The 72,089-nt window shown below is 36.3% G+C and overlaps 4 protein-coding genes and 1 long non-coding RNA gene across 6 annotated transcripts; all 5 read right to left on the reverse strand.

Moving 5' to 3' along the window:
* Positions 1-8,702: 8,702 nt before the first annotated feature.
* Positions 8,703-9,628, reverse strand: LOC142345447 (uncharacterized). Its single transcript, XR_012759325.1, has 2 exons — positions 9,415-9,628; positions 8,703-9,076 (listed from the first exon to the last, which is right to left on the reverse strand). It is a non-coding gene; the product is annotated as an uncharacterized LOC142345447 (long non-coding RNA).
* A 1,485-nt stretch (positions 9,629-11,113) lies between these two features.
* LOC142334805 (UMP-CMP kinase-like) lies at positions 11,114-30,707 on the reverse strand. Of its 2 annotated transcripts, XR_012758844.1 has the most exons (6): positions 30,385-30,707; positions 22,960-23,133; positions 16,324-16,562; positions 15,880-15,973; positions 11,658-11,877; positions 11,114-11,319 (listed from the first exon to the last, which is right to left on the reverse strand). XR_012758844.1 is itself a non-coding variant. In XM_075383129.1 (5 exons), exons 1-5 carry the CDS (start codon positions 30,622-30,624, stop codon positions 11,824-11,826), a joined length of 801 nt encoding a protein of 266 aa, XP_075239244.1. In that variant the 5' UTR covers positions 30,625-30,707; the 3' UTR covers positions 11,502-11,823. The 2 variants fall into 2 exon arrangements, 1 of the variants encoding a protein (XP_075239244.1); XM_075383129.1 differs by lacking the exon at positions 11,114-11,319 and having other exon boundaries at positions 11,502-11,877.
* Positions 30,708-30,837: 130 nt separating this feature from the next.
* On the reverse strand, positions 30,838-40,805 carry LOC142334801 (general transcription factor IIF subunit 2-like). The gene is made up of 5 exons (XM_075383114.1): positions 40,667-40,805; positions 39,510-39,724; positions 35,141-35,276; positions 34,515-34,746; positions 30,838-31,352 (listed from the first exon to the last, which is right to left on the reverse strand). Exons 1-5 carry the CDS (start codon positions 40,801-40,803, stop codon positions 31,242-31,244), a joined length of 831 nt encoding a protein of 276 aa, XP_075239229.1. The 5' UTR covers positions 40,804-40,805; the 3' UTR covers positions 30,838-31,241.
* A 14,454-nt stretch (positions 40,806-55,259) lies between these two features.
* On the reverse strand, positions 55,260-56,264 carry LOC142342587 (uncharacterized protein F54H12.2-like). Its single transcript, XM_075397509.1, has one exon. It carries the CDS (start codon positions 56,262-56,264, stop codon positions 55,260-55,262), a length of 1,005 nt encoding a protein of 334 aa, XP_075253624.1.
* An 11,141-nt stretch (positions 56,265-67,405) lies between these two features.
* Positions 67,406-69,424, reverse strand: LOC142345454 (uncharacterized). The gene is made up of 2 exons (XM_075397514.1): positions 69,200-69,424; positions 67,406-68,603 (listed from the first exon to the last, which is right to left on the reverse strand). Exons 1-2 carry the CDS (start codon positions 69,356-69,358, stop codon positions 67,416-67,418), a joined length of 1,347 nt encoding a protein of 448 aa, XP_075253629.1. The 5' UTR covers positions 69,359-69,424; the 3' UTR covers positions 67,406-67,415.
* Between the last annotated feature and the right edge of the window lie 2,665 nt (positions 69,425-72,089).

Here is a 72,089-nt window from a genome sequence, read left to right on the forward strand (position 1 = left end):
ATGGTATATCCTAGAGAAAATGGCTATCATTTATGCTATGATTAGCATGATATTATTCATAACAAATCTTGTTATCAAATTTTATAACGCTTTTGCTATTCATAAAGCAATTGGAAAACAAGCGAGCATAACAAAAATACTACTAACCGGAATCTTTGGAATATTCTCACAAACACTTACACAGTTAGTAGCTCAAATACAAGAAGAAAATATAGATAACGACAGTGATGATAATAATTCAAATTATGGGAACTTAAATAACAGACCAAGAAAAAATAAACCTAACTTTCGTAGACATTCAACAGAAGTAACAACATCAACTCATAATAACAATGAAATACCAACAGAAATTTATGTTGATACAAATTATAAACACTATAACACTACAATTCGTAGAACGCAAAACGGATTACAATTACGAACTTTAGAATCATCGACAAAGACACAGAAACCACCATTAACGGAAAGAAAATATAAACCAGAACCATTTAAAATAGAACCGTTAGAAACAATAAAAGAGAACAAACTACAAACAATACTACCACAACTTATCACACCACCTCCGGCATACCAATGCCTAGAAAACAGTTTATCAGCACCTAGCCCTAGTGCACCAATGATCGAACAACATAATATTTTATTTAACAACCACCCATATGAAACACCAATACCAATTAATCAACCAAAACCGTATGAAATCCCGAAACCTTCATCAACATCGAATGAACAACAACATTTAATACCTACCTCAAAACTTCTCGATATACAAAACCCTCCACCAATTGATTTTGACCAACTAAAATTAACGGCTAACAAAATGCACAACCGCAGTCAAAGCTTAGACATACTCAAAAATGATCAGCCACACACAAATGAAGTCACATACTTTGACACTCATTCGGCTGATACATACGAAATTTAAGATCAAATTTGAATTAGGGAACAACTAACAATAGTTTTGTATCCAACCCCCCTTACCATTTTAAATAATAGAACGTTTACTTTATTGAAAACAAAATGCATGAAGACTTATAGTCAAAAATAACGAAACAGTTTACCATATAACAAAGTAACCACTAACGAGTGAGTGTATACCAAATAAAAGTACAAACAGTTTTTATAACAGTCTTTATAACAATTGAAACCATTATATTATTCCAAGAGTAATCAACCATGAGTTTTAGCATATGGCTACCAGTATGGATTACGATTCACCATACAAAGTAGATTCACCCTTCAACTATGACGTTGAAGAGGGGGAACTAAGCCCAGGATCCGGACGATCAAGTCCCGGTACAATCAGAGACAACGCCTCGGACTGTGGAACTCAAACAGATGATCAAATGGGGAACACTGATGAAACAGTAACAACTATGCGAGTACACTTGGATAACATTCCAGAGAACAACCAAACTCCACAGGAAATAGCGCGTAAAATTAGAAATAAATTTCACCAATCAAAACAAAATGAGGATAGACGGAATTTACAATCATTTAATAATAACAGAACTACTACCACTAGTGAACAAGGCACAAGCACAAATTTACATAGTTATGAACATAACAGACCAGTTAAGAGTCAAAACCGTTCAACTACGGAATCGTACACATCACCTCCACTTCCAAATTACCCACCACCAGTGCGGCCGCCACCACCATCTGATTATGTTATAGAAAACCCGAGAACACAAACTCATGTTCAACAACGATTATTTACGAAAACAGCCAATAACAGGCCGAACAATCTAAGATTCCCATATGCAGTAACACCGAGATCAAATAATAAAAAATCATTTTTCCATCAATCAACAAATGAGCAAACACCAACGGCAACAGTTATGGAAACCATTTGGTTTCAGGACAAAGATCCTAGAACACTTAATAGCCCACACAGTAGCAATTACAATCCATTATTGTCATAGAAATTGGGCTAACATGCCATTTGATTCGCGAGAGTATAATTTCTTCATGTCACCTCTCCACAATCTTAAAGACCGTGTGTCAGAGTACTTCCCGCCTCTGCCACCAGAAAATACGAACACAGTTAAACGTAGCACAAAAAATATGGGGAGAGACAAGCTTCACCAGACACTACCCTAAACTCAAACAATTCTACAGCCTAACTGAAAGATTTTTGTACGATTATGATTACGAATTCCAGCTACCAGTAACATGTAATTATGATCTGCTAATAGCAAAAGCCTCTCAAGATTTATCTGCATATAGTATATATGAACACCAAATATTTCAACTTAGTTTCAATTTTCTTCACGCAACACCAAAAGACGTACAAAATAATAATTACAGAGTACACGAGACTAAACTTATCCATAATCTCATATACTACACATTTCTACGGGATAAAAACCACAATACTTCGAAAAGCTACATCCATATAAACGACCAGCTCACATCGCCCTATTTTTTAAATTATTAAATTACGGCTACCGTCTGAAATGGGAGTATACTTTGGGCACACTTAGAAACTTTGACCCAATAAAAAATTATTACGTCTTTCAACCGAAAGATGCACCTGAACGGCCTCTAATGGTACCTCTCGAAGCTTTACAACCTTGCGAGGAATACCATGTATATCACCTCGAAGGCAGCGTAACAAACCGCGCTTTTACGAACAGAATTAATTACAATAACGAACGGAAAATAACAGAACTAGAACAAGAGTTATGCAATACAGTCAAAGCATCCATCACGGACATCCCAATACATGATATTACGAACTTACTTGCATATTTTCTTTCGAAGGATGACCACTTTGTAAAAGAATACAATCACTATAAAGAACGGACAAACCATCCGAAACAGACGGAGAGATTGTAACAATTCCAATACAGTAACAAGTAACAGCTTCTGATATTTTCAATTTATAATAACTAACCATGAAATTGATCTCTGCATATATGGTTATCTATGTCCCTTTTAGATAATTAGTTATCTATTCATAACTCAATAATCTACCCCTTCATTCTAAATGTATTTGTAAAACCCACACTTTGTAGTCAAATACTTTTTAAAACCCTTTCATATCCCTATATTGATTAATCATACCTCAGATTAACAATTTGTATCATTTACATTCATGTACCATGGTACTGATTTTTAGATATTTAATACCTAATAAAATCTAAAAAAAAACAAAAACAATTTTTATTTTTTTTCTAAAACCCTAACCTTATTTCTAGTTTGTACATGTATATATGCAAAGAATTTTCCATAGTTAGTTATATGCAATTTTGTAAATAAGTAAATTCCAAAAAATAACTAACAATTGTAATTCAACACAAAACTGACGGAAATTAGAACAAATGATAATACACACTATACAGTGTGAACAATATACAACTGGACAAACAATGAGTAATGCAATCGATATACTAGCTTTACGTATAAGCTTTACGTATAATACCTTTCAGACTATGAGTCATTCACATGACACTTTAACAGATATAAACTTTAAATTCTTGGACAATCTAGTTAACTCATTAAGTTTTAGTAACACCTAACAGGTTTATCTTTATCTAGTAACAACTAACATAGTAGTACTCCAAATACCGAAAGAGTCTTTGGATTATTTGGAATGATTGAATATAAGCGCGCAGACAGACTAACTTAATTTATGAAGTTAAAGAAATAGAAGTTGATTGAATAAGGCAATTGGACATTTTTGGGCATACCCATTACAAACCCATAAGAGAGATCTATAAACCCTTTACAAAATACATACCATAGAGACAAAATGTAGAAGTATGGCAATACAATTCGTAGGAATTTATTGCATCAGAATAACTTCTGATTTCGCGGAGAAATTTAATTACTAATACATGTTCATCTTCAATAACAAAATTTGTCTTAATCCAACATGGCAAAAACAGTCACATGCCACTGAACACTTCTCGATCGTGTCAACAACTTGTGTTGACAACCTACCCAATTACCCTCAATTTTTCCATCGAATTCCATAAAACATATAACATAATATGCTTAACACTTAACATACAGATTTCAATTTTCTTTCCAACCGGAAGGGATACTAAGTATAACAAAATATTAAAACCTAACACAGGTTACAATAGAGAAGAACTTTTCTGAACATCTAACAGCTAACAACAACAAACTAAACCAATTCAGGTAAGTCAGGTAAGTCACCAGGACATCAGGATCGCCTCCAGACATCAACACTGGGCCTACCCGAAAGGATCTTTACCCACTGGACGTGGTAATGGAATAGATACTTTTGTGGTTGTTGATTTTCACTCCTTGCTCTTTGGGCAACCTATGTCTAGGAATCGACTTGCTGACGAACCGATACAAAGCAACACATTCAAAAAAGAAAGAAAATCCTTCAGAGAGAATACAGAGAAATTGACTTCTTAGATTATACAAGAGACTTTCAAAAAACTCAAAACCCCGGAAAGATGGAGTCAAGTATGACTTCCAGAAAAGACTATTTGAAAGACTGTATTATTTAAATAAATAAACACTGAAAATACTCTTCCCTGATTGGATAAAAAGGGAAAAATCTTTTCCTTTCTTTCCTTTAGATGTTTACCTGTTTTCCCTCTTCTCAGAAAAGAAGGCTGCTTAGTCAGTACCAGTTACCTACCTGATATAATAATAAAGTATATTTCTCTCTCTCTACTCCGCTCTTGTTTTGTATTGAGATATACGTTAGACATTAGCATTGGAGCCCGTGCACTGTCTACTGAAGCACAGATAGAAGAGTAACAGACTAGAGATATAGAACTTTAGTTAGTCAGGTAAGCCTTAAGAGTACATCTTATTCTTGAGACAACCATAAGACAGTTCCAGAAGTACCCTAATAAAGGTAAGCTCAGAACACGTCTTAGGACTGTAAATCATCACTTTCTCCTCATCTTAACATCAACAAGTCTTCCTCACAAAAATACTACGTAGACATGACAACCAGAAGAAACCCAAAACAGTATAGAAATCTAGAAAACTTTTTTAACTAAATGGTCGAAGCAAATGGTAAAAGTTGAGTATAAAAACGCTTAGTATCAAAACAAAGAAACGATTAGTTGAAAATAGAACCATTACCGACACTAAATCATAACTCACGGGAAAATTTTCCGCCTGTTTTTACTGATACTGCGCCCGAAGTTGAGAAAAATTAGATAAAAAAGTCGCAAAGTTCAAAATTTCACAGATCTTTTTCTTAAAACAAATATATTCAAAGCCATAACAGACCTTAGATAACAACTGAAAGAATTGTATAATTTTGTTGATACCTCCTAAATCGTTAAATGGATCGCTGATTGGGGGCACGATGTCATTGGGCTACAAAAAGTATAACAATAATTTGCACCTTGAATATTACCATAGGTTACATACAACTGAAAATTAGAAACTACTCTAAATGCTAAAGCATTATTTTCGAAAAAAGTCATTTTCCAAAAAGAGAAGTAGAAGTTCAAGACATGAGCGATATGCTTGAGGTTGAAAAAAAAATACCTGAAGACCCAGAAACGAACAAAAGCTTTGTACTAACATAAAACTGAAAGTGAATTTAATAAACCACTTGAAATCGACCGACTAATACAAAATATATTAAGTTGAAAAAAATCATTGAACATATACTGAAAAATCTTGAGCTGGTAAAAAAACGAATAACAATGGAAAACAAATACTTTCGAGTAGTAAAAACCATATAGATAAAACCTACTTTTCTTCGAGTCCTAAAACCACGATAACACCAAAAAAATTTAACAGCTCAGCTAAATGAGAACGATTTAGATTACAGAATGCTCACAAAGTGACGGGCGAAAAACTCAACCAAAAGGTCATTTTGGAAGAAGGGAAAACTAAACCATCCAGACTTTAAGAAAAATCATAAAAGATTTCGGCAGCAATTATTTGCAAAACCAGTTTTCCCTTAGTCTATTAATGATGTTGTACGAGCCAAAGTAACGATCAGCCGACTTACAACGGACCAAATGCCTCCGAACTACCGGCAGGCGCAAAGATTATTATTTTAGTCTGCTTGTAAAGTGCAGTAAGTATGTTTTCTCAAAGGTTTCTTCAGTTGAATTTACTTCCAACCATTAGTACAATTTAAAGTTAACAGAATAAAGCCCATTTCGTCACACTTTTCAATTCACTATTTGTAGAAAACCAACAAAATAGTTAATTAGAAAGCACTTGAGATCAATCAGAAATTTGAAAAACATAGACCACAGATAGCCGTTCTAGCTCTAAAATAGACATGCGATCTCTAGAGTATTGATAAAAAACAAGACAACTGTGCTGATTAAGTGGCCGACCGACCTGATCTATTAAACTTATTTAGAACATTTTTTAACAATTGCAATTTGTGCTTATTGCATTTTCGCAGTGATGCCTTATTAAAATGAGCAATATTGGTGAGCGAAGTGATTTATGAGAAAAACTTACAGCCCAAAAACGGTTAAAACTCACTGCTAATGAGTATAACAAATGACGTCACGCACATGAAAGAAGCTGCGAAGCGGCTTGAACAGAGTAGCTGTTTTGTTTCCTCTGTGTGACTCGTAATACGAAAAAAGTGATAAAAAACAGGACAAATCGTGCATCCATTCAGGTGATTTCTATTCACTAAACCAAAAATTGGACCTAGAGATGACTAGGGAGTGGATTTGGCAAACCATTTAGCAAACGATAAAAACTGAAAACAGTATAAACAGAAAACTGCAGCACGAACAAGAAGCCAATATAGAGAAAGCGGATTTTTGTTCACACTAAAACGTTTTATCACTCTAAAAATTGGGGTGGAAAAAACCAGGCCACAAAAGTAGTCACTTCTTCGATCTATTTCTTATTGTGGCTTGACTAGAATCACCGCACCCATTTTCATAATAATTGTTTTTCGTATTAAACTTATAAAAACGCGGGGTGATTTGTAATTTGATATTTTTGCCATGCATGTATTTAACCTAACGGTTATGCTTTAAATGTACAAAAAATATTTGAATTCATGTCATCAAAATATATGAACAGAGCATCAAGGGATATTGCTCTAATAAAAATGAACTTTGTGAAGAACCAAGATCATTGCAACATAACGCTCAGCTTTCAGCCTTCTTCACAACAAAATGCAAACAAAATCAGCGGCTCAAAAAGGGAAGCCATGAGAAAACGCAGCGAAATGAGAGCGTGCAAATTATCCCTTTACAACAGGAACACATTCGAAATCAAAAGATTCGGTAACAGTTCACTTAAATCAAGTAAATCTCTTACAGAACTTCACAGCAACTTAATGCCCTCGAACATTTTAGTTGATCCCGTTTCTCAAGAAAAATTAGCAGGACAGAATGGCGATTAAATCACAAATTCCACAGAAAAAAGACCCAGATAATCGCCCCATGCTTTGTTTGAGAGTAATGAAAGGGAGGCTAGCTTTAGCTTCGCTGAGGGGGCAGGGGCGAAAGTTTGGGCTTACGAGTGGAATGGGGTGAAGTGGGGGGGGGGGTAAAAGAAGAAAAGGGTTTAGGCGGGGGGTTAAAGTGGTGGGAGAGGTGCAACTGATAGACTGATACTCATATCATGAATTTAATGTCTCAAACTGCTTCGGTGACTCGTATATGTTAGAGTATAGTTCTGGGAAGCCTAAGGCAATTAGAGCTCATTAGAGCCGAGGGCGCTTGCGCACGAGGCTGAGCTCGAATTGCTGAAGGCTTGCCAGAACTATACTCTAACTTAGTTAGACCCCAATTTCCTTGTTCAAAAATCAAAGAGAGAATTCAATTAAAATTTATAGTAACAGCAATTCTCGTGCAGCGAATCAATCCAACAATTGAATAATCTTTCAACTCAAATAATATTTTCTGAATTCATGGAAATTATTGTGGGAGCAAATGGATAGCAGAGGTCGTCAGCCGGCTCTGTTGTGTCACTCTCATTGTCACTCTTTATGGTTTTTAGAAAAAAAGAGCAATTTAAAAAATTTCTTTATATTGACTCAATTATAGACCGTAAAAAAGTCCTCTTTGTCGAAGTTGTTATATTTTGTGACTGTTTCCTGTTTTCAATTATCCCGTTTAATGATCTTTGAAAAGTGTACGCTTTGTCTCATGAGAAAAAATTGGGCTTCCAATAAAATTTTCCAAGAAACATGCTTGAAGGCTTCCAAGTTTGCTCAGTGGACTGCTCATTTTATACAATTTTGTAAGCTTGAACTCTTCGAGACAAGTGTGAAAAGAGAGCGAAAAACTGATTAAGTTCAAAGTCTAGTGTGATGTGAAACGTGAAACCTTCAAAAATAAGTGGGACGCTTGAAAAGTATGAAATAATGACTTCTTGCTTGATCAACTTTCGAAATTAGTAATCGAGCCCGACTTTATTGTTGATTTTCTTTTACAGCGAAATTGAGGTCTAAGGATAGTTAGAGACTAGTGAGCCTAAGACAGCCTTAGAGACTAAGGCTGTAAGAGAACTTAACGCCCTCTTTACGGGCTTTACCTGTTTATCCCATTTTTGAGGACGAAAAGTTAGAAGTAAAAAAAAATCGATGAAGCGAATAATCGCATAAAAAACGACCAACGGACTAATATAATTTCTACAACTTCGTTTGAGAGAAATTAGCAACTCATTTTTTAGCAATATTTAGCAAACATTCTAGGAATTACTAATTTATTCATAATTCTTTCACTTTTGATTAAAGGTAAGTAAACAATATTATTGAAAAGGGATAATTGAAGAAGAATAGCATTTTCTAACTGATAAAAATCAAAACATCCAATGGTAGAGCTCAGCTATTGAACAGTATCACAGGAAATGAAAAATACTCTAAAATGATATCAAGACCAAACCTCATTCTACTGATAATATAACTTCTTATATAACTACTTGCACAAAACTTCCTGATTAACTATAATTTATTAAGACATTTTGAAGAAATATTTGAGCATTTATTACACATGTACTCATTGTAACTGTACAAATTTGATTAAAGATATTTTAATGAAACACAAAACCGGTCAGTATGAACACAAATACCAACAGTGTCGCCATTTGCACACTAGTGACGTGTTAGTGTGAGGAGAACCACAAGGTGACATGTCGGCTAGTTGAAGGTCCAGACGACCAATAAATTTAAATCAAGAAGCCCAAAATAAAACTACTACTGGGCGGAAAAAATTCTCGAAACAAGTCTACCGTATTAGGCCACTGCAATTTTTTCGAAGTTTGTTAGATTTATTTAACAACCCGCGGATGCATGGCCGGTGAGGCATGACCAAACAAACTTATCTCGCCTTCAACACTTGTTAAATATTTATGTTCTCTCAATAATAATATTAATTACTTACTTGTCTCAAATAATTAGTATGAACTGACAACATATGCCAACCAATCAAATTACCTCAATTAATTTAATTTTTGGTTATTTTTGGCTATCTGAACCTTCTGCTATTTGAGATCACGACACAGAGCATTAGTAGTATAGTTGCAGTTGTAGTTCCCGATAAGACCACTTTGTGGAGAGAATAAGGAAAGATAGGATAGGGAAACAGCTGGATACAAAGTATTGACGCCCTGCAGAATTGTTCAGTCGATTATCATATCCCAGTTAGGCACATTTGCTTAGGGTCGAGTCGACCACATCCCGTACTTTGGCAAATATCTGAAACGGGCAAACTATTATCAGAAAAAACATTCAGTCGTGCCAAGCTTTTTGTCTGAAAACAGCGATTGAGACTGGAAAGAGTTAGAAGCTGAACTATCTCTGTTTCCTCGGTATGCATGATCGACTATAATTGGTATTTCCATTTCCTTATATTGACATATGTCTCAATTTAATGTCTCAAACTGCTTCGGTGACTCGTATATGTTAGAGTATAGTTCTGGGAAGCCTAAGGCAATTAGAGCTCATTAGAGCCGAGGGCGCTTGCGCACGAGGCTGAGCTCGAATTGCTGAAGGCTTGCCAGAACTATACTCTAACTTAGTTAGACCCCAATTTCCTTGTTCAAAAATCAAAGAGAGAATTCAATTAAAATTTATAGTAACAGCAATTCTCGTGCAGCGAATCAATCCAACAATTGAATAATCTTTCAACTCAAATAATATTTTCTGAATTCATGGAAATTATTGTGGGAGCAAATGGATAGCAGAGGTCGTCAGCCGGCTCTGTTGTGTCACTCTCATTGTCACTCTTTATGGTTTTTAGAAAAAAAGAGCAATTTAAAAAATTTCTTTATATTGACTCAATTATAGACCGTAAAAAAGTCCTCTTTGTCGAAGTTGTTATATTTTGTGACTGTTTCCTGTTTTCAATTATCCCGTTTAATGATCTTTGAAAAGTGTACGCTTTGTCTCATGAGAAAAAATTGGGCTTCCAATAAAATTTTCCAAGAAACATGCTTGAAGGCTTCCAAGTTTGCTCAGTGGACTGCTCATTTTATACAATTTTGTAAGCTTGAACTCTTCGAGACAAGTGTGAAAAGAGAGCGAAAAACTGATTAAGTTCAAAGTCTAGTGTGATGTGAAACGTGAAACCTTCAAAAATAAGTGGGACGCTTGAAAAGTATGAAATAATGACTTCTTGCTTGATCAACTTTCGAAATTAGTAATCGAGCCCGACTTTATTGTTGATTTTCTTTTACAGCGAAATTGAGGTCTAAGGATAGTTAGAGACTAGTGAGCCTAAGACAGCCTTAGAGACTAAGGCTGTAAGAGAACTTAACGCCCTCTTTACGGGCTTTACCTGTTTATCCCATTTTTGAGGACGAAAAGTTAGAAGTAAAAAAAAATCGATGAAGCGAATAATCGCATAAAAAACGACCAACGGACTAATATAATTTCTACAACTTCGTTTGAGAGAAATTAGCAACTCATTTTTTAGCAATATTTAGCAAACATTCTAGGAATTACTAATTTATTCATAATTCTTTCACTTTTGATTAAAGGTAAGTAAACAATATTATTGAAAAGGGATAATTGAAGAAGAATAGCATTTTCTAACTGATAAAAATCAAAACATCCAATGGTAGAGCTCAGCTATTGAACAGTATCACAGGAAATGAAAAATACTCTAAAATGATATCAAGACCAAACCTCATTCTACTGATAATATAACTTCTTATATAACTACTTGCACAAAACTTCCTGATTAACTATAATTTATTAAGACATTTTGAAGAAATATTTGAGCATTTATTACACATGTACTCATTGTAACTGTACAAATTTGATTAAAGATATTTTAATGAAACACAAAACCGGTCAGTATGAACACAAATACCAACAGTGTCGCCATTTGCACACTAGTGACGTGTTAGTGTGAGGAGAACCACAAGGTGACATGTCGGCTAGTTGAAGGTCCAGACGACCAATAAATTTAAATCAAGAAGCCCAAAATACAACTACTACTGGGCGGAAAAAATTCTCGAAACAAGTCTACCGTATTAGGCCACTGCAATTTTTTCGAAGTTTGTTAGATTTATTTAACAACCCGCGGATGCATGGCCGGTGAGGCATGACCAAACAAACTTATCTCGCCTTCAACACTTGTTAAATATTTATGTTCTCTCAATAATAATATTAATTACTTACTTGTCTCAAATAATTAGTATGAACTGACAACATATGCCAACCAATCAAATTACCTCAATTAATTTAATTTTTGGTTATTTTTGGCTATCTGAACCTTCTGCTATTTGAGATCACGACACAGAGCATTAGTAGTATAGTTGCAGTTGTAGTTCCCGATAAGACCACTTTGTGGAGAGAATAAGGAAAGATAGGATAGGGAAACAGCTGGATACAAAGTATTGACGCCCTGCAGAATTGTTCAGTCGATTATCATATCCCAGTTAGGCACATTTGCTTAGGGTCGAGTCGACCACATCCCGTACTTTGGCAAATATCTGAAATGGGCAAACTATTATCAGAAAAAACATTCAGTCGTGCCAAGCTTTTTGTCTGAAAACAGCGATTGAGACTGGAAAGAGTTAGAAGCTGAACTATCTCTGTTTCCTCGGTATGCATGATCGACTATAATTGGTATTTCCATTTCCTTATATTGACATATACTAATTCTATTAGTTAGTCCCAGAAATTGAAATGATTGAGCATAGCTTAGCGGTTGGGGCATCAAAAACTTCACTACAGGCCCTCAAATGAAAAAAAATAGAGACCTCAGGGTGCGATTTCATCGGTCACTCAAACTTCCAAGCAGAGCTCAGTTTGAAAGTTTGAACTTAGAGTTAAAGAAGTGAAAGTCTAAGAAACACTAAGAATCTAACTTTGTCACTTGAATCAAACCGCTATAAATACTCGACTGCTTCGCTATTGCAGACAGAGACGTTCGGTTTATTTCAACTTTTATATTTTTAAGAAGAAAAATTTTCTTTCACTAATCTACAAAATTGTCCTTTCGTATCCTTTGATTCTCTAATTCGTTAAAACAAAATCTTGGCCCCCATCGGGCCTCGTGCTCAGCACTCGGGCGTAAGCGCCCTCATATCAGGGCACTAAGTCCCGCGGGTGACTAAGATTTTGTTCCAACATATACTTAGATACGCCAGGGTAACAAAAAACAAGCCCTAAAAGCTGAAGGCAGCCCAACTCAAGGCTGCGATTTAATCCTGAAATATTTGGTAAAAACTCACGCCAATTTAAACAAAACAAGGCGGCTCGTTAATGTGCGTTCGCACATGATGTTCCGACCCGAGCTCATCTACATTTTTGACTTAATTGTCAACCAAATGAAGAGATAACAAAAATAGATGTTTGAATTTAAAAAAAAGTGCTACATTTTAAGTTAATTAAACACACTAAATACTGCCTCGATGAAATAGCAATCATAGGTTTCATTCATGTGACATCAATAACTCATCACAGTCGTATGGCAAAGAAAAATACATCAAAACAACGAAATTTTTGAGAAAACCCGTAGTATCAAAGTCAAAAAATTCTACAGCTTTCAACGGAAGGCACTTAATACGCTAAATTATGCCTAGATGATGTGACGACTAGGATGTTTGTCATTCTAAATTGATCAATAAGACATTACAACAAGTCATTGACTATGAAAACAACAACAAAAACAGGCAAAATCCAAAAGTTCGGTAGAAAATTGAGAGAAGAAAGTGTCGAAGCTATTTAAACCATAAGCTTTTTTATCTGAAAACTTTTTCAACGATCCATTGAACGTCTTCATTAAGCCAATGGGAGCTATCAATATTAGGATATTGTAATACGATTACAAAAGGAACTAAAATTACTAAAAAATCCAAAAATTATAAAAAATTATGAAAACTCGTGCACCGAAGTAAAAAAAACCAATAGTTAGAAGACAAAACCGCTAACTAGATAAATTGTTGCTGATGTCGAAAAAAGCGGTTCTGTCAATACCGAGACTGACTCATAATCCACGAAAGTAAGCTTAAGATTGATTTATGTTCAGAAAAAAATAAAAAAAACATTTTTAAAGTCTTAACAGCCATTAAACTCAAAAGCTTTCATACGAATTCAATGAATACGCTCAGCTATGCCACGATGTGAATACAAGGATGTTAATGATGCCTAGGTAATCAATAAGACATCACAATATGTCTTATGACTATGAAAAAAACAACAAATACAGGCAAAAACCAATATTCCTTTAGAAAAATGGGAGAAGAAAGTGTTGAAGCCATTCAAACCATATTTTTTTCTCAGAATGTTTTATCTATGATCCTTTGGAAGTCTTCACCAAAGGAAGACTCATGTAGCCATCAATATTAGGATGACGTGATAAGATTTCAAAATGAACCAATAAAACGAAATGTCCAAAAAATTTTTTAAAAAATTTGAAATCTTGTGGCATTGAAGACGTATAACCAATAGTTATTTTATAAAGCCGCCAATGAGATTAACTTATGTTGCAGTGGTATGAAGGAGTTGAATCCTGTTTTTACTGAGACGAACTTACAGTTCACAAAAATAAGTTTGTGATTTACTAATTTTAAAAAACATTCGAAAATTTGTTTTCAAAGTCTTAACAGCCATTAGCTGTTCACTCACAGCACTAGATAGGTTCACTTATTGCTCATTATGAAATCTATTGCACCTTTAGTCAACAAGTTTATGCCATAGGATTATAAAACTTTAGTAAAACCTCAAAAAATAAATCAAAATTTCATTTGAAATTGCGAAATTTGAGATACGAGTCCAAAACATGAGCGATCCCTTCGAAACAAATTTTTCGTTCATTGGGCTTCATTTGATCGTAAAAGAGGTTTGTCATTAACGGAACTTCGATATTAAAAGTGTCTAGTAGTCTCTAGGTGACTTGAAAAAACAAAAAAATTGCAAAATTTTCTAAAAAAAGAGCTCTCAAACCTAATTCGAATTTTTTATATATATTAAACTTCCCTCTAAGACTAGAACTAGTCATTGTTATCTCCTTTCGTCTATTAAAAACCTAAAATTGATTTACTTTTTGGCGTGAAATCTAGTTTTGAATTAAATTTTTCGTAGAAAAAACGTTAATTCGAACGAAAATTACGGTAAAAGTGAACAAAAGTGAACCAAATATCCAGTGTTCACATGAAACTTTAAACCTCGATAACTCCTCGAAAAAAACGAAATTCAAAAAAATTTTTTTAATTTCGAATTCTACGCTGGACGAGCTTTTTAATGATACCACGCACATTTCTCTACGATGAATATATCGGTCGGCCAAAATTCACGGAACAAAAAAACATACCCGGCAGATTGCCGGAAAATAGCCGCCGTTGATTCCAATAAGCATGATTGGGATTGAAAGAATAGAAGATATTGAAAAAAAAGATTTTTCTACAAAAACATTTTTAAGTCCGATTTATTTTGATGGCATTTCGTAGTTGAACATACTTCAGTTTCTTAGAGAGAGGCTACAGGGGCTCCTATCAATAACAATAAGCATTAGAGATGGTAAATAAGACTTATAGGAACGACGTTCAAATAGCAGGCATCTAAAATTGGGCTTTATGGGTTTATCCCGTTTCTATTTCTGACATCCATTTTTGTACTAACTCTGTTCATTTTGAATTGCTTTGCTGAGCAACTGATGTTCAAAATCACTTTTAGCAGAATGAGAGAAGAGAGAAACTAGCCTAGAAAAGTCAAAAAGATTTCACGCAAAAAGTTGAAAAGGCGGCAAAATGAGGTAAAGCGAAACATTTTTTTATTCGACGAAGTAAACATAGCCGGCAGATTGCCGGAATAGCTGCGAAATAGACTTGCGTGCCGTAAAATACAGATGGAAAAAGATACAGAAGTGAGTTGATAATAGTTATCGCCGCCGCCTATAAAACTTACACGTTTATTTCAAAGGTTGTTTTTGGGTGCAAAAAAATTTTCCCTGTCGCGTCTCGAATCGGCGATCTCCGGATTAACAGCCAGTCGCCTTAACCACTCGGCTGTCGGACCATACAATCTGTTTTCTTACAATCAACTTTGTTTTAGGAACAGATTCTGTTTCTGAATAACCGCAATTTAGGTCACGCAGAAAGCGTGAAATCAAGCGCGAAAAAGCCATTTAAGCAATGACGAGACAGAATGTTCTAGAACAAATGTAAAACGAAAATGAAGCGTCAGACGACGAAACAAAAAAAAAACCAAGAGCACCGCAATATAGCTACGCTCAGCTTACAGCTTCGCAGTTATAAAAAAAAAATAGGAGCGCTATAATAGCCGGCTGAGAAGATGAGGGCGGCTATTAAAAAACCCATTTGAGTATATAGTTCCTCCCCCCCCACAAGTGGGGTCGGAACAAAAAATCGAACACATAATTGTTGCTTCAAACTTGAATCGAGAGCAATTAACAGGAACAAGGAAATACTCTTCCTTAATACCACTCCACTTGGTCAAGATTTGCGTTGACTCTGATGTAAAATACTCACTTCGTCAACCGTGGCCTCTCCTTTGAACTCAGAGACTATGTCCTGCTGTCTATACTGTTCTATCACTGTCGCAGTATCTTTGTACGTGTTCAACCTACAACAAACCACAGTTACCAAACTGTATACACTGCTGTTTGAGCAATACTCGTTTCTACCTTATTAAACGATTTTTGTTTTTAGAAACATTGCAAGCAAGACAACAATTTTAAAAAATGGGTTAAATATGCAAAAATGCGATGGTGGGGGGGGGAGTCGATTGATCATTGGTCACGTGGGGATAGGGGATGAGGGGATTGATGGAAAAAGCGGAAAAGATGAAATAACTCAAAACATGTTCTCGATTTCCACCGAACTTTTAGATCTTTTAGTTTCGTTTGATTGAGACGTTCACATGCCGTTCTTGGAAACTACTCTTCACGAACACTAGACTAATCTCCAACTTACCTCTTCTTGATGCTCTCTACATTGTCGTCTGTCCTGCCACTACCCCCTGCCCCCCTCGAGAGACACCTGTCGGTGGCCACTTCGTCTGAGATGTTGAAGAAGAGCACCCCATGCACTTTGGCAACTTTCTCCATCTGTTTGTTCCATCCGTCGTAGTTGTCCTTGTTCCTGGGGAAGCCATCTATCAAAAACAGGAGACGCTCACTCGAGTTCACAGCACTTTGTTGCTTTTCCATTGCCTGAAAAGACAGTAAGTCAAGTATTTAGAATTTTATTTCGTCAAATAATTTTTGAATACAAAAACGTAAATTAACGCAATCTTGATTTACAACCGATCATTGCTATTATTATCAGTTCAGTTTGAATCAACAATGGAATCACTCTCGCTACATTATAGGAAAAATCTTTTGAGGTACTTCGCCTGCTCTCGCTCCCAAATTTTTCCCGCTAATGATTTACGGCCTAGTAAGTCAAGTCAACTTTGAGTCAAGCCTCGATTCTAGTCTGATCATGTCACTTTCACTAAAGCTAATATCAACCAAACAGATCAAACTCTAAAATTGATCATGAGCCGCCTTGGAATACATATTTCAGTTTCTATGATCAGCCCATTTTCAAAACTATTCTGTCGCTGTTCAGAAAATAACGACAACAATGCAAAAAAAACTTTCATCAAAACTTTTAAGTTGAAGTCCATTTCCCATTTTAAGCAACATTCAACTGATAAAAAACTAATCCGCAAACAAAAAACAATAAAGGCGATTTTTTACATGAGTATCAAATTTTTGTATCGGCTAGCAAAGCAAAATTGTCCAATAATTGAGGAGTCTCCAGATAAAGGATCAGGCATAAAAACTTTTAACGCTTTTAAATCAAACACCTTTGATAATTACGCATCAAGACTATTACGCTTCGATAATCATTTTTATTGGTTTCTTTGCCAGAGGGCATTATTTCAACCTACTAATAACTCCATACGTCGAAAGGCATAACCCAATAAACAAGGAGTCTCGGTAATGTGCGATCGCACATATGGTTCCGACCCGCTCATCCACAATTTTGGCATAATTTTCTACCAAATGAGGAACAGATAGGAAAAACCCGAAAATTCTATTAATTTTCAAAAAAGATTTGTATATGAACGAAAAGATAGCCTCCTAAAGCAAATAACTCTGTGGAGTAAAAAAAATGATGCATTAGATTAATGAGATATGCCAATGTTTCTACATACGGGAATTAAGAACTGTCGGTACACAATTTTTAATGCGGTTACAAAATAACAACAAAGAGAACAAAAATTCAGTTAAAACTTGCCAGAAAACGCTTTCGAAGCCGTAAAGCCATACTTTGGCCCTCAAAATATGTTTGATTGCAGCCTCGGAGAACACCGATAAAGTATTATGTGACCTCTAAATAATGAAACTAGGTAACAAGTAGACAAAAAGAAAAAAAAGGCAAAATTAAGTAATACTAGTTTTTTTTCGAAAAAAAATTGTTTCCAAAGAGATCAAAGCCATTAATTAAAAAATGGAATAATTAAATAGGTTCATTTAGTCCTCCAAGGGAAACACTTGAGACATGCACTTATCTAGAACATGTCTTACGTCTACAAAAAGAACGTCAAAAACGATTTAGATCAAAAAATAATTTACTTTTTTTTTGTGGAAAACACGTGTCGAAGCCAGTACAGTCATAACGAACTTTTAAAAAAACCTTAGATTTTTTGACACCTTCCCCTGACGACAAAAATGTCATATTTGGCCTGTATTTAACGAGACTAGTTAACAAATAGAAAAAGAAATGAACAAAAATTGAGAAGTTAAAACGTGTTTTTTTGGAAAACAACTGTTTTTAGAGTCATGAAAGCCATCAGTTATCTAATAGTATCCAAATATCTGCTCATCTGTTCTTCCATGAATACCAATGAAACCGTGTTATTGTACAGGAAAATAACCATAACCGTGTTATTGTACGACTAAAAGACAAAAAAAAATATTTGAAATTCTTTAAGAAAGTAGTGTCGAAGCCGTTAAAACCATAATCTACATCTTCAGGGATCATAATATTATCAATTGTGCTCTTTTTTGAACGCCAATAATGTGATATATGAAATGTCAATACCGTGATAATGTGACAAATATAGAAAATGTGAAAAATGGGCAAATATCTAAAAAAAAATAAAATTTTAAATCTAGTAGTATCAAAGCAAGAAAACCATAACTTAAGGCGTAAAACCCCAATAATGATTGGATTTATATTCAGTAGAAAGAGGAAGCATTCTTTCATTGCTGACACTAATCTGCAAGTTCACCAAATTAAGTGAAAAATGGAGGCAAAGTTCAATAAGCCATTATTTATTTGGAAACCAAATTTTTTTTTAACGTCAAAACGACCATAAGCTATCAAGTAATAAACTAGACAAACTATTTTGGAGCTAATAAGGAAGTCAAATGGACCTATCAATAGTGAGCTTTGATTTGAAATTTTCTTTTATTTAAATAATATAAAAGATCGAATTTTTTTTTAATAAAAAGACCGACTGATTAACATCCGAATTATTTCTGGATCGTAACAGTCCACGATTGATCCAAAACTAGTCCTGCTAATGCTGTTTGTCAATTAAGAACACCTAATTTTTCGAGTGTTATATATAGATATTTTGTTAGTTAAAAAATCAAAAACAAATGCCGCGTTTTTGATAATCAACGAGTTAAGTTAGCAAAAAACGGCAAAGTTGTAATTACGGAGCACTCCCAACCGAAGTTGAAGTATAAATGGCCTCCTTTTGAGTCTACAAAGAATGTGTTGGTGGTGTTTGGGTGTGTACTTCCTGCAAGTTTAATCAAAGTGGACTAAAGAAACCTATTTCGTGCTGTTTTTGATGAAGAACTCTGAATTTTGAAAACATTTAGCCAGAATTTTTGACAAAAAAGAATTAGCCAAGAATATTTTTTTTTGGTCTTTAGCAACAAAATCAATAAACATTTTTTATCAAAATTTTAAACTTTTAGCAAAAATGTAGTCGAAAATTGGCGAAAATTCCGGAAAATGTGAATAAAATCAACGGAATTCACTCATTTTCTCAAAAGTTTAAACCTCGATAACTCCCTGTAAAAAACGAAAATCAAAAAAATCTTTTTCCATATTCTATGCTGGACAAGCTTTCTAATGATACCAGTCTCAACTCTCTACGGTGAATATATCGATCGGCCAAAATTGACTGAACAAAAAAACGCATTTGAGTATATAGTTCCTCCCCCCTCAAGAGGGTCGGAACAAAAAAACAGGAGTCCCATTTTACTCTGTATTCTTGTACGCAATATGAACAAGAATATTGGATTGAAAAAAAAACATAACCGACTAAACGTCGGAAGAATTGCTCTTGAACGACTAGTGGCAGCTCTAATCAATTGCAGCCTGCTTCAGTCCGGGGGGGGAGCCTAAATGGGACTAAAAAGTTCTATAGTAGGCTTCAAATAAGCACATTAGAGGTTAACATATACCACTATTAAGATTTAAAGTAAAAAATGACACCAGTTTTGGCGCACTTTTCATTTGACTTTTAGTATGAAATTGCCGCCAATTGAGTTCAGCTGCTTGAAATTGTGATTGAGAGAGAGAATTTTAGATCACGCGAAATGCAAAAAGTCAAGGGCGTAAAAGTCACTCGAAAAGTCAAAATTGTCAAGCAAAAATTTTGCATAAAAAAAGACACACACGTTTACAATAATTGCTATCAACTACGTTCAAGAGCAATTAAAAAGAAAAACATGAGTAGAAAAAATGAAAAGATAGAAACGGACAGCTTGCTTTATTACACAAGAAAAAAATTGTCCTAATCAGGAGCACAAATTATTCGGATTAGATTGAACCAGTTTCTACATTGATGGGATTCACAATCCTCGTATGAGGTAAACTTGGATAACAAAGGAATGTGTATTGATGTCCTGGCCTGATCATTTTCCCGCTTTAATGGCCAATAAGTCAAAACTTGAATTAAAAACATAGCCGGACAACTCCTGAAATCCATTCCACAAAATTAAGAAATGTGAAAATCCCTGACCCGACCAATCAAATATTATTAGCCAAAAATAGTTTCAGAAATTTTGAAAATTAAAAACTGCAGCATTTAAGCTGTATATACTTTTGGAGATTTCGAAAACCAATGTTAACAAAGCAAATACACGACCGGGAGAAAATGTTGCTGAGCGTATGAGAGGTAAGAATCGTATGATCGTCAGGCAAAACAATGTTAGAACACTTAATTTAGCAAAAAAACTAAAGATTCGATGACAATTTTTAGTGCTAATGTCTTCAAATCTAAGATTGCAATGATAAAATTAGGAAGTCATGTCTTAAGTTCAAGAACCACATGAACTCAAAAAAATACAAAAAAAGAAAAACATGACTGACTAACGTCGGGCGAATTGCTCTCAAACAACCCGCGAGCGGTTGGCTTTGTCAGTAGCTCGCTAAGGTTTAGTGAGGCTAGCTGTAGCTTGATTCGACTCTGCAACCTCTAGTTTTCTAGCCTTGTTAAATAATAAATCAAATAAACAACTGATATTTTAAAAATTTGCAAAGATTAAAAGAAGACCTTCCAGATTTCGCAGTGAAAATGTTAAAAACTATTTTTTGTCTAGGGAGTTATGTCAAGTAAACCATCTGCAAGACTTGAAAATCTTCGTTGGCCAGTAATGATCGTTTAACTCAGAAAAGGACCAAAAGATTCAAAAATTTTGAAAAGAATCGCAAATTTTAACAAAATCTTGCTAAAATTCAAGACATTAAAATCTTCAAAACCATTTCATTGTCTCAAGAGACTATCCAGTATCCCAATTTCAAGCTTTAAATACTTTCACTGGCTCAAACATCCATAAAATTGGAACATGATAATTTTAAGAAAATTTGAAAAAAACAAATTTTATCAAAAAATTGCTAAAAGTGGAGTCACTAAAATATTGATGACCATTATATTGACTCTCTGGAAACTATGCGACAGCTTATCATCAAGCATTGGAGGGAATCCCTAGAACCCTGCGCCGGAAAAAAATGATTAAAAATTCAAATAGTTTTTAAAAATTGCTGACATTAAAATATTGAAAAAACATTCCATTACATCTAGAAGCTATGCAGTATCCTATAATCAAACCCTAGAAGAGTTTCGTTGGCTCTTGAGGCTGGAGAAAACTAAAAACCGACAAAAATTTTCAAAAAACTTGAAAAAATGCAAGTTTTATCAAAAAAATGATAAAATTCGGGGAAGGAGGAGGTGTTGGAAAAAGTGGGGATACCTGTCTATTCCGTTTTTGAGGACGAAAAGTCAAAAGCGTCAGACGAAAAATCGGTCAAGCGAAAAATCGCAAAAAAAGACTGACAGGACTAATATAATTGCTACAAACTTAGTTTGAGAGCAATTAAAAACAAAAACAACCCACAAGGGTACTGCTCACAAACACCTGATCTGCTGATTCGTCACTAGCTAGCTATGGTTTAGGGATACTAGCTTTAGCTTAATTGAAGGGGCGTGGGGTGTGCGCGGGGGTGGGGTCGAGCGCGCCGGTTTACATGTGGAACGGTGAGAAGGGGTGGGAATTGAGGTGCAAGAGGGGGAAGGGGGTTAAATGGAGGTCTGATATGGGTGAAGTGAGGTGGGGTATGTCTCCAAAACAGTTTTGTTTAATCGAATACTTAGAATCCAGTGAGCCATAACGCTTTAAGAAAACTAGAAAACTTAATGACCTCTGGGCTTTACATGTTTATCCTGATTTTTAGGACGACAAGTCAAAAGGACCTGACACAAATTGGTCAAGCAAACAATCGCATAAAAAGGTCTATTAACCATAGGTCTTATAACCATAGGTCTATTATAACTGCTAAAAATGGCCTATATTCTGAATGCGAATACCCTCAAAACAAACTCTGCGCTGCAAAAATCTACCCATTAACACATGGACAAATTTTAGATAGTTATCATGACTCCTAATTAACACAAAAATATTGAAAAACGACAAATAATTTTGAAAAGACTGAAATCTAAAAAACAACTTTAGCTGGCGCAAACAACAGATTTACAACAAAAAATAGCATAGAAATATGTTTCGGATAGCCTATGAGCGACCCAGAAAAACTATGACCACCCTCCAACGAAAAGTAATTTAACAAGAAATTTGACATTCTGGGTTCAAAAACATAAAAATGAGAAATAGGTTTCTCAAAGTCTATGACCGACCCCTATAAACTGTGACCAACCTCCAACGAAAAATATTTGGACAACGCCTACAGAAATTTGGCATTCTAGGTTCAAAAAATATCAAAAACTGACCTTTTCACCTTGAAGTTAGGCCTTACCATCAACATCAGGTCAATATGCATTACTAAAGCCGGTAAAGAGACTTACAAAAATCACATAAAAAGGCCAACAGGACAAAACATTTATTTAAGAGCAATTAACCCTTCAGAAATTACGATTTCTGTAGAATCAGGTTTGGGTTTTCAATGAGCAAAATCGTTCTGAATTTTGTTCAGGCTGATACAAATACTTATAACAAACCCCCACCCACCCCCTTTTAATATTGTCAAATATGAGCGAAACCAAACTCGTTGACAGCGGTTTCTGCTGCCATTGTGAGTTACCTTTTGTAAGAGTGATATTGTGATTTGAACAGGTACAATTTTGCCCTCCTTTATGTAGTTTTCAATGAGTTCACTTGTCTCGTCATTCTCCTTCCTCTTCTCTCTCAAGAGGTCTCCTGCTGAGAGGTGTCTGCATCGCGAAAACTCACTGATGATACGGTCACACTGTGTACCCTACACAAAATAACATAGTCAGCAGACTGCCGAAGATAGCTGCGAACGAGACTTGTCCGCCGTAATATACAAAGCAATACAGATCTAGTTGAAGAAGCTGCCGATTCAACATGGAAAACTTATTTCCAATTGAAGTTGCCTTCTGGTCAAGCTGCCTGATCACTAAAACCCTTTATTACATCTAAACCCCCCTGTTAGGGGTCCTTTATTGACCGTTGCAGGGGTTTTGAGCACCCTTAAATCAGCTTAAATTTTGTACTAGAAGTCATTTAGACATCTAAGAGAAAGAAATCAAGCAAAAAATCAAAAAATCACAGCAAGTGGGTGCATTAAATGACTTCAAGCACCCAAAAGCAGCTGAAGAGTGTAACGAACACATGTTCGAAACAAAAAACATACCCGGCAGATTGCCGGAAAATAGCCGCCGTTGATTCCAATAAGCATGATTGGTATTGAAAGAACAGAAGATATTGAAAAAGATTTTTGTACAAAAACATTTTTTTAGTCCGATTTATTTTGATGGCATTTCGTAGTTGAACATAACGTACTTCTGTTTCTTAGAGAGAGGCTACAGGGGCTACTATCAATACCAATAAGCATTAGAGATGGTAACTAAGACTTATAGGAACGACGTTCAAATAGCGGGCATCTAAAATTGGGCTTTATGGGTTTATCCCGTTTCTACTTTTGACTTCAATTGTTTATACTGACTCTGTTTAATTTGAATTGCTTTGCTGAGCAACTGATGTTCAAAATCACTTTTAGCAGAATGAGAGAAGAGAGAAACTAGCCCAGAGAAGTCAAAAAGATATCACGCAAAATGTTGAAAAAGCGGCAAAATGAGGTAAACCGAAACATTTTTTATTCGAAGAAGTAAAAAAAATAGGAGCGCTATAATAGCCGGCTGAGAAGATGAGGGCGGCTATTAACAACACAAAATCATAGCCGTAAGAAATCCGGAACCAACTAGTAATCTATATAGTTGGTATCTCCTAGCAGAACGCAGAAAAATAACAATCTCAAAAAAAGTAAGAAAGGTTCTCATTTTTTGACCAATTTCATGAGGAAAAGACAACTCTGCACAAAAAAACCATACTGAATTCCAAGTAGACATGGTCTGCAACCAAAATGTATTAAGCAGTTAAATTGAGTAAAACCACACAATGAGCCACAAATGGCTAAAATAACTTCAAAATTCGGTCAAATTACGCGTAAAACTGTCTTTTTTAAACCAAAATGGTTCAAAACGCTATCAAAACAGCCTGAACAATATTACTTCAGTTTACAGTAACCTCATAGAGAGCATCAAAAATTTAATAATCTTGAAAATCAGGCATATAAACAAAAAGAAATTTGCGCGCTTACCGAAAATTTGTGCACACCTACATTTTTAGATGTTTCAAAAGAAAGTATGAAACATACCCGGCAGATTGCAGGAAAATAGCCGCCGTTGATTCCAATAAGCATGATTGGGATCGAAAGAATAGAAGATATTGAAAAAAAAAAGATTTTTATTCAAAAACATTTTTTAAGTCCGATTTATTTTGATGGCATTTCTTCGTAGTTGAACATACTTCTGTTTCTTAGAGAGAGTCTACAGGGGCTACTATCAATACCAATAAGCATAAGAGATGGTAACTAAGACTTATAGGAACGACGTTCAAGTAGCGGGCATCTAAAATTGGGCTTTATGGGTTTATCCCGTTTCTATTTCTGACTTCAATTTTTTATACTGACTCTGTTCATTTTGAATTGCTTTGCTGAGCAACTGATGTTCAAATTCACTTTTAGCAGAATGAGAGAAGGAGAAACTAGCCTAGAGAAGTCAAAAACATTTCACGCAAAATGTCGAAAAAGCGGCAAAATGGTAAAGCGAAAAAAAGTTCGACGAAGTAAAAAAAAAATAGGAGCGCTATAATCGCCGGCTGAGAAGATGAGGGCGGCTATTAACAAGATAACGATTCTCTTTTCTCTGCTATTCCAACGTATTCTCTGAAACAAGTTTTTCAAACAGTATTCACTTCCGATTTTCTTTCGCTCGCAACAGGGAACCAGAACGCTCCCCCTAGTCGCAAAAAAACGGAGCAGAACAAAGTCCAGGTCTTGAACAAAACTCAAAAAAGTCACTGACCAAACAATCAAGTAGACAGCAAAAACAGGAAGAGACGCGAAAACCACAGAAATAAACCATATCAAAAACGAAATAAAACAGCCGTCAAAGTCAAATTGAGGCACGTCAGGAAAACCCACTCCATACTTAACGGAAATTAAGAAACAACACATTTTCTCACTAGTCCCATTTGATTTCAAAGATAATCAGAATGAGAGAAAGATCTTTAAAAAATATAACAGTCAAAAACACTATTCAAGTTTGCCTTCAAAAATAGTCAAATTGTGTTGACAGATCTTTCAATAAACGACAGCCAACGAACACATTTCGAGGTCTTCTGATGTTCAACATATCAGGCAGATTACCAGAAAATAGCTGCTATAGCTTCGTAGACATTAATCCTCAAAATACCTATAAAAATTTGAGTTCTAGAAAATTACAGAAAACGGTTTTCGAGTTAATTGTTCATGTATTCAATTGATTTAGACTTAGGTAATGAAACGATCGCACTGTTTATGCGAATTAACAAAAACCTCGCTTCAATAAGTGCGAAAATGAAAACGCAATTCAGTAAAAATTGAATGAATGAACAAAACAAAGCTAATTTGCCGTGACGTCATTTGGCCGAAACAAACATCTTTACGATGAAACAAAAATCAAGCGAAAGCCAATTTAACATCCACTGACGTCTATCCATAGATGTTTATGGTCGGTTAAATATTGACGCCAATCATTAGAAGGTGCGTTTAGCTATTGCAGCGAAGCTAAGAAATTTTTTCTGACAAAATTATTCAAATAGATGGTAGACAGCCAGCAAATAGCCAGCATAGCTTCATAGAAAATAGCTGCGATAGCTTTATAGAGCTGGAGTTTCACAATACAAACGAAGAGACCTAAAACTAACTTAAAAACTCCGTTTTAAAACATAATGTTTTGATGTCTTTAATTCATTTAAAATTATTTACTGAAAAGCCGCTAAGTAGAAAAAAATAAGAACCCATAATATGCAGAGAAATTATAGTCAATCAAAAAATCAATTTGAGAGTCGGTTAAATGAGTGAATTAAGTGACGTAACTTTCAAATTTACCCACGAGAACGAACAAAAACTCGATCGGATGAGTGTGAAAAAGGACATCACGCACACAAAGCTATCGAACGAATGCTTTGAAGAATAAACTAGAAGCGCATTTGAAGTGAGCGCGACACCACCAATCGCACAAAAATTGACGAAAAAAAACATAGAACATAGTTGGCAGATTGCCAGAAAATAACCGCAATAGCGTCGCAGATCCGCAGTCTCAAAAAAAGTAAAAAAGACTTAAAAAAATTCGTTTTTTCATTGAAGGCTGATATGTTATATTTTGATTAAAAATCTATATAAGTTTTTGCTGCCTCTATTAGCTGCTCTCAAATCACCTTCATTTAGAGTGACACACACCCATTTTAACTTATCTCTTTGAATTAACGTAAACAAAAGTTAATTTCAAAGTGAGGAAGTCATTTTTGAGAGCGAGGCAAGTCAAGTGTGACCAAAAATTTAACCACGCGAATGCACAAAAAAAAACTCGTTCCACTAAGAGCAAAAATGACGTCATGCACGCAGTTTGGTCAAAATTGCATGAACAAATGAACAAAAAGCAGATTTGAGCTGGTTGTGACGTCAGATGGTCGTAACAAAAATCTGGACGACGAAATAAAAAAACCAAGAGAAGGCCAATAAAAGCCCCAGCTATCGCTTTGCTGCTATTAAACAAGGTTTCAAGCAAATTTTCACTATGTCTGTAATGCATAAACATACCTGGCAGATTGCGGAATATAGCCACAGGGGCTAGTATCAATACCAGTAAGAATTAGAGATGATAACTAAGAACCAAGTTCTAGTAACGGGCATCTAAAATTGGGCTTTATGGGTTTATCCCAATTCTATCTCTGATTTCGTATTTTGATACTGACTATCTTCAATTTGAATCGCTTTGCTGAGCAACTGATGACTAAAAAAACTTTTAGCAGAATGAGTGAAGAGTGAAACTAGCGTAGAGAAGTCAAAAGGACTTCACTCAAAATGTTGGGTGTGAACTAAGGTAAAGCGAAAAATTTTAATAAGACGAAGTAAAAAAAACATAGCAGGACAAGTCCTGAAGCACAATTCAAAGAGAATTGGAAAAACCATTTCTAAAAAAATCGGATCAAAAAATAAAAAAAACAGAAAATCAATGTCAAAATGCCGCATGTGCACAAAAAGCCACTAGCGAGAAATAAAAATTTGGTTCAAACAAAAACTAGGCTGAATGGATTGGGAACACAATTTTTAAAAAATATCCGATCCAAAAAATCCAAAAAACGGTAAAAGTCAAAGTGAAATAGCCGCATGTGAACAAAAAACCAATAGCGAGAAAGCGAATTTTTGTTCAAACACCGTTTTCTCACTCAACATTAAAATTAGAGCGAAAGAGTTTTACGCCGCAAAACCACCCGCTTTTTTGCTCCACTTCCTCTTTCAACTTTAAGAACATAGCTGGCAAATTGCCAGAAAACAGCCGCAATAGCTTCATATATCTATAGTCTCAAAAAGAAGTTAAAAAAGACCGACCAAAAAAGAAACTCATTCTTTTCATTAGGGGCTGAGATGTTAAATTTTGATTGATAATCTGTATAACTTACTGCTGTTTCTATTAGCTGCTTTTAAATAACCTTCAATTAGAGTGACAAGCACTCATTTGACCTTGTCTCTTTGAGTTAAAGCAAAGAAAAGTCAATTTCAGAGTGAGGAAGTCATTTTTAGAGTGATGTAAGTCACGTGTGACCAAAAAATTAATCACGCGAATGAACAAAAAAACTAGCTCCACTAAGAGTGAATAATGACGTCACGCACACAATTCAGTTGAAATTTCATCAACGAATGAGCAAAAAGCAGATTTGAAGTGGTTGTGCCGTCATATGGTCGTAACAAAAATCGTGACGACGAAATAAATAAAAAACCAAGAGAAGACCAATAATAGCCTCAGCTATCGCTTCGCGGCTATTAAAAAGGACAGCGCCCCAATACAATTCAAATTCTTTGAATTGTAATAAAGAATAGGAGCGATATAATAGCTGGCTGAGAAGCTGAGGCGGCTATTAAAATTTTAAGTTAATATAAAGCTTCTTGGCACTTTTAATATGACTTTTTTCAGTAATTTTCAAAATTTCGGTTAAAAACACACGACTACAATAACTGCTGCAAACTTTGTTTGAATTCAGGTATAACTGGCCAACACAGTCGGAAATGTATAACATCTCGGAACACTAACAGCAAATTGACAAAATCTGATTAAATTGATCTTTTTCGTTTGAGCCACTAATTTTAGTGGGTGCATAGTATTTGCAACCTCAAACACCATAATGATTTTATTTTAAATGGCACTCGCGTCGTAATGCGGTGGGTGGGGGTGAACAGCATATTGGTGGCACAAACAGAAAATCGAAAAAGATCATTCTTTTCTCATGAAGCTCAAAACGGAGAATTTAATTCTATTCCAAATTTTCTTGGATCTATTTTGTTAACGTTTTTACTGGTTCCTTCATAAACTTTTCTAACGGAACTAGAGGAAAAAGTCACCACACACTCTATTTTTCTCAAAAGATCAGTACTTGATAAGAGAAAAACTGTGAGAGGTCAATATTTAGATCCTTCAAAAGATTTCGATTCTATAAAATTTGAAATACGTCTACGGAACCTTGAGACCACGGTTTTGAAGAACACAAAACTTATTTAACAAAAAAGATTTGAGTAGAAAAAGGCAAAGAATAGTCCTAACTGTCAATCAATCAGACTGGATAACATTGAAAAGAGGGTTTCCACACAGTACTGCTTTAGGTTTTCTGCAATTCTACATTTACGTGAATAAATTAGCAAAGAGGGTAACATAAAACTATTCGGTTGAACGATAAGCAGACTAAAATTTTTATTTTAAATAAGACACTGATAACATTCTTTCAAAACAAAGAGCAATGAGTGTTTGAGGGATTTTTCTGTATGTTCATGCCTGGCTGATTCATTTGTTGCACAAGCCATTCCAATTTATAATCGTATTTCTAAAATTAAGTTTGAAACAACATCGAGAGCTTCATTGAAAAAAAAAGTTGAAAGAACGTGGGAAGAAATTTTGTAAAGCGCCAAAAAGTTATTAAAATGCAAGATGTTAATGATAACATTTGATTCAGCATAGCCGGCAAATTGTCAGAAAATAGTCGCCAATGACCCACTTGCCACACATTAGGATTGAAACAGAAAAGGGAACAATAAGAGATAGAAATTCAATGTTTAAATTTTACGATGATAAATTCTCAACTCTACATTGCCTCTTTAATATTTGGCTTTTTATTCGTACGTGAATCAGAAGAAACTAAACGTTTTTTTTTAATATTGCAACGATAATTGCTGCCTATTAAGCTAAACAAACCATTGTCAATACAAAAAGATAAACTAACTAACGTTGACTGAATTTGCTCTAAAAAACAGGCGGGGGCAACTTAATTTTGGGTGTGTAGCTTAGAAATTTTTTATGAGTGCAAAAACTCGGACCTCATAGTGGTTCGAACCCGCGTTCTCACCACAAAGCAACGACGACTTTGATTCACGACCGTTTTTGTATTAAGAACAAGCATTGAGAGCAAATGAGATTACTGAAAAATGAAGAAGTGAAGCGTAAAAAAGTCACTGAAGAAGTCAAATTTCGCATAAAAGAAGACACAAACACGCATTTACAATAATTGCCTCAAACTTCGTCCGAGAGCAATTGAACACTCGTTACTTTGTGTCCTACATGTCGCTGAAACATTTTGTTGGCTGAGTGGGGAAAAGCGCAGGTCCTGAAGTCAATATCCGGGTCTTGGAAATGAACTCCCAAGGAAAAAAACCCACCTTATGATTCTACTAGGAAAAAAGCACCCACGGAAATAAACTCCATGTTAACATTGAACTTCGGTCATCATCTGTTCGACTGTAATAGTTCCATATCAAGTCCCGTGGGCCGCTATGGCATGGTCACTTCTTATTGGCAAAGCATGGCTAAATGAGCACCCTAAGAGTAAATTTGGGGTTTATTTCCGTGGGGATTTTCTAAAACCACCCTGTCCAGATTACAACAAAGTCCCTTACCTTTCCAGATCCAGGCTTTCCCAACACAAACAGCACATTAAGTGGCCCGTCAGACATGGTACTGAGGAAGCGTACACCAGAATAGTGATATTGGTGAACAGACTTGAAATGATCACGAGACGATTTAAACGTGTAGCTTGGCAGCAGTTGTGATTGTGTTAGTCGTGGTGTACTAAGAAGGCAAGAACAAGCAGCACGTTTGAGACCGTTCTTCAATATGGTCACTTGCTTCGATATCATACAAAACTGACTCTGCTACAAATTGTCACTGGAATCACAATAAACTAAGTTTCATAGTACATCTGAAAACAAATCAGGTTCTCATCAATAGGTTTTAAGAAATCAAGCTTCTAAATCGGTATTTAATGGCTATGAGCATCTTAACGCTCGCTCATTCGTACTATGTTCACTATATTTATTCGTACTATGTTCACTATATTTACAAAATTCGCGCAATTGGGCTACGATTTTCTAATTAAGAAGAGATAAGAGCAAAAATTAGGTTTTCATCAAAACTGGATCAAATTTTACAAATCAGTAACACAAAATGCTCTGCTCTTTCCCATCCAATAGACACCACAATTACCGCACATAACTTATGAGGGTAGCAAGATTCTCCGGGAAAGGGGGGAGTGTGAGGGGCTATGATAGGAATGGCTCTGAAATTGCAGTTTGGTAATCAGTAACAAAATGATTAATTCTCAGTTCTCAACCACTGTCAATAATCCACCTTTCCACCTGGCTATCATCCACTCTACGATGTATCGTTAATGATGACACACCATCTGAGTAAGACGATAACAGAAATTTTGCGAAATTGAGACAAACTCTCTTCAAAAAAGGTTCCTCCATTCGCGCTAAGAAGTGTTTCCATAATGCCTGTACTCTGGCTTCAATTCCCACGTGAAACGGTGAGGAGGATTCCGATTGTAGTCTGCAATTTCGCCCAAAATGTCCTTCAAGTAACCCTGAATAAAAACAATGCTTGTATGTTAAATACTTAAAAAAACAATCAAATGATCAGCAAAACTTGAAATTTGAATGATAGAGGTGTTTCTCATCACACCTAAGCGGCATAACCCCGTAAATACACCAAAAGGTGGCAGTGGTCATAATGGGAACACATCAATTTCAAGATCTGATTGTATGGCTTATTTTTTCGAGCTCGAAAACTATTTAAACTGATATCACGATCATGACACAGATTAAGGGATTCAAAAAATGAATTTTTTGGATGATAAATTTGAATTACTTTTCCCTGGTTAACTCTAACGTAATTAGCAAAACTTTACATTGCCTGAAATGGTTCAGGTGACTTAGCCGATATCGATCAGTATAATTGCGAAGAATTTTGACCAAATGAATTAGCCTGTTTCAATTGAGTCGTAATGATCAATTACATATCGATCAAAATTGAGCACAATAGCATAAAAATTTCAAAAGAAACAAATGTAACTAACTGATAATCAACTAAATTGGAATCAATTTCTTTGCAAAAAATGGATTTAACTAAGATTGTAGCTTTAAATCGAAGGAAGAAATAAGAGGAAGAACTTACTAAAGCACATCGGTATCGCATTTGATCATACTAGCTGAATTATATTCTAAAATAATCCACATCTTATACCACAATTACTAAAACGGAGAAGATAATTTAACAGCAAATATGAAAAAAACTGCTAGAAAGCGCTTTTCACCGTGATTACAATTTCAAGCAAGATGTGCACATGTATGAGTCAAAACTTCAATATTAAATTCAATGTGCCATAATATAAAGCCAAATAAAATATCGCCGATACTAATATCTATTATCAGCGCCATTCAAACTAACATACATTAATTCGACTTTAATACCGACCGCACGTGCAGTATGAAGTTTATATTAAAAACATTTATCATCAAAACAATGACGCTTCAGATTGGTAGCAAAAAATTATCATTAGAAAAAGTCAGACAACAAACGACAAATCAACAGATTGATATATTTTGAGCAAAGGACTCTCCAAGTGGGGAAACATAGCCAACATAGTGCAATAAAATATCCTCCATTAAAGTCTATCGGGGTTTAAAAAGATACAGCCTTTCTATTTAAAGTAACAGAAGTTCTGTTAATGTGCAGTTTGGTTAGATAATATAAATATACAGATTCAATTTCTAACCTCTTAAAAGCTGATGATAAGTTAAACACTAATGCCAATCTGAATTTATTTCAATAAACTCTTAACTTACAACAATATGTCTTGACCGGTGTTTATCCTGCATTTTTATGTTGCCGTTTTTGACGTGACTTAATTCAATACATTGTGCCATCTATTGCATATACTCTCGACTCCATGCAATTGAAACAGTGAGTGAAGTCATTAAGAAGTCAAACATGAAAAATAACTAACGAACGTCGGAAGAATTGCTCCCGAACTGGCAGTTCGAATCTATTGCAGCCTGTAAGGGGGGTAACTAAATTCATTTAGTGGGCTTCAATTGACCTCAATAGAGGTTATTGTATACTACTATATACACGAATCAAATTTAAGTTAGAAGTATACTAATTTTGGCGCAATTTTAATTTGATTTTAGTAGCGAACTGCCGCTACTTGAGTTCAGCTGCTGACACATGCGAATGAGAGAAAAATTTAGATCACGCAAATTGAAAAAGTCAAGGGCGCAAAAAACAACCGATAAGTCAAATTGGACAAGCAAAAATAAGATCTACTCTAATTCGCCCCCCCCCCCCCCCAGTGTTTTTTACGCCCCCAGTTACAAATTATATGTTATATAGCACGTTACTATGTAAAAAATAGCACTTGCGCCTGGGGGCGCACAAAATATAAGCCCGCTAAGTTGGGGGGGGGGGGGGGGTCAAAAAAGAATAGATCCCAAAATTATGCATAAAATATCAAAAAGATAAAGACAACCAAAAAATCAGTTACACAAAATTCAAGTCATAAACTTGCAAAACCTGTATAATACCAATTCTCCTCGAGTCGTAAAAAGACCGACACGTTTACAATGATTGCTTAAAACTTCGTTGGAGAGCAATTCAAAATAAGACGTAAAACCGTTCGTTAATCTTGAGATATGCAAACAAAAATGAACAAATTTTGGAGACATTGTAGAAATACATTACAGATCTTAAAATAGGTCACAGCAAAATATCTAGGAACTTTTTAATTTCAATTTTTTATTTGGCGGAAAATAAGCTGAGACAAACAACCGGCAGTGCGTGTAGTCATTACAAAAAAAATTCATTTAGGTTGCTGGTTACTTTCGCAACCAAAACAACGCCAAAATGACATCATACGAAATAAAAATAAAAAGACAAAAAAAAATGTTAACAAATTTCCCTCAAACACATTGAGGTCCAGAAAGTTAGAACTTTTTAGCACAGGCAAAAATTGATATGTTCAAATACTGATAGAAAGAAATCCAAAAAATACGTAAAACCACAACAGAGATATTTGATCTTTTATAGGCTTCAACGATAAAATATAGGACAAGACGTTCCAACATAGGGAAAATTTTCTGAAGCTCAAATTCTTGAAAAAAAGAACATATCGATAAACATTGCACAAAAAACTATTAATCAACATAAAGCGATATCGTCTATTATCACTGGCAAAATATAGATTCGGATAAACAGGCTAAAAGACTGAAAATTCTTTGAAAAATCATAAATCTCAACCCATAAGCAGAGACAGAAAGCAATATGCTAAAATTCTAGCACAATTTGCTAAAAAAACACTTCAACCTGTCTCCACCCGCTTATACTGGTCAAACCAAAGGAAAATAATAACTATTGAACTTGAGAAGTACTAAGGGAGATTAAACTCTTAAAAATGATAAAATAAACAAAACAGGCAACAATTAATGAAAACTTTAAATAAGCCTGCCCATAAACTTGCCCATTTAAGAAAAACAATACCATCTAAGAAAACCGAGTGAAACCATCAATAACCAATGTCAAAAAGTAGTTCAATTAACGAAATTGTCCAAAAACTGACACCTATAACAACACCATAATAATGAATATACGAGCCATGTACATCTGTAAATCATTCATTTTTTACAAATTTGGAATGCTATTCATTAATTTTGTAAAATTGGTATTAAGATGCTGAGGTAAAAAAACTAACGATAGGCTGTCCCGTCTTTCTCTGTAGATCCTGAATGTTGTAATACTGATGCAGTTCGAATGCCTTGAAGATCTTATCTTTCACAACCTCAGCGTCGTCGCGCACCTTCAGCTGCTGACCCTTGTTCGATCCCACCACATTGTGTACCCCGTGTGACCTTGGCTTGTAGTTGTTCACTTCCGAAGTCAATTTGGTCAATTTAGTCGGAATGTTCTGATGTTTGAACTCTTGTCTAAAATAAAGGTCAAATTGGTCATCTCGAAGAACGGAAATATCCCTAAGAAAACGAGACAATCAATTAATGTTCACCTTTATAATGGAATGTATAAATTGATTTGTCTGACGTCACATTTTTGGGATCCCAATGCACGCCCAAACCGACAAGTAATTGCGCAACATTAAAATGTTTGCGCATTGTAATTGCGCTGTATATTATTGGTTTGATCACCTGTTGTTTTAATTTATTTTGGCAAATAGAAAAAGAAAATCGGTCTCATCTCGTTGTTTTTCCACGTTGTTTATTTTTATTTAAAAATATACAGCAAAAAAAAATAATTCTTTCTTTCTTTTCGTATTTGACGTTTCAATTCTGAAGAAAATTGTGTACATGCACTAATTTTACTCACGCTTTGAGCTTGAGATAGGACAGACTCTTCGGTGGTTTCATTTCGCCTCTCGTTTTGATACAACCTTCGAACCTGATACTGCCCATAACAGGCTCTTGCTTCTGTTGCGTCACACCTCCATTAGTGGAATCCGTCTCTGAACATTCACATGCAACTTCAGAACTGTTAAGTCCCACAGTTAGAACATGACCATCGCAAACGGATAGTTATACACCTTTACAATAGTAGATGTTAATTGTAATGGCTAATCTCATCACATTAAATATACTGTTATCATTTCAGAGCGCGTTATCAAAACAATTTTGTTCGCTTGGGGGTAGGGGCATATTTAGGATTTCATGCAACACGATGTGAAAGCCAGTGCAACTTTCACAAGTTTTTTTTTTACCTGAAATTGATTAAAGAACCTCAAAATTTTCACTCAAAATTATATGCTGCATTTACTTCTGTACAATAAATCTAAGCTCAAAAAAACAGTTCTCTCTATAATTATTCTGCATTCAAAATTGCGCAAAAATATAAATACAGCTACCTTAGTTTTATATCCTTGCCATATTTAGATAAAAACGTTCTTGTCAATTTCTGATCCTCGTTCTTGTCATCATCGTTCTTGTCAATTTCTGATCCTGCTCAATCATGTTCAGATGATTTGCATATTTGCAAGCTGAATGGTTATCCCATAAACCTTTGCAAAATGATATATTTCAAGGCACCCATTCGAGAATATTCACCGTTTAGATCTCGTAAATGACGCATCGTATACAAGTTAAAGACTAACTACATGTTCTCATATGATGAGTTTGAATTTACACAAAAAACGCTGTCATGTAATATCCTTGGATAATAAATCTGCCTAATTATGAGCTTCCATTCTGTACAAACTCTCGTACCAACACCCTAGCTAATAGTTGATCCAACAAAATGTATATTTTCTCAACTTAATAAAAAATATATTTAAACGTTATGGATAGTCCCAACTCCATTAGACAATACAAACCATTATTAGTTCAAAAATGTGCATCAAAATTTTTGTTCAAGTTTTGGAAACCCAAAAATTCATCACGGTTCGGAAACAAAAACAATCCCAAAACCCAAATCAATTGCCAAACCTTTATAAAACCAATCGATATAGATCATTACTGACAACGCTACTTGACGCCCTGTGAAAATATTATTTCTGAACACCAAGCTTTTTTACAATATTCGTCGATTCCTACAAATTAATCATTTGATTTGATTGGATGTCGTCCCAAGACATGTGTGAATAAAGAGTTCCTTTCTCCGACTGAAGGAAAGATGTTTTAGTAACTTGATCACTTTAAAGGCGACGGAACCATAATACATAAGCGCAAAACAAATTTGTCTACGCAAAAGTGTATATAAATTCGAACAATCACTTAATCCAAAAAATGTCTCAAAATTTTAATGAACGAACAGTTGTTTAACACTTGCTTACATCAAGTAATTTACTAATAAACTTTTCATCTATCGGTTTTGTTAATCTTATGTGTATTTAAATTTGGCATGAAATCATCATTAGCGGTTTGCTTAGGCCAACAGACATCAAAAACGTTTGAAGTAAATCATATAACTGTTTGATCTAATGTCTAAAATGAGATTCCTTAAATAACACCGCGGCAATTTTGCGCTGCATTGAATAAATCTTAGTGGTGCGTACCACTTAGGCAACGGTGATCAATTTTATTGAAATCTTTTGCTATTATTTAGTCTACTATGATATTACTATCCGTTAAAAAGGTTGAAGGAATTAAAAACAGAATTTCCTTGTTAATATCAAATTAAACAATAAAAAAGTGTCATTAAGTCGCAAGGAAGTGTATAGAAACATTTTTAAGTCAATTAATTCGATCAATTTTGAACACCAATAAGTATAAGACATTAATATTGTTATACATTTTCATTCGAATTTATCAAAACGGAATGATATCCAAATGTATTAAAAGACCAAACGTATTAAAACTTTTTCATTCCTATCATCACGGTCTAATGCTATGCACTTCAAACTATTATCTAATTCGAACAAAAATCTCCGGATGTTGGCAAAATCGCAAATTTGTTAACATCAATTATCTCATTTTTATTTTAAAAAAAGACGAAACGAGTACGAACACCGAGAAAAATTGCTATGAAATATATATTCGCCGTAAAATCTCCAAGCTATTCTGTTGGAAAATTGTTTAACAGTTCTAGCTTTTAGTATTTGCTATTCAAAATGATCATGTAACGTGAGAGCCGTAGTTAGCACCCACTCACAGCTACAAACAAAAACCGGCTAACCTCATATGAATTCCTCTCGAACGACAAACGGGGGTAATTTAATTTAGAAGGGGCGTAGCTTAGATATGTTTTATGGGTGCAAAAAAACTACTCCACTGGTGTTCGAACTCAGACCTCCAGGTTTTACAGCCTGACATCTTAACACTGAGCTACAAAGATTTTCGTTCGCTCAATATCCCTTTAAACAACCAACTTTATTTCAAACAACGACAACTTAGATCAATCAAAAATGAAGAACTATAGTGTGAAAAAGTCACCCAAGAATTCAAAATATTCCAGAGGAAAACGAAAAAGAGTCAATCGGAAATTTAGCATAAAAAAAGCATGTTCACCATAGTTCACCGCACGTTCACCATAATTTTTCAAACTGCGTTCGAGAGCAGTTAATCATGAGTAACCTTTCAATTCAACGTAGACAGAAACATCTTTCAACAAAGAATTTTAGTAAAAATATGCTTAAAAGATTGAAAATGTTACATATACAAGAGTCAGAACAACTCGGTTATTATTACTTCAGCCTACAATAATGTTCTAGACGACTGAAAACTGAAACTACCTAAAAAAATTGCATGTGAACAAAATGCAGGCTTAGCGCAATTTTTTTACATCTACATTTGTCGATCTTTTTCAAAAGAACGTATGCGCAAAAACCACTCTTCTCTCCGATCTTCAAAATTGTTCACCAAAACAACTTTTTCAAAATTTTTTTACCCCCATAATTTTTTTGCGCACTCCTCAAACAAATAGCCGGAATAGTCCAGCATCGACTCAAAGTACAAATTCACCAAACCAAGCCAAGTACTCAGAAGAGAAAACAACTTAGACACTAAATTATACTAATCATTTTAAATTAAAAGGATGAAGAACAACGAGCACAGCAAACTCGCCTTTTCCTTTTCATGATCTTTTCCTAAAAATTCTTCAAAAGTTGCTGAATGAGTAATCAGTCTTCGCACTTCGCTAAAAATAAAAAAGATTGCCAGAAAATAGCCGCAATAGATTCGTAGATCGGCAGTCTAAAAAAAACAGTAAAAAAGACAGACCAAGAAAATTTATCTTTTCATTGAAGGCTGATCTGTTATATTTTGATTAAAAATCTGTATAAGTTATTGCTGCCTCTATTAGATGATCTCAAATAACCTTCATTTAGAGTGATACACACCCATTTGACCTTATCTCTTTGAATTAAAGTAAATAAAAGTCAATTTCAAAGTGAGGAAGTCACTTTTGAGAGTGAGGTAAGTCAAGTGTGACCAAAAATTTAATCACGCGCATGAACAAAAAAACTTGCTCCACTAAGAGCGAAAAATGACGTCACACATGCAATTCAATTGAAATTGCATGAACGAATGAACAAAAAATGGCTGTGACGTCATATGGTCGTAACAAAAATCATGACGACGAAATAAAAAAACATAGCAGGACAAGTCCTGACGTACAATTCAAAGAATTTTCATTGACTAAACAGAAAACTAGACCTAGAACGGACTATGAATGGATTGGAAAAATCATTTAGAAAAAAATCCTATCCAAAAAATCGAAACAGTAAAAATCAAAGTGAAATTGCCGCATGTGAACAAAAAATCACTACCGATGAAGCGAATTTTTGTTCAAACACCATATTCTCACTCTACTTTAAAATTAGAGCGAAAAAATTTCACGCCGCAAAACCACTAACTTTTTCGCTCCATTTCCTGTTTCGGCGTGACCAAAATCACTACTCCAATTTGACTTCAAAAATCATGAAAATGTGTGAACAGATCTTAAAAAAAAACGACAGCGCCCCAATACAATTCAAATTCTTTGAATTGTAAAAAACCAAGAGAAGGCCAATAATAGCCTCAGCTATCGCTGTGCGGCTATTAACAAGAGTAACCCTTTCCATTTTACCCCCAACGCACTTGCTACTTTTGATACGTCTTCATGTGTATAGATTATGATAACGCAACCTCTTGGTAGGCCACGCAAACCATTTCTGACGACGCCACAAAAAACGAGTATTAGTTTCACACAATCTTATTTATCAAAGTAGTGGTATGTTACTTTGAAGGGGGGATCCGAGTCGTCTTACCCATTGCCGTGTTCGCCCCATTACTAGCTGGATCAGTTTCTGAGAAGACAGAGAGAGTCAAACGGTCCACCTGCACTGGATCTATTGTGTACTTCTCAGCAACACAGATTGGAGCCTGAGAGACAGATACACCGGTGGGGTTGTTCACAGCTGTTTTCCCATTCAGCACAGACAGGGAGGGCTCAAACGTCATCGTAGGTTTCTTCCCCGGCTGCCTTAAATATACATTAGTATGTAATATTGATACATGCTGAATTATTACATTAAAAATTACGTTCCAGACGTAAATGTGCTTTTCTATCCGTTAATATAGTCCAATATAGATAGCATTGAATACACTATATAGCTGAGTGTATTCAATAATATAGCCAACACTCTCTAATAATTCAAGAGCCCAATAATACTGTCAAAGACGATGGAAAATGAAAAGGGGAACCGATATTTAGGCTTCGAAACAAAGCGCATTAGATTACCACTTTTCTCTGTATAGCCTACAGGACCCGTTTCAATCCATTTCAACAACTCAACATTTTGAAACAGAGAAGTCTGATATACGCATGCTAGAATTCGGGATGCAAAAACAAAGACTCTTGAAAAAAGTTACTAGTCCGACAAATATTACAAAAAAACACGGTACATTTTTTGTTTGCTTATCTATGTGCCAACAAACTCGTGCACATTGTGGGCCAAATATCGACTATTTCTCTATCGCTCGCAATTCCGTTACACAACAAAGATTATTCTGTTACCTTTTAATTGGGAATAGTTGCTCAAACGTAGCGCAAGGCAGATGAATGAATTCCGATTTGGAATGCTCTCTCCTATGTATAAAGACAGAGAAACCGATTTCGTTTATTACCTAATCCGAGTAATTATATTTTTTTAAAAAATTTTCTCCAGGATTATTTCAGCAAATTCAGACCCGGAGATCGTCTGTAATACCAGTTTGACCCCCCCCCCCCTTAGTGGGTGCATGTTATTTGCAAACCACGGCGAACATGCCACATTTACAAAATGACAAAAAAACAGCATCATATAATGGCAGGTGCTCTGTAATTGGTAACTGAGGGACCCATGCATACTGGGCGGGGGGGGGGTTGCAAAAACGTAACGAAGAATATAGGTGAGCTTTAAAATGAAACCCGAAAAATAGGAACCTTGTGACTGAAAGTGTTCCCACAGATGCAGTCCTGGAACTCTTCATCAAAGCATTCTCCAGATTCTTAGGCACTTTTATCAACCAGAGAGATTTTCCAATTGAGGAGATATCCACATTTGTTTTCGAGTCCGTCATGATTTTCTGAAAAGACAGGGGCACAACTATGAAGACTATCTTTTTAAATCAGAGCTGGGTCTTTCCCATTCAAACCCTCCCCATTTTGTTATATTTACGGTAATGGGGGCTATAGTTTAGATGCTCACTAAGCTGGTGGGGCTGCAACAACGAGGAAGACCCGAAAATTTCAGTTGCAACGCACAGATATCGTAATTATACAATCCGTCAGGAAAAAAAAAGTATCTCGTCAGTCAAATACAAGCTTATTGGCTCAAATTGTACTCTAAGCTCTTTACACCCATCCCTCACCTCCTCTCCTCCCCCCCCCCCCCCCCCACCCGTGCACACACATACGTACACTTCTACAAAAAAATACGCCGTACAAACAATTCATCAATACATAACTTATAATCGGGGGTCATAAAGGGTACCGGGGGTGGGATCTCCTCCATTTGGTGACTACTTCCACTAAACTAGTTATAACTCCGACAAAAGACTAATCATGAGAAGTATATTATAATAGGGTACAAAATTGAATGCACAAAACGATAAAGCTTTAAAGAAATAAAATAGCACTAAATTACTAAAATATTTGAAAACGACAAATTTAGACGACTTCATAATGTGCACTAAATATAATTAAACACTGAAAAGCCATAAAAAGGCAAGTCTCTTCAAAGCTTGCATTGAAGATGATCAGGCATAATTTTGAAGTGACATACAAAGTCACGCAACCAGGACCACAGCGCGCCTTGTTTGGGATCTCCTTCAGAATGCTCATACTAAGAACAAGGACAATGAAAATGAAAAGTTAACATGTTCGATTATGTAACCTAACATGATTTTTGTTTATTTCCTAGACAATGCCAAAAATTTCTTTCATCATAACTGGTTTTGATTGGAGTTAGAAAATGTCACCTCTCAGAACTAAAATTCGCGAACCAACCATTATTGAAAATTTTCATGAAATACGGTTCTTTTCTACCACTATACCACATAGAAACGTTACCCAACACGAGAAGAAGAAACAGAGAAAAGCAAGACGGGGTGAGATCAAGTAGTTCTTAATGAATTTTGATCTTTTCAAATGTTTTTGAAGTTTTGCGAAACATTGATGTGGACGGTTCAAGTCAAAGATTGATTTATATACTTTTTATTGTTCTTTCATCAAACGGTGGATCGGTTTTGAAGTATCCTAAGGCAGGCAAATGATATTGACATCCTTGAAATCAAGCAGACAAGAAATTGGTGACGCCGAAGCCCCGTCACAATTGTTGCATGACCTCGAACGGACCAAAACTCAACAATCACAGCCTCATAAAGTACACCTACATAGGCCGAATCATGAGGCGATTGCAGCTCCGTGTCGACAATCGAAGGACCTATCAGATGCCGCAAGATGATGGGGAATTGAAAGTTCGGTAGAAGATTTTTGAGTTCGGTAGTACCTCTCAATTCGGGCTACATGTGAAATATACCGAGGTATTGGAACAGGACGGGTTTTCAAAACTTGTCAATTCTGCTTAGGGGTTCGAGAAAACTACAGAAGGTCTGCCTTGAAGACTGGGGCAGCTCAGAAAATTAAAGGCAGCTGGATATTGATAGTCATTGTAAGCCTTGTCCAACGAGAGCGGGCAGACTGGTTTGCTCTTTATTGATCCAATTTTGAGGTGGCGACAAAAACTGGATTCTTAGTAGCACAAGACCTGTCTACCGAGAGCCGACTGTCCGGCTTGTAGCTTTGTTAAACATTTGATTTAATTTTAGCTCTTTCGGTTTTGTTTAAAGTAGTTGACTTATTTATGCTTTTAAACATGCTTAGTAGTATAAGTAAATGACTAGTAGTAGTACTAGGGGGGGGGGGGGGGGGGGGTCACGCACTGTAAAAAACCGACCCCCTCATTTTTGGCCGAAAATACAAATTTTCGAAAAATTTTAGAATTGATCCCCCCATCCAAGGGAGGGTATGGAATTAATATTCATATTAGAGATTTTTTTTTCGGCTTTTTGACTTTCGGTACTCCGAACATTTAGCTGAATTCTGTTCTCCGCTTGAACTCGTTTAACTGTTTGTACTTTTTGTTTACATCCCTTTGCAACCTCGTCTAGCCAATGTTTATAACTAAGCTGAATAAATTGGTTAATTTCGTTCTCCGCTTGAACTCATTCAATTATTGTTCTATTTATTTAGTTACAGCGCTTTACAATCTAGCCACTGTTCATAAGCTTTATTGTTTTGGACTAACAATGACGAAGCCCGTTCTATTTATTCTGTTAAGAGTTTTAAAATTACCTGGTCATAAGTTTCGATGTTGTCTAATTTTACCGAGAACAGTATAAGGGACTCCCATAGTTCAAAAGTTTGTTACTTCCCGTATTGTTTAGGTACTAATCATCGACTTCGGTAAATTCAGACAACCATATCAACAGAGAACCGGCGTACATTTTTCAAATACCTTTGAGTTTTGTCTAGACAACTGAGATACAATTCTTGTTTAATCATTTTTCTCACACTTCATCGCATAACATTCCAAAGTGAAAGAAACCAAATTTTGATCCTTTATTTTGGCTTATCATCAGCAAATTGACACGGGTGACAAAAATTTGGCAAACCTATGTTCTTGAATTTTATATTTTTGAGCCTTTCGAATTGTATCAAACATAAATAGTGATCGAACAATGGTTTGAAGTGTTCCTAAAACCTTTTGCAAGGTCAATGTTTTTGAATAGCTAGGATCTTGAAGTTTGCCAAATTTTTAAAATAGTCAAACTCAGAAATGGAACATTGTCAAAACACTGGCTTCATTGAAATCAATCCCTGCAGTTGTTCCAACTGTTTACCTTCAACACACTCCAATAGAGACAGAGTCCCGGACGAGCATGACGAGTCAGAGGTGGTGCTTCTGGTTGTCCTATCTGATGATGAAGGAGATCTTGACGAGCAACAGGAACCAATATTGGTTACAGAAATTGTTGAAAATCTCGACTCTAATTTGATCATGACTGACAACTCCCAACAAGACACGACAAACAACGACCAGGAAAACATAGACTGTGATTATATACAGCCTACGATCGACAACCAGAGCGAACCAAGAGCAATATTAGCGCAAGTATCGCAACCTCGGTTCCGTTTGAAGAAAAATAGAAAAAAGACTCAAAGAACTCAAAGACCCAGGGTTGTGAAAACCTTTGCAAACAATCTTATGAAGCGATGTTTCAAATTTAAATAAAATTTGGTACGAGTATTTTCAACCTTAGGTAAAGCTAATAAAGATAATTCTGGTGAACCGTTCCAGAGAAACTGAGTTGTAATTTTTGACAATAGACAGCTTACATTTTTTATCAATGAGTTGTCAAGCAGAAAAAAAATTTCCTCAAGCGGTATTTAATCAAGTTTTGACTTTCAACAATGAAGGTAACAATTAACAATAACTTGTGTATTGGATCCTAAGCTATTTAGTGGATACCTAAGCGAGTTTTAACTTGTACATATCAAGAGAAATGGTGAAAAAAACTTGTGTATTGGATCCTAAGCTACCTAGTGGATACCTAAGCGAGTTTTAACTTGTACATATTAAGGGTATCGGTGAAAAATAACTTGTGTATTGGATCCTAAGCTACCTAGTGGATACCTAAGCGAGTTTTAACTTGTACATATCAAGAGAAATGGTGAAAAATAACTTGTGTATTGGATCCTAAGCTACCTAGTGGATACCTAAGCGAGTTTTAACTTGTACATATCAAGAGAAATGGTGAAAAATAACTTGTGTATTGGATCCTAAGCTACCTGCTGGTTACCTAAGCGAGTTTTAACTTGTACATATCAAGGGTATTGGTGAAAAATAACTTGTGTATTGGATCCTAAGCTACTTAGTGGATACCCAAGCGAGTTTTAACTTGTACATATCAAGAGAAATGGTGAAAAATAACTTGTGTATTGGATCCTAAGCTACCTAGTGGATACCTAAGCGAGTTTTAACTTGTACATATCAAGAGAAATGGTGAAAAATAACTTGTGTATTGGATCCTAAGCTACCTGCTGGTTACCTAAGCGAGTTTTAACTTGTACATATCAAGGGTATTGGTGAAAAATAACTTGTGTATTGGATCCTAAGCTACCAGCTGGTTACCTAAGCGAGTTTTAACTTGTACATATCAAGGGTATTGGTGAAAAATAACTTGTGTATTGGATCCTAAGCTACCTAGTGGATACCTAAGCGAGTTTTAACTTGTACATATCAAGGGTATTGGTGAAAAAAAACTTGTGTATTGGATCCTAAGCTACCTAGTGGATACCTAAGCGAGTTTTAACTTGTACATATTAAGGGTATTGGTGAAAAATAACTTGTGTATGGATCCTAAGCTATCCGCTGGTTACCTAAGCGAGTTTTAACTTGTACATATCAAGGGTAGTGGTGAAAAATAACTTGTATATTGGATCCTAAGCTATCCGCTGGTTACCTAAGCGAGTTTTAACTTGTACATATCAAGGGTATTGGTGACATTTTTGTAGCCGAACAAAGTAGTGTGTAGAGCAAAAGGGAGTGCAAAGCGGAGAGCAAGGTGGAGAGCAACGAGGAGAGCAAGTTGGAAACGGACTGCAGAAACGGAATAATTCAGTTAGTCCTTTTAAGTTTTACATCTTTTTGTCCAGTTTTTTTTGGGTTTTTTTATTTCAAAACTCTCCTCTTTGTCTCATGGCATTTTAATTCATCACCAATTTCTGATGTTGCTCACGTTTATATTTTTGTTTGTTGATAAATTCTATATATATTAGGAATTAATTTTAATATCTTGTCTGGAGTACAAAGTCTTGAGATAAACAGTCTGAAGAGTAGCAGGAACTGTACTCGCTTGACGCCAGTAAACTCCTTGCCTTCTTAACTTTGGCAACCCAAATGATTGAGAAGCGGACCTTGCTGGTTTAGAGAAACCCCATTGCGAAAATTAGACTGCACCAGTTCACAAACTTTTAACACGCACCACCATTCACAAACACTTACTGAGTTCACTTAGACACTTAGATCAGTTGTAGGGTAGATTATGACAGATTGCTACAATCGACACAGATGATCTACGGAGGTAACTATGAACATGTTCCTAATTTTTTCGAGACAAAGAGGAATTTTTGTTTGCCAATAAACATCAGCTACTTTTTTCATTTCCATCTGATAGCGCGGAAGCTTTTTAAACGCTTATACTATGGATTGAGGGCACTGAGGATAAAAATGACGTAGATATAAATTGATCAACTGCTTATATGGGAACTTTTAAAAGACTTATACTATGGATTGAAGGTACTGAGGACAAAAAAGACTTAGATAATAAGTGATCAACTGCTTATATGGGAGCTTTTAAAAGACTTATACTATGGATTGAAGGTACTGAGGACAAAAATGACTTAGATATAAATTGATCAACTGCTTATATGGGAACTTTTAAAAGACTTATACTATGGATTGAAGGTACTGAGGTTAAAAAAGACTTAGTTATTAATTGATCAGCTACTAGTATGGGAGCTTTTAAAAGACTTATACAATGGATTGAAGGTACTGAGGATAAAAAACACTTTGATATAAATTGATCAACTGCTTATATGGGAGCTTTTAAAAGACTTATACTATGGATTGAAGGTACTGAGGACAAAAAAGACTAAGATATAAATTGATCAACTGCTTATATGGGAGCTTTTAAAAGACTTATACTATGGATTGAAGGTACTGAGGTTAAAAAAGACTTAGTTATTAATTGATCAACTGCTTTTATGGGAACTTTTAAAAGACTTATACTATGGATTGAAGGTACTGAGGATAAAAATGACTTAGATATAAATTGATCAACTGCTTATATGGGAGCTTTTAAAAGACTTATACTATGGATTGAAGGTACTGAGGTTAAAAAAGACTTAGTTATTAATTGATCAGCTACTAGTATGGGAGCTTTTAAAAGACTTATACAATGGATTGAAGGTACTGAGGATAAAAATGACTTAGATATAAATTGATCAACTGCTTATATGGGAGCTTTTAAAAGACTTATACAATGGATTGAAGGTACTGAGGATAAAAAAGACTTAGATATAAATTAATCAACTGCTTATATGGGAGCTTTTAAAAAACATATACTATGGATTGAAGGTACTGGGGATAAAAATGACTTAGATATAAATTGATCAACTGCTTATATGGGAACTTTAAAAGACTTATACTATGGATTGAAGGTACTGAGGACAAAAAAGACTTAGATAATAAGTGATCAACTGCTTATATGGGAGCTTTTAAAAGACTTATACTATGGATTGAAGGTACTGAGGACAAAAAAGACTAAGATATAAATTGATCAACTGCTTATATGGGAGCTTTTAAAAGACTTATACTATGGATTGAAGGTACTGAGGTTAAAAAAGACTTAGTTATTAATTGATCAACTGCTTTTATGGGAACTTTTAAAAGACTTATACTATGGATTGAAGGTACTGAGGATAAAAATGACTTAGATATAAATTGATCAACTGCTTATATGGGAGCTTTTAAAAGACTTATACTATGGATTGAAGGTACTGAGGTTAAAAAAGACTTAGTTATTAATTGATCAGCTACTAGTACGGGAGCTTTTAAAAGACTTATACAATGGATTGAAGGTACTGAGGATAAAAATGACTTAGATATAAATTGATCAACTGCTTATATGGGAGCTTTTAAAAGACTTATACAATGGATTGAAGGTACTGAGGATAAAAAAGACTTAGATATAAATTAATCAACTGCTTATATGGGAGCTTTTAAAAAACATATACTATGGATTGAAGGTACTGAGGATAAAAATGACTTAGATATAAATTGATCAACTGCTTATATGGGAACTTTAAAAGACTTATACTATGGATTGAAGGTACTGAGGACAAAAAAGACTTAGATAATAAGTGATCAACTGCTTATATGGGAGCCTTTAAAAGGCTTATACTATGGATTGAAGGTACTGAGGACAAAAAAGACTAAGATATAAATTGATCAACTGCTTATATGGGAGCTTTTAAAAGACTTATACTATGGATTGAAGGTACTGAGGTTAAAAAAGACTTAGTTATTAATTGATCAACTGCTTTTATGGGAACTTTTAAAAGACTTATACTATGGATTGAAGGTACTGAGGACAAAACAGACTTAGATATGAATTGATCGAATGCTTATATGGGAGCTTTTAAAAGACTTATACTGTGGATTGAAGGTACTGAGGATAAAAATGACTTAGATATAAATTGATCAACTGCTTATATGGGAGCTTTTAAAAGACTTATACTATGGATTGAAGGTACTGAGGTTAAAAAAGACTTAGTTATTAATTGATCAGCTACTAGTATGGGAGCTTTTAAAAGACTTATACAATGGATTGAAGGTACTGAGGATAAAAATGACTTAGATATAATTTGATCAACTGCTTATATGGGAGCTTTTAAAAGACTTATACAATGGATTGAAGGTACTGAGGATAAAAAAGACTTAGATATAAATTGATCAACTGCTTATATGGGAGCTTTTAAAAAACATATACTATGGATTGAAGGTACTGAGGATAAAAATGACTTAGATATAAATTGATCAACTGCTTATATGGGAACTTTTAAAAGACTTATACTATGGATTGAAGGTACTGAGGACAAAAAATACTTAGATAATAAGTGATCAACTGCTTATATGGGAGCTTTTAAAAGACTTATACTATGGATTGAAGGTACTGAGGACAAAAATGACTTAGTTAATAATTGATCAACTGCTTATATGGGAACTTTTAAAAGACTTATACTATGGATTGAAGGTACTGAGGTTAAAAAAGACTTAGTTATTAATTGATCAGCTACTAGTATGGGAGCTTTTAAAAGACTTATACAATGGATTGAAGGTACTGAGGATAAAAATGACTTTGATATAAATTGATCAACTGCTTATATGGGAGCTTTTAAAAAGACTTATACTATGGATTGAAGGTACTGAGGACAAAAAAGACTTAGATATAAATTAATCAACTGCTTATATGAGAGCTTTTAAAAGATTTATACTATGGATTGAAGGTACTGAGGTTAAAAAAGATTTAGTTATTAATTGATCAACTGCTTATATGGGAACTTTTAAAAGACTTATACTATGGATTGAAGGTACTGAGGACAAAAAAGACTTAGATATAAATTGATCAACTGCTTATATGGGAGCTTTTAAAAGACTTATACTATGGATTGAAGGTACTGAGGATAAAAATGACTTAGATATAAATTGATCAACTGCTTATATGGGAGCTTTTAAAAGACTTATACTATGGATTGAAGGTACTGAGGTTAAAAAAAGACTTAGTTATTAATTGATCAACTGCTTATATGGGAGCTTTTAAAAGTTTTATACTATGGATTGAAGGCACTGAGGATGAAAATGACTTAGATATAAACTGAAACTGCCTATGCGGGACCTTTAAAAGACTTATGCAGTACAATTTTTCTGTAACTCGAGTTGAAAAGACTTTTTTATTCAAACGGGAAAAACAAAACATAAGTCACAAAAACCAAAGCAATGTTCTTTCACAGAAGTTAATTGTCGTCACTATCAGAGTCAATTTGTACTACTCTCCATTTCTTTATTCTATCTACATTGATAGATTTTTTGTCTGATATCAGCTCCAGCGTTCGTTTTGCGCACTTTTTCATACTTTTTGAGGGTCCGGGATGGTTGATGGGTTGCTCTTCTGTTGAAGAGTTAGTAGAAACATGAATGGGGTATACGGGTCTTGGGTCTAGAAGACTAGGCGACGAACCTGATTCAGTAGCCTGATCGTCTATAAAGGAACATCTTTCAATTTCGTCCTCAATCACTTGTTGAGTCAGATTTGCAAAATCTGCAATGTCCGCTTCAAGCTCATCGTCACTGTAAACACGCTGATTGAGACCGGGATCAGGCGGAGACCAGACTTCTGCTGACATTTGGGGACCTGTGTATTGAGTTGGTTGTTGACTTTCTGGCGTTAATGACTCGGCATCGTCACTCGAACCCCAATCTGGATCCTGTACTACGTTACGCATGAACATTTCCTCGCGCAGAGCGTGGTGGCCAAATGGTAGAGTTGTGATCTTGTCGTTTAAAATATACCGCTTGTCATCGTATCCCGAGAGTGACTTCTTGTTGCACACAACTGTCATTAGTTGGTGTTTGCTCGACGCAATTCTGGTGTTGATAAGTCGAACAGTTTCTCCTCCTGTGAGAACCTGTTTGTATAATTCATGTGTCATCATTCGCCTGGCGTCTTGAGTCACACCTTTCGCCGACTGCTTTGCAAGACCTAAAATAGAAGTTCATGCATTCTAGTTTTTGTTTTTCACTTTTTTTCTTTCCTTTTGTCTTGGAAATCTAATCCTAGGTCTTTTTCTTACTTTTTATCTGGTTTTTCTTTACTCATTCTGCTTTTTGTTGTTTTCTTGGCTTTTTTCAGGTTTTGAAAAAAAAGTTGACTAACCATCTGCCAGTTTGATGGAATACAGCTTTGGCTTCAACCCCACAAACTCAGAAATCATCTTGCCTCCCATCTCATCTTTAAATTTTAGTGTCACCCTTGCGTTGCTTTGATTGTACATCTCGTGATTAGTTGGAAAGTTTGAGAAATCGAAAAGGTCCTTCACTGTGGTCTTCCGCTTCAAGTCTGCGAAAAAGTCGTTTGAGAAAAATTCATAAACAAACGAGTCCGTGTCCGAGTACAGTAGATTACAATTGAAGTGTTTCTTCATTGTATTGTAGTGGAAGTCGTACATGAATTTCTTCGAAAGATCTAAGATGCAAGCACCTACGATAGTTGGTTTGTCCCACTCTATTTCAGTCTGATTCAAGCTTATCGTTGCCAAGTTCTCATCAATGATTTTGAACGACTTCATCTGTGGAGCGCTGGTACATTTCAGTGTCTCTTCTTCACTTCGAGCCAGTTTTACTTTTATGCGATTGCGTTTCCCCTCACACGTTTTCCCAAATGCACTGTTCACCATTAGTTTATAGAAGTTCTCCTCGAACTTGTTCTTGCCTTGCTTTCGCTTCTGAGTGTTTAACTTTACAAATGGCGCTAGCCATTTCGACTGGTTAAAAGCGAGTGATCGATGTAGTTTTTCAACTTTCAACCCCAACTGTACGTAGAGCTTCAATGTTTGATAGTGCGAAATGTAGTTCTTTTTGGGGAACAAGGTCTGGATCAATTTGTTACTCGAAGGCGGCTCATTCATCTGCATATCATTCAAAAGCTCCTCCTGATAGTCACCCAACCAGCATGCGTCAACTTTCTGTTTTGTTGGGGCCAAGGGAAAATCTGAATGAAGATCATGAAGTTCATCTGGGTACAACAAATCCACTTCTAATACGTAGCCAATATCGCTATCGTCAGGTGTCTCCAATACGCTTTGGATGATCGCTTTTCGAATTTCAGGATCCCAGTTTCCGTCAGTGTACTCAAAATTGTTCAATGGCAATGGAAACTTTTCCATTATGCCCCCATACAAATTGTTTGCATCAATCATCACTATGAAGGTTGAGGGTGCTTTGGGGTTGAAATTTGGTAGATATTTGTTGTTCGCAACCGCCAGCCGCTTGTTGTAAATCAAGCTAACGCCACCACGGATCAATCCTTCTACCATATCCAATTGTTCTCTCTCTTTTCTGAGTCTCAAAGGCGCTTTAGATAACTTTAACATAGCATCACCAGAGAGATTGGAAGCGGTATAGTACTGACAGCAATCCAGTCCGTATGTTTCGTAACACACCTTGCGGAAGCAGAGCATAACTGCAGCTAGAAGAAACACATCAGTTTTGAGATACAAACTATAGTAATCTTCAATTGTTTCACATTGAAACTTCTCGAAAACTTCCAGCGCATGTTTGTACTCGTCTTCAGTAACGCTCACTTGATACTGTTGGAGACTATTCACCCACTTTTCTAGTGGTGGGAGTGCGGTCTTTCAGTTTAGTGAAATTATCAATGTAACAATAGGGGAAAAATCCCTTCCGTTTCAACATTTGCACTGAACTTTCTGGCCAATCCTTAAAGTGATGTTCTAGCGAAGTGAATTGATCAGAGGGTAAGTTTTGTGCTAGAGAATCTAATGACGAGGCCATGAAACGAAATGAGTCTAGTAGCTTGATATACTCATACACCGGTTTGATCACTCCATTCTTGTCCTGACGGTTGTAGACTAGAACCCCAATTTCCAGAGCTATATATTTCTCATCTGTATTTGGAACAATTGATACAGTATTTCGCATGCTGCTACCCGGGAGAGTGAGAATTACATGGTGAAGATCGTAGTTTGAGAGATTGTGTGCAAATAGCGGAGCATAGTTGAGAAACCTCCTGTTGACGTTACAAGTGTTATGCGCCCATCCGAGGAATTCTCCAGTGAAGTGACAATGATCTAGAACTGTCGGGTTATTGAAACTGTGTTCCAATGGTTCTTCACATATCCAACAATTGGCGGCATCTTCTTTCGCGATGAGAGGCTGGCCAGAGAAAAATTTGTGTTGCTGTTTAACACTGTAAACTCGTTTTGCTATGGTTTCCAAAGACTGAACAAATTGTTCCATGACCTTCGGTCCTGTCAAACATTCAAAATGAAACGTATCAGTTTGGTTCTGAGCAACAAACAACATTGCAAAGCTGCACGGTTTATGTATTTCTATTGTTCTTGTTTCTGATTTGGTTGGGTTGTTTTGACATCCTGAGACAGGTTCAATTATTGACTCCAAGTCAAAAAAGCCAACAATTGGAGCAAACCAACGGGACTGAAACTTTTTGTATACAAACGTTGTGTTTTTTGGCATACGCACGATTGCTGGTTTGTTCTTCCAGCAAAGTTCTAAATGTTTTTCATATCGTTCTTTTGAGGTGCAAACATGAAAACAGTTTCTACAAATATGATTATCTGTTCTAACTACTCGTTCCTTGACTTTATGAGTAAGAGATCGCAAGTTTCTGATTAAAACGTAGTGATGCATTTGACCGTCGCTAAGAAGAAGAAGGTCCATGTTGAATTCACAGTTTTGTTTTTTGGAAACTCGGAATGGTATCAGACCGTTTTCAGCGTAGCTAAAATATTCAAACTTTTTTGGTTTTTTATTTTTTTTCCTCATTTGCTTTTGTGCCATAATCTTCTTTTTAGTTTTATAGTTTTTCGAAAAGAAAGATTTTTAACTTACCGAAATACGTTGACGCAGACATTGTTTAGCTCTTCAAAGCGAGTCATCTGGTGGAAGCCCATAGGCATGTCAAACACACCATCTGCTTGTTTTGCAAGCGGGTTGTCTGGTCCATATGTTACTGGGCTGGTTATCCTGCGTGCCGGTGCACCAGGAGGAAGAAGTCGAGGGCCAAACTTCAAATGGTAGGCGGCAGTATAGCAATACAGAAAACAATTCTCGTCTTCTCGGTTTCTGATATTCAGTAGAGAGCATGTGCGCGCTAGTTTGCCTGGAAGTGCTAAATATGACGATGCCCTTATCGGTTTAGCTTTTGCTAATCGGAATTCAATGTTGACAATTTGGTTGAGAGTCCAACCGCTACCATGGGAAGCAAAATTGTTGAGCGCTAGGAGCATCTGTTCTACCATTGCATGGAAGGTTTTATCTGCAAGACCACCGAAATCCACTCGTTCCATTTTTGATGCAACATGAATCGAAATTCTATCGGGCTGGCTTGATGATAGATCATCATCGGTTTTCATGGGTTTGACGAGATCGATAACTGAGTTGAACTGAACTTTTTGTGAAAGTTGCTGAGCACCAATGTTGATAATGTTTTCAATCTCTCGGCGTTTTAGCTGCATAACGTGTAATAGATCAACGTCTCTTGACCCGACGGTAATCTCATAGACTTTCAGTGTATCGCCGAAAGCGCGTTCACTTGGTATGATGCCTGAGTCCTGTAGGTTGTTTACGTCTACACTCCAAGCTGGTAGACCGTGGAAAGTGTTCATGTGCTCAAGATAATCAGCGTCACGTGGAAAACATTTTTGACAGTATATGCAGTATCGTGGACTGGTCGCCGCATGCTGCACAGTAAGGTGTCCTGTTAGCTCATACAGGCTTCTCGTGGTGAAACCACATTCAGTGCACTCGAATGAGTTTGCTCGAGGATAGATCTTATGCACTTCTTTCCGATGTCGACGAATGCTTCTTCTATTTGCCAGTATTTTATGACAAATTTCGCACTTGGCTTGCCCCATCCCACAGAATTGATTGTTGCTGTAAGAGAGTAACGGTGAAAGGAACGATTAATTAAAAAGTTTAGAAGTGACAAAAATGTATCAAGTTTGAATCAACTGAACGCAAAGTGTAAGGCAAAACGCAATGAGTAATTTTTCAGTCCGGGGGACCCCGCTTTCGACAAGTTGATTGGCCAATGGGATGCAAGCAAGCTGTCTCTTTTGTTTGTTTTTGTCGAGGGGCCATCGCGTTACAGTGACGCAATTCAACCTGGTAGCGTTACTTTTTGTTTACATAGCGCACTCGGGTGCAGACAAAAATTTGTTTACAAGCCATCAACACAAGTCTGAAGAACTTGAATTTGTTTACAAGCCATCAACGTTTTTGTCATAGTCGAACGATTTAGTTTGTTTTTCCAGGGGAGGGGGAATTTAGTTCTTTATAAAGGTGAATTTTTGGTTGGTGAGTCATCGACCTAACTAAAAAGAAAGCGTGTATAATTGTTTACTTCATATGTTTTATAAACGACAACAGTTGAATTTCATTGATATCGGGAATGAATGGAAAATTATCATTGAGAACACAATGAGCTATATAAATGCAATAAAGTCCACACATTTGAGAGTCTGCACTTTGTAGGGGTTTATTTGTGTCACGTCTGTCTTCCATGAGGTCCACTATAATGCTATCATTAGTGCTTTGTCGAAATCGGTCTGATATGTGTTTATATGAATAGAGAGGTAATGCCAGCGGGTCGGCAAAGTATGTTAATGGGTAGGCATATCTATTTGCAAGCACAATCCAATGAGATCCAGGTGAAGAGGCTGGTGAAGCGTTAACGATAGCAAATGAGTTGGTTGGCATGTGCAAGGGGAAATTGTCAGCTTCATAAACACCGTTGAATTTAAACATCAAATGACCGGATTGTAGAATCAATTTGAATATTTTATCTTCATCCATTAGATTATAGGAAGAGCGTTTTTGGAAACGTTTCTCGAAGAATCGATATAAACTGTTGAACATTTCTCCCCGAGAAATAAAATTTCAATGTTGCGGGGCAACGCTGCACCGAACTTGAGTTCCACAGATAATGAAGAGTTTGTTAGCTCGGGATGAATAAAATCATGCGTGGCTTCTTGAGTGCTGGTGAGATCAAACACCATAATGTAATGGTTAGGAAAATCAGATAGAGATATCCCGTGACCATTTTCTACATAAGCTAGTGCAGGCATCGAGTTGTAGTATAGTCGTTTGTTATCAGTTGTTGATATTGGTGTACCAGCTGTGGCGAACCCATTTCGGTAAATTATTATCTTTCAAATCAAACTTCTGGTATGAAAATGGATTGAGCGTATTAGTACCGATGAACGCATCGCTGCGGCACATGGCGACTATTAGTCTACGAATAGGTTCTTTTGTGAAAATATCCTCCTGCTTCCAGCTCTGTTGCCCAGCTGTTGCTAGAAAAGCTTTCGAAATAACTTCATTATATCGGTACATTGCAGGTGTCTTGAGAAGTGTTTTCTCGATTGCACCAAGCACGATATCGGAGACTGTCATTTTTCGCACGAACAAATTTGCTTCATCGATTTTGATTTTATAGTGTTTAGCCCCGTCTTCACTCACAATCGCAAAGTCATCCTGTGATCGTCGGAAAGAAATTCGCAGCGTTACTCCACTCGTTAGATGCTTCTCGCATGAAAAGAAATCGGTAGCTATTTTTCCATACAGTGTGAGTTGAGCAGATCTTCTCACAGCTTCTTGTCGAGCTGTGATTGTAGCGGCTGGGACGCCTGTTGGGTCTGCTTCATAATCATATCCTTGACATTTCAACCAGGTTTTTTTCGCATCCGATCCATGAGAAAATTCTGTTTCTATGAAACTTTTGTGTGCGTAGTGCCCATTGGCGGAAGATATTTTGATGCCGTTTGCTGACACTATGCAATCGGCGAAAAGGGAATGTAAGACATTATTGGCTAGATGTGGCGTGTCACTGTTGTTGGCATCTCCCGTGGTGAAGCGTAAATCGTTTCCATTATTTCGAACAACTCGAAATTTGATTTCCAGATAAATTTTCTGTAGGTCGATGAAGTTATTTCTGTCACCGACTATTTCAAACTCTAACGAAGATCCAGTGGGCGAGTACAAAGGTCCTGTTTTTTGCTCGAACGATTGATCAAATATTACAAGAAGGGGAGATTTCTCGAACAAGTCTAATGAGCTATGTGTTGCCTCTGTGGGAATAACAATGTTAGTACGCATTTTTTACTTTTGAGAAGAAATCTGATCGACTTCTTTGTGGCTTCGTTTTTCGCGAAATGATCTTTTTCTTTGGTGGAGACTGCTTTTTGTATGCTTTCTTCTTCGACCTCCTTCGATAAATTGCTTTTCGTCCTCGTTGACGTGCTCCTCCGATTTGTTTTCTCGCTGTTTTTGCAACTGTACTTTTCAGAGCTTGCTTCGCTGATTTCTTTTTTGTTGCAAATTCTAATAACTCTGGTGCACCTTGCACTAGCAATTCTCTTCCAATTGTTTTTGCTGCTGGCCAAATAAGTCGTCGGGCTAGGGGTAATGCAACACGACCAATGCCAGCAGCTAATGCGCCGAATCCACTTCCTCTTTGTCTATAATGTCCTGAGAAATGGGGCATTGAATTGGATGCTTGATTATTATAATAGGCTTCCATCAGTTAGCTTGTTCTCTGGAATTTGAGACTTAACAACTTTACCAATTCCAGTGAAAGGGATCAGTTTCCCAGTTTCACTTCTCAGCTCAACTTTGATGCTCTGGATATTGTTTGAAAGTAAACGCTTGTAGTCCAAGTTTGTATAAGTTTTATGGTGAATAGGTGCTACTGTGTTGAGGCTACCGTTTCTCAGACGTCTCTCCGATTCAATGATTTTGAGAATGGGTGCACGTGCGTCACCCACAAGTTGATACTCAATAATATCAAGGTACACAAAAATAAGCTGTGACCCACATGTTATATCAACAGGGAAAATACCAAAATGTCTGTTAGGAGCGTTCGGGGTCCCATTTTCGAAGTTTGTCTTGTAACCAATGTGAACAAAACCATTGTGTGCAGGGTCCGGGGTCCCCTTGAAACCAAGAATGCTGGGAATTTCATCGTCTTGAAACGACAATCCTTCATTTTCCCCAAATGTTAACACAAGCTTTTGCGTTATCATGTCAAACTTTCGATCGAACTGTTTTAGTTTTGCAATGCGAACAATCTCCAAGACTAGATCTTCCCAGCTGTTGTAAATACCAGTCCGAATTTTTCTGAGTTGTCCTGATCGATTACTCGACTCATTTGGATTGGTCATTGAATTCTTGTAAACAACTATTTCTCCAGAGTTTACGTTGTTGATGTTTGATGGAAAAGATAGAGATGTCAATGCTACCTGCCATTCTCCCTGTAAGTGTATCGGTTGTGATAATTGGTTCCGAAATGATGCCATAGTATTTCCATTAAAAACGTCCATTGATGCATTTGATAACAAGTCAATTTTAAACTCATTGCTGTTAGAAATCATTGCTCCTCTTCAATGTTTAACGCATCAACTTGTACTAATTCCGGTTCGTAAAACTTCCCAAGGATTTTAACGTTGTTTGCGTCAACCAGATTGTAGGTAGGTGGACTTGTTGTAGCCAATCTTAAAACTGTGAAAATTTCGTCTGTATAATTCTGAGTATAACCTTTTCTGAAGGTATCGTCTGGTTTCGCTATTCGTACCAGGTCCCCCTCTTCAAATCGTGGTTTATATTTATTGTTGTCCAAAGCAATCGAAATTAAAAATGGTTCATGTTTTTTCAATACTTTATTTGGGGCTAACTTTGTAACGCGGTTAACACGACTGTTAATATTTACGAAATTGGGAAGCTCCTTTATATAGTTCCAAGTCCATTTTTCTTCCAAGTATCTGTATATAATGTTTTTAAGTGATCGAATATTTCTTTCCACAAACGCAGATTTGGTTTCGTTTTCGATTGTATACAAATGAATCTTTTTGTTTTCACAGAATGTTTTGAACGCGCCCTTGAATTCGGTGCCTTTGTCTGTCCACACTTTCTCTGGTTGTTTCGTCTTTCATTTGTTTGAAGGCTTCAACGCAATCCTTCGAATACATCGTTCTGAGAGGTTGAACACGTAAATAGCGTGATAAAACGTCAACTGCAATCAATAGGTATTTGACCCCATTGTTGTGCTTGGCTATTTTGTCCATATAGGCCACATCCATGGACCAGATTTCGTTTATTCTGTAAGCAACTACCTTCAATCGTGGAAAACTTTTCCGGAATTGACGATATTTAGTGTATGAGTTCTTCGATTGAAGAATTTGCTCAATTTTTTTGTGGGAAAAGCCGCTTTCCTCTTTTATGTTAGCAACACTTCCAAATGCTGCTTTTCCTTTCGTGTAAACTTTATTTAGTTTTTTGATTTCCGCTGAATGGAGTTTTCCAGCTTGTTGGCGTTTTAATTTCTTCTCCTGCGTCTGCGAAGCCTTCCTCATCAAAGCTAGCAGTCTCTGTTTTTTCTGCTCTCTCGATAGCAGGTTTCTGTTCACTGGCTGCTCCATCTGGAAACTGACGTAGTTTTTGCTCTTTCGGAATTTTAATGAACTTCTTTGCGTAAGTATTACAAGTGAGATGTGGTGCAAGATTCAAATAATTCAATACTTGATAATCGTCAGGCAAAAGTTTTGATGATGTTTGTTGTAATGCGTAGAGGAAAGTTGATGCTGGAATGTCGGTGTTCCTTCCATTAATTAGGATTTTACCTTCAACGTCCAGTGAAATGTTGCGTGATCCGTTGATTTTCTTCAAAATTTTTTTTGCTTTTCCAAATTTGTCTTTTTCGAGAAAATCTATCATCGATCACACTCTGACTGATTTCATCAAACTCTTTTCGTTTATTGTCGTCTGGGATACTTTGTTGCTTTTGTTCTTCATCGGAAACCATGACGTCATCTGTCTGTTGCTCTGTGTTCTGCTGTATGACCGCTTCTGGTGGCTCTTGTTTTGAAGTTCTCTGTAGAAGCGATAGTTGTTTCGACTTGTTTTTTGTTAGTGGATTGTTTAATATTTGCGAAACTTGAGGTTGTTCAGTTGTACACATGTTGCGACGAATGAGCACAAATTCCTCAGTTGGCATTTTTCTGTAAGGTCTGGCAATTAGTTGAATCAGAGAATGCCCTCTCGTTGTCTGGAATAATTTACTTCTTTCCAGCGCACTGAAATATTTTTCAGAAAGTTGTCGTAGTTGAGGTTCGAATTGTTGTAGTTCTTTCTTGTTGATTGGGACAACACCAGAGAGCACGTTCATTACACAATCGCTTAGGAACCAAATGAATTCAATATCTTGGGCTAGAAAAATTCTCTTGCTTTTCGATTTGGGGTTGCTGTTAACGCACCAGCGCTTCAGCATAAGCAAATGTCTCTTTTTCATTCGTAATTGGTGTAATAACAGCTTCCTCCGAAGGAATACAGAATATTGATGGTTCGGGACCAATCAGTTGAGAAGAAAATCGTAAGCCTTGACTTGTTTTAGGATCCAGGTCAATGATTAAATGTCCATAGGGTTGAGCTGTTGCTAATTTGTATGCGTCCTTGAGTAATTGGAGACAGTTTAACTGATTTCCGAGGTATTCTATGTGCTGAATGTCACGCAATGATTTGAATAAAACTATATGACTTGTGTTTAGATCAATTGTCCGCGACCATTTACTCTGTTGGAATAAGTTGTGTTTGACGTAGATCACATGAAGTTTTCTGTGTCTTCCTGACGTTGCTATTTTCACAAACTCTTTGTCGTTACAAATTTCCTCGCATGAGTCATCATAAACGAGCAGACAGTCCGAAAGCTTTTTCGTTATATCCAATCCGGAATACTTGATGAACTCAATGTGCGGTATTTTTTGTTGCATAGCTGTAAATATGTCCTGGAACTCTTTGTAGAAGTAATAAATTTTGAGAAATGCTGGGTAGAAGGACCTACTTTGCAACATGTTGAATATGAGGTCAGTTTTCCCAGAACCACTTGGGCCTACAACCGCCAGGAAGATCCTATCGTTTGTGAGAATGACTTTATTCATAATTTAGGATTTGGTAAAATATAACCAACCAGACTCGAAAGCAGTGCAATCCAAATTGATTTCTCTTCGCAACTCTCCGATATCAAGAATAGCATGGCAAAACAGAGACTAATCATGAGCACTATAATACTCACTTGAACGAAAAATATAATCTCTGATCGAGGGACTACGGTATTGGAACAGCAACGCCATGGAGGTCTCTCTCGGTTTCCATCATCAAAAACCAAGTTTGTATTACCCCCATCAATTTCGTCTCTCGTAACTCGGGTAATCATTGAATCAGTTTTATCGATTTTTACCTAACGTCTGTTTACTGGAACTGTAATTTGAAAAAATGATCTTGCTAGACAATTTTTCCAAACTCATGTTCTGATTTTGTCTTCATATTTTGTCCCATCGCGCCCAAGGGCTTTAGAGGGGATCGATTTAGAGGGGGTCGTTTTTTTACAGTGCGTGACCCCCCCCAGTACTACTACTAGTCATTTAGTACTAGTCATTGATTTAATTTTAGCTCTTTCGGTTTTGTTTAAAGTAGTTGACTTATTAATGCTTCTAAACATGCTTAGTAGTATAAGTAAATGACTAGTAGTAGTACTAGGGGGGGGGGGGGGGGGGTCACGCACTGTAAAAAACCAACCCCCCTCATTTTTGTCCGAAAATACAAATGTAACGATTTAGAGGGGGTCGTTTTTTACAGTGCGTGACCCCCCCCCCCCCCTAGTGTTACTACTAGTCATTTACTTATACTACTATGCTTTGACCAGGAAATATCAAGCAAAATGTATTCTTTTAAGCACAGACCGGTAAGTAATAAGTAGGTTTAATATAAACAGGCAGCCAATCCGATAATTCCGCTTAGATGTTTATACGTCATCGCGGCGACAAAAATTGAAACAAGATTTGCTGGGGTCAAAATGCGGACAATGTTTAAAAGCCATCCATTAGCCAGAGTTAATGGCGGAAAAAATGTTTGTGAGCGTGCCTTGTGCACATGTGAATTATGAAACAGAAACCCTTGTATTTATTTCTTTTCTTAATTGTCAAAACTGAATAATTTTGGTCGTATAAAATTTTAAGATTGTTTGTGTGCTTAGTAGTCTCGTTATAGTGCCAATCTGTGCAGCCTTGAAAATGAGCACGCTGACGAAATTGATGACCACGAAGCCCGTTAATTAATGCGTCTCGAACGGGTTGAAACTTTGAACAATATTAGCCTCATAAAGCACGTCTAACATATAGACGGAATTATGAGGTGGTTGCAACTTCTTATGGAGAAATAAACGACCTTCTATCAGATGCTGCGAGAGGGTAATTTGAAGTTTAAAGAGCTTCGAATTCGACAGTACCTCTCAATTCGGGCTACTTGTGAAACGTACCCAAGATTATTGAACATGACAGGTCTGCTGGGGGGTTACAGAAAACTACAGAAGGTCTGCCGTGAAGACTGAGGCAGCTCACAAAAAGAAAGACAGCTGCAAGCTGAGTCATTGTAAATCCTGTCTAGCAAGTCCGGGAAAATTGGTTTGCTGACTATTAATTTAAATAGAGAGGCGAAGACAAGAACTGAATTCTTATTCGCACAGGCCTGTCTACTGAAATCAGACTTTCGGTCTCATAGCTTTGTTAAATATTTGATTTATTTTTAGTTCTTTCGGTTTAGTTTAAAGTAGTTTTCTTATTGATGCTTTTAAACATGCTTTGACCAGAAAAGATCAAGCAAAATTACAGCCTTTAAGCAAAGACCCTTAAGTATTAAATAGGTTTAATATAAACCGACAGCGAATCCGATAAAATCGCTTAGATGACTATACGTTATCGCTGCGGCAAAAAATGAAACAAGATTTGCTGGTGTCAAAATGCGTACTTTGTTCAAAAGCCATCCATTTGCCAGAGTTAATGGCGGAAAATGTTTGTGAGCGTGCCTTGTGCACATGTGAATCATGAAACAGAAACCCTTGTCATTTATTTCTTTCCTTCATTGTCAAAACTGAATAATTTCGGTCATATAAAATTATCAGCTTGTTTGTGTGCTTAGTATTCTCGTTATGGTGCAGATCTGTGCAGCCTTGAAAATGAGCACGCTGAAGAAATTGGTTACCACGAAGCCCGTTAATCAAAGCGTCCGAACGGTGTGAAACTTTGAACAATATTAGCCTCACAAAGCACGTCTAACATACAGACGGAATTATGAGGTGGTTGCAACTTTGTATTGAGAAATAGACGACCTTCTATCAGATGCTGCGAGAGGGTAATTTGGAGTTTAAAGAACTTCGAATTCGACAGTACCTCTCAATTCGGGCTACTTGTGAAACGTAACCAAGATTATAGAACAGGACAGGTCTGCTGAGGGATTCCAGAAAACTACAGAAGGTCTGCCGTGAAGACTGAGGCAGCTCAGAAAAACAAAGACAGCTACAATTTGAGTCATTGCAAACCCTGTCCAGCAAGTGCGGGAAAATTGGTTTGCTGACTATTAACATAACTACAGAGGCGAAGACAAAACTGAATTCTTAGTCGCACAAGCCCTGTCTACTGCAATCCGACTTTCCGTCTTATAGCTTTGTTAAATATTTGATTTATTTTTAGTTCTTTCGGTTTAGTTTGTAGTTTTCTTACTGATGCTTTCAAATATGCTTTGACCAGAAAATATCAAGCAAAATGTCAGCTTTTAAGCACAGACCCTTAAGTATCAAATAAATTTAATAAACAGGCAGCCAATCCGATAATTCCGCTTAGATGTCTATACGTCATCGCCGCGTCAAAAATTGAAACAAGATTTGCTGGGGTCAAAATGCGGACTATGTTTAAAAGCCTTCCATTTGCCAGAGTTAATGATGGAAAAGATGTTTGTGAGCGTGCCTTGTGGAATTGTGAATCATGAGACAGAAATACTTGTAATTTATTTCTTTCCTTCATTATTAAAATTGAATAATTAAGGTCGCATAAAGTTTTCAGCTTTTTTGTGTGCTTAGTAGTCTCGTTATGGAGGCAATCACAAGCACCAAAAACATTTTAATTTGATAATTTTTGAAAATCTCAGGAGTAATCCTTACGGCCAAGAAGCGCTTGATGATAAAAGCTGCGCAAAGGTGATAGAGGCGCTAACAAAAGCATAGTGACATGAAATTCATGGTAATGGATGCTCAGTGGAGGAAATGTAGGAAAATGTTAGCTCAAAATAAAGAAATCGGTTATTTTAATAGCATCAACCACAGGACAAATTCTATTACTGATGTTAAAATAAGCATGAGCGCAAAATTTACACGAATTATGGACGGAGGGAGTCAAATCTGAGTGTTGAACACAACCGTCAAATCGTTTGCTTTAATGTTGGTATTCCGATGAAGGCAAAATAAGGTCAGTAAAAATTTATCTTAAAAATTTATAAGAAATGAGGTGTCTCTATAATTAGAACAATTTAATTGTGGGGTAGGTTCTAAAAACTGAGCAAAAATGTAAGTGCTGATTGGGTGCCTAGTATCACCCTATCGCCAAAGTATTCGTCTGCTTAGTTTTATGGGTGGTAGGACGCAACCGAGTAAAGTTTGACTATAACCTGTTGACATCAAAACTTTTTCTGCCTTTTTTTAATCATGAAAAGATACTTAAATGTTGCTTAAAGAATCTCAAAAATGTTCATTGAATAAAAGCTTGCGTTAAAAAAAACTTTTTTAATCAATTTTTTTTCAAGCGAATTCATGGTTAAAAAAAACTTGAGGCAGGCAGATCTGTGTAGCTTTGAAAATGGGCACGCTGAAGAAATTAGCGACAACGAAGCCTCGTAACAATTGTTGCCTCGCCTCTAACGGGCTGAAACTTTGATCAAAAAATCCTCATAATGCACGTCTACGTTACAGGCGGTATATGAAGCGATTGCAGCATTGTGTGGAGAATCAAGCGACCTTCTATCAGATGCTGCGAGAAGGTAATTTGAAGTTTACAGTACCTCGAGTTCGACAGTACCTCTCAATTCGGGCTTCATGTGAGATGTACCCGAGGTTATTAACATGACGGGGTTCCATAACTCATCAAATCTGCAGACGGGATAAAAAAAACTAAAAGCTTGTTATTGAGTGTGAGCCAGCTCAGGAAATTAAGCGCGGCTGAGTCATTGCAAACCCTGTTCAGCGACTTCGGGCAATCTGGTTTCCTGACTATTGAAAACATTGACGATCTGACCAGATTAACTATGTTTGACTAAAATAAAAATTTATCTTATCATTTGTTTCGTTGAATTATGTGCAATTGCTTTTGAAAGAAAAACCGAGCAAACTCCAAGTTTTGAACCGCCGACCATTCGCAACCATTTTGTTTTAAAACACGCAGCCAACTCGATATTTATACTTAGATGCTTAAACTTGATGTCATAAGCGCGTCTCACATTAAAAAGATTACGAGTTGTGCTGGTGTGGAAATGCCGGCTATAAATGTCTGAAAGATATTCATTTGGAACAGTGGGTATTGGATGTCAAGTTTGTGAGTGTGCCTGGTGCTCCAGTGAATCATGAGGCCAAAAGCCTTTTGTTATTTTTTTTCTTTTATATGAAAATATTAAAGATGTTAAAAGCTCAGTTTTTTGTATGTTTAGCAATCTTGTTATGGAGGCAGTCACGTACGCACCAGACGCTATTTTAATTTGTGATAGTTTGGAAATTGCTGGAGTACCAAAACGGCAATCAATCGCAGGATGGTGAAAGTTATGCAAAGGTTATAGAGGGGATCCTATTCACACTTTAGAAGTAAACTTTTGAAAAAACAGTAGCTTTGAGGCATTAAATTCTACTATTGAAGTGAGAGATAAACTTTTGACATAAATTTCACGTCCAGTGTTTCAACTACAGTTTTCACTGTATCTCGGCATGACTGCCTAATACATTAGGAAACCACTGCTCAGATATTAAAGTTCTCATAAAACTCAGGAAGCGATAGATTTTCAGTAAAACAATAGTAGCTAAAGTAACAGTGGTAGAGCAGAAATAGAGTTCTAAAGTGCCCGGATTTTGTATAATTTTGCATTGTGTATGAAAATCCAATAAATAAAAGATCTTAAGCTCTTTCTATATATCTTACAACGCTCAACCTTATATATTGCTAGCATTTTCAAAAGTATTTTTTAGAATCAGTATCTTTTAATTACGCTTTACTCAACTTTTGTCACATTTGTCTCATCTCAAAATAATTTCAATTTAAAAATATATAATTTCGATACAACTTTTTCGAGGGAATAATTGAATTTGCCATTCTTACGATTCATTTAATGTCCCTATAGTTACTTTTTTTTACTCACTTCAATAGCAGTTAGTGTAAACTCTTTTAGGGTGCATACTGGGATGAACTTCCCAAAAAAATTCTTCCTAAATCACTTGACTATATCGGAGCTGTAAAAAGCAAGTGTTTTCATTCGAATTTTACTTTTCCTAAAAGATTCATGGTAAATTGCTCCAATGCAAATGAAAAATCTCGTTTAATCAAATCAACCAAGACGTGCGTGCCGGCGGTTTCTTGAAGTTGTCGAATCCTAATAAAGCCTTTTTGCCCAACTTTTTAAAGGGTTTTCATTTATTCAAATAGAACTTTGTTTCGTTGAATCTAGTTTACAGCTTTTTCTGTGGGATACTTTTGAATCCTTCATAGCAATTAAAATGATTTTTGCGAGATTTCGCTCAGCAAGCATGGCAAAAATTTACGTTTTAGACGCAATCAAAAAACTACAAGTCAAACAAGTGATCTAAAAGAGATGTCGTGGGATCGCTCCATTGTTTGGTGGGCACAGTCACATAATTGCACTCACGTTTTTATCTTTTTAATTAAATCTTTATGATTTTTAAGACAAAGAGCGTTTCTTCTGCCATTTTTAATGCCAAAATAGCTATTCCTACAATAATGTGCTGCCAGTGTCAAAGACAATAAACTTTGAATCGGTATTGGGTCTAAATTTACCCACTTTTATACCTTCATGTGTCAAAATTCTTTGGGAACTTCGAGTTTGCCAAAAAAAAACCTCTTTATACTTTTTACTTAGTCAAAACTTAAGCACATGTTTTTTTTCGGTGCTTTTTAACATTTTTGATATTATTTGTTTAGTGATTCCGAAAATTGTGTATTAACACGTTGACGCCAGTTATTTTCAAAAAGCAAATTAAATATGCGTTTTCGCCCTGATTATAGCGACAGCATATAATCTGTGGTTCTTTGATCCATAAAAATGACATTTAGACAATCACACGGCACACTCAACACTTGGCAACACTATTTAAGCTGTTCATAATAATTTAAATTTTCACCACCCCTGCCCCCGCTTAAAAACTGTTTCCATTGAGATTAAAGATTATCATAAATTATCAACTAATATATTCCGTCATTTTTAATTCCAAAAACTACATCAAATTGCTCCTGCCGTTCCAAAACTTGCATTTTGAAAGAAGCTTCCGATACACTAGACTAGCGTTGTACTGGCAAACCTTGATCAGCAAACACTCGATCAAAGTTACTTTTGTAGATTTATCATCTGTCGGACCATTGATCAGGGCGCTTTTAACAACACCTGTAAAACCTTTATAGCAATGATCTAGTTTACTAAGTATTACAAATATCTCAAACGATCATTACTTGGCTGACCATCATTACAAGCTTTTGAAGAGTGCTGAAAATACACGGAAGAATATTCCAAAAAATTAGACACATCTATTAACTATCAAATAAAACTAAGCCGTGTCTCTTTTCGCTTTCTCCGCGAAGCTGAGCCAATTACAGTACAAATGAATAAAAATCAGTACAAAATGCAACGAACATCACGAAGAAGACAGAAAAGCTTTGGGTCTAGAAGGCAAGTACGATGTACAGGTGGAAATGGCTATGGTTAAGTATGTAAACAACACGGAGATAGGCAATGGTTCAGCACCTGAGTTTTGCGGGATTATCTGAAGACAAAACTGAGATAGACAATTTATGCAGCAGCTTCACTAGTATGACCTATAAAGTTGCAACGCAAGCGCACCTTTCAAAACTTTTAGAGTTCAGAGGTCAAAGTTCAAGTTTGAAACATGCAAACGTGCATTCACGGAAGAACTGCTTCCCTTTATCCCGTGAGCAAAATATAATTATTTTGATTAATGTGCAAAAAATGTTTCTTATGCCTTGATAATGGTTTGCGTTGCCTAAAAACATATGGCAACTAGTCCCATCTATAGCATAGCTAAAGGAGAAAATGCTTGACAACCAAGTAAGCATGTTGATGTTCATTAGCATGTATCAAGTATTTTGAACGTTCGCAAGCGTTGAAACTTTACAAGACATACTATAATATTGAATGATTGTGTTATAAGGCAGAGAAATGTTTGGCAGAATCGTCTTCGAAAAACTCGTTTATCAGAGAATGTCCATCCTCGAGCAAAGAAACTCCCGTGGCTCCAGAAGCCATGGGATCCGTCGCGTGTCCATAGATATTGCCTGAATCCTCTTTTGGAACCCTGGACATTACAGGTGAGGGTGCCATTTGATGAGACTGTTGCAAAAGACCACTGTTATTAAATTGCACTTGATACTGCGACTGCTTTTGCATTGCCCTTGGAGAATCGCAGAGTAAAGGCACTGCAACCCGGCCAGGACTTTGTTGCATTGCACGAGGTGGAGTCTTATCAATTGGTCCTGTTCTAATAGTGTTGTATCCTCCTGGTGAATATACTGGTGATGAATATTCGAAAGGCTGAGCATGCGGACCAACCCTCTTTGTCGGTGTGACTTTAGCTATTGGTGGCGAAGCGATGGCAACTTTAATAGGAGTCTCTTTAGCGTTTACCCGTCTAGGTGATTGACTGAAATTAGCATGCGGTTCTACAGTTAGCAGTCTGTCTTCTTTGTTTGAACTTTTGTTCAACGGTGGACACGTTCTGATAGTAGCAGACGAACAACCAACACTTGGAGATGATGCGGAGTACTGTGATACGTAATAATGTGTATTATTGTTCAATATCACAGATGAGCTTGTTATAGGGTTGATTATGAGATTGGAAGGATATTGTGGCGGCTGATTTTTTCCACTGGTTTTGATAGAAAGGTCTTCAGGTTCCTGTTTGAAGGCTAGACCTGAAGACAGGTCGTCGTCTATATCGGCATTGTAGCCCATTTCATTAGTACCCCGAACAGGTTCGCCAATGGCCTCACCCGAAAACGCATTGACAGTTCTTCGAGTCACGTTTGCAGTAACGGAAGAGATTGAAGCTCGATTACGGTTATCGTAAGTTGTGTCATTCGAAGTGTGGTACTGCGTTTGCGTGCCTAATTGATTGCATTGCGACTCATGCATATTTAGCAAAAATTCAAGCTGTTCCTTTTGAGACATTAAATCGGCGATTTCATTTTCAAGGTCTGCATTTTTCTGTTGCCATTCTTCGGCTTGCTGTTCCAATGTTGCAGTGAGGTCGCGCCGTCTGTTTCTGCATCTAGCGGCAGCTTGTTTATTCCGTTCCCGCCTCAGCAAAAGTCTTTCTCTTTCCTCATCAGTTAACTGAAGCATACAATCAGCTATAATCAACTCTTTTTTCTGAACTCTTGCTTAAAAAAAATCTTTTGCTCATCGGGAGTGTTTCATAATTTTATTTAAAATTCGTGAATTCTATTGCGATTAATGGTCATGGGTGTACAGTAGTGGATTGGAACATGATTTCATGATCGATTAGCTTTTCGTATTAAACAAGTTATTTCTTCTTCTTTTTTCAAGTTATTTCTTCTATTTCTAAGATTTCTTTATATTGTTTTCAGATAAATTTCTGTGCCAAGCCGACATAGCGTAGAAAACTCATCATTTTGCAAGGCAGGTTTAATATATTGTCAGGGTTGGAAATAAAGATAGACCCGGATTCAGTGCATTTGGTTCAAAATTTTTGTGGAAGATATTGGATCTATTCCGCCCCAACCCCCCCCCCTTCAGTTAGTTGTAAAAATTTTTAACGCCCCAAAAAGCACACAATTTTTTTGGCACAGTAGTAGTATAAGCTATTATACTAGCGACACTAGGCATAGTCACTATCTATATAGCAACACATACTTAGTGTAAATGGAGGATCTATGAATAGAAGGATAGTATGTATTTTAAAATTATACCGCGGATTCTTCAATGCGACGATATCGAGAATTAGCAGTAGCAAGTAGCTCCAGATCTCCAGGTGTTGCATCTGTCACTGACTCCGACGAAGACATCGCCGAAATATCAACACCTTCTTCTGCCACTACTGCTATTGTATTAATTTGAGCTCCTTGCATCAGCAAAAAAATCCCAGGGCCAAGTTACATTGCGATCTGAAAAATAGGCGCGTGATAAACAACCGACAAAATTTATCAGCAGTTTCTTGTCGGCGATGACTGAGTACAGCAGTAAGGGACAAGATCAGATCCTTGGGCGGGAAAACTACTATCTCTAGGGCGAAGAAACTGTTAGTCGTTGTGGTAATGAGTTGAGGATTTTTGACAACGGGAATTCACTCGAAGAGATCAGTCAAAATTTTGTTTGTAGGTTTGTTGTTGTTGCTGTGGCTTTATAGCTGTTGCCACAGTAAATTTTTTCCGAAACACTAGTTTAGAAATTTGTCTTTCTGCACATCCGGCAGTCTCAACCCAAATACCAGCTGCCGATTTGACTCGTTGCATTTTGTTGTTGTTGTTGTGGCTTCCTGGGGTTTGACACCAGCGGGATTTCTCCCATAACTTCTGATTAGAACGATGTCCAAATGTTGCGACAGTCACAGCAGTCGCAACATAGTTGCCATATGCAAGGGTTGGAATCAGAGAATCTGTTGTCGACAAACTTCCATATCAGGTTGACTATTCGCGATTTTAGACCGAGAGGATTGGCAGACTGGATTTTTTCGTTTATTCTGTTTATGATTCTGCATGTCCAGTAGACAAATTCTCCACGAGTCTTTTCTTTCTTGCACTTGTTTAGCTTGAAAAACATTGTGGACCTACCAGATTCAGGTTTGCAAGTGGGAATGTTGATGTTATGTTCTCCTTCAACAAGTAGTTTGGACATGAGCAGAATGTCATTGCACTGCATGAAGAGCGGAAGTGGTAGTACGTTGAGACGTAGCTGTTGGAGGTAGCTTCGATTGGATTCATAGCAGACCCAGTTCAAGGCACGTTTTTGAAAGCTCTCTAAGTCTCTGGTTGAACCACGGTTCAACCGTACGCAGTTCATTCCGTAGAGCAGTATTGGCAGAAGAATAGATTTGTAAAGTCCGAGTTTGACAGACACATTGACTTTCGGCGAAATGTTTCTTCGGAGTAGGTAAAGAGCAGGTATTTATTTCGTGTTTAATAAATTACAGAAATATTTTAAAACCCGATATCTCCTAAGGAGTCTCCTAAGGACATTTAGTCAGCGCGAAATTGTTGATGCTTCAATGGGAGCTGTGGTTGAAGAAGGGAGATGTATAGCAGCCGCCCGTGCGCAATATGTATTATCTTTTGTAATTGAGCGTGGTACTTGTTTACAATACAAGGAGTGAAGTTTAATTAATAAGTAGATAAAAGCAGAAGAGAATGGTTTCAAATAAATGAAGATCTGATTGGGTGATTAACTCTGAATGTAGGTTTATTGTTCAATGAATGAGTTTTATCCTCAGTTTTGTCTGTACCCAATATCGGCTCTATCACCGTGGTAAATTAACCAAGTAAATACTGATAAGTCACAATTGTCATTCTCGTACGTCATTCATGTCATTCTCTGCCTCGTCCAGCCCGAAATTGTTGTATGCTTCTCGCGCCCACTCGTTCATCAGTATTTGGTATGCTTGATTAATGGTCATGAAAAACTCCTCATCTCCACCAGCATCAGGGTGCGTCAACAAGATCATTTTGTGGTAGTGTTTTTTGATCTGATCTTTTGAAGCAGAACTTTTTACCAACAAAATCTAGTACAATGTCGCTGGCCGATTCAATACATTCTTATTCCGAATCTCGAATAAAAATTTTGCTATGGCCTTCGTTTTGGCTTTCTCGTTCTTCAAAGAATGCTTTTGTCTATCAATTATAGTGTCTCTCCTTCGGCACTCACTCTCCAAGTGATGGTTATAGTTTTCCAATTGCTGAAGTTCTGACCTCAATTGGTCATTCTCTTTCTCCATTTTCTCCATGGCTTCGCTCTTTGTTTTTCCACACTCGGCACTCAGTTTTTCCAATGCTTCACTTGTTGCCTCTTTGATTTTTGTCGCAATGTTTGTATTGTTTTTGTCGAAGCTCGACAAGATCTTTTTGGAGTAAAGAGTTTGTACTCTTCATTTTCTCTATCTGTGCGCACTGGTTTTGCAGTTCCTCTTCAGTCTGTAGTGCTCGGGACCGAATATTGGTGGGTGCCAGAAGTTCTAGTGTAGACACCTTCCAGGTCCGTGACAGACAAGATCCCACTCGGTACACTCCCGGGGAAATCTCCGAAATAACTTTACACAACTCTGGCATATAGTACACATATTCACAAATTTGTGGGGTCTCACTGCCTGCTATGTTTAATAGAAACCATTTTTGCTTCTAAATTTTCTCAATAATCTCAGTCTTGAATTGAAGACTTTTCCCTTATTTTTTTGGTCTTGACCTCAAGACAACTCTTTTTCATTTTTTTTGGTCTTGAACTCAAGACAACTCATTTTAATTTTTTTTTAGTCTTGAACTCAAGACAAATCATTTTCATTTTTTTTTGTCCTGAACTCAAGACAAGTCATTTTCATTTTCATTCATTTTTTTGTGCTACTGAGCTCGATTAATGATCATGAAAAACTTCTCATCTCCACCAGCATCAGGGTGCGTCAACAAGCTTATTTTGTTGTAGTGTTTTTGATCTGATCTTTTGAAGCAGAACTTTTTACCAACAAAATCTCGTACAATGTCGCTGGCCGATTCAATATATTCTTATTCCGAATCTCGAATAAAAACTCTGCTATGGATTTCGTTTTGGCTTTCTCGTTCTTCAAAGAATGCTTTTGTCTATCAATTATAGTGTCTT

This window comes from Convolutriloba macropyga, chromosome 1 (assembly GCF_964194025.1).
Source record: "Convolutriloba macropyga chromosome 1, txConMacr16.3, whole genome shotgun sequence".
NCBI lineage: Eukaryota > Metazoa > Xenacoelomorpha > Acoela > Convolutidae > Convolutriloba > Convolutriloba macropyga.

Coding starts and splice junctions, on each gene's coding strand:
- LOC142334805 (XM_075383129.1), bottom strand. CDS start 30,624: ATGATATCGAAGCAAGTGACCATATTGAAGAACGGTCTCAAACGTGCT. Junction 16,563..22,959: donor CAATATCACTCTTACAAAAG/GTAACTCACAAT, acceptor CTGTCTTTTCAG/GCAATGGAAAAGCAACAAAG. Junction 11,878..15,879: donor GAGAGGCCACGGTTGACGAA/GTGAGTATTTTA, acceptor TGCCCATTTCAG/ATATTTGCCAAAGTACGGGA.
- LOC142334801 (XM_075383114.1), bottom strand. CDS start 40,803: ATGACGGACTCGAAAACAAATGTGGATATCTCCTCAATTGGAAAATCT. Junction 39,725..40,666: donor GGAACACTTTCAGTCACAAG/GTTCCTATTTTT, acceptor TGTATATTTAAG/GCAGCCGGGGAAGAAACCTA. Junction 31,353..34,514: donor GAAAGACGGGACAGCCTATC/GTTAGTTTTTTT, acceptor GTTTTTATTCAG/GGTTACTTGAAGGACATTTT.
- LOC142342587 (XM_075397509.1), bottom strand. CDS start 56,264: ATGCGTACTAACATTGTTATTCCCACAGAGGCAACACATAGCTCATTA.
- LOC142345454 (XM_075397514.1), bottom strand. CDS start 69,358: ATGCAAGGAGCTCAAATTAATACAATAGCAGTAGTGGCAGAAGAAGGT. Junction 68,604..69,199: donor GTCGCATTGAAGAATCCGCG/GTATAATTTTAA, acceptor TGTATGCTTCAG/TTAACTGATGAGGAAAGAGA.